Source organism: Cibotium barometz, chromosome 42 (assembly GCF_041138505.1).
Source record: "Cibotium barometz isolate CiBa-2024 chromosome 42, ASM4113850v1, whole genome shotgun sequence".
NCBI classification, from domain to species: domain Eukaryota; kingdom Viridiplantae; phylum Streptophyta; class Polypodiopsida; order Cyatheales; family Cibotiaceae; genus Cibotium; species Cibotium barometz.
The window spans coordinates 48,432,412-48,504,500 of record NC_141087.1 but is presented as its reverse complement, the minus strand read 5'-3'; the positions used below and the strand labels follow the sequence as shown (position 1 = coordinate 48,504,500).

The following is a 72,089-nucleotide window of genomic DNA, read 5'->3' as shown; positions in this document are numbered from 1 at the left end:
GACTAATTGTTGGTAGAAACAATAACACGGTCAATTGCAATGCATCAAACTAGACCTCCTCAAACCCACCGAGCCTTCGATCCCAGCAAAATGACTAGTGCTCAACAAAGTGTCCCACTTGTTAATAAGAAGGCTAGATTACTTTGAATCCACCTCAGGCGTGAGGATGAGCTAGTGAAACACAGACGATGTTAGTGGAAGAACAATGGAACAATAGGAGCTCCTTACAATCCTCTGAGCTCCAGATTCACCAACTAGCTCTCTGTAAACAATTCCTTAACTTTTATGAGGAAATCATCCTATTTTTGGGCACAGCTCCAGTGAAGGAGCAAGAATAGGAGAAGGAACCTCAAGGTTCCCTCCCATGAGAAGCAATCAAATCATGTCAGATGCCACAATGTTTCAAACATTTGGTATCAGCCCACAAATAGGTTTATCCCAAGACGACTATGTCAGATGCCATAATGTTTCAAACATTTGGTGTCGATCCTCAATTGGGTTTATCCCAATCCAACCATGATCAACAGATAGCCCATAATATTGGGACGTGTCTCTTTTGTTGTACCACTAGTAGGGATACATGTTCCACAGTACATACATCAACCACACATGAGCCTATTTTATAGAAGTGCCTTTACCCCAGAACCAAGTTCCCAAGTTCTTATTCTTCTCCATTTAGACGACGAGCAATAGGGAACCCAGGGAAGAGTAAGGAGCTAATGTTAAGGACTATATCACAAAGGGATCCATACGGGCATTCGTGGAAATGTGTTCTCAGTGTGACAATAAAGCCTACAGACTCAAGGCTAGGCTAGTAGAGGATAAGTGCCATTGGAAAGTGTGTAGCCCAACCCCATAGGGTAAGAGATATTGTACCCTGAAATAGAGGGTCTTATGCAACTACCTCCTTACATTCCTTTTCCATGTTAATACATAGAAGCCATGTTGAGGATGGCATTAAAAATGGTAAGGGGGTTACAACCAACATAACAAAGATGCTGACCAAATTTGATGGAACTAGAGATCACATTCAATACCTAGAGAAGTTCGATCAAATTTACAAAACCATGGAAATAATTAATGATCCCACCAAGATCTGCTAATTCTAACTTTACCTTGAAGACAAAGCAAGGTACTGGTTTAGGTCTCTAAACCTGCTTGAAAAGACTAGGTATGAGGTCGTGAGACACACTTTCATACTGGGTTTCTCACCCAGTGTGGAGGCAGATGGAGCCCCATTACACAGATACATAACCTTAAATAGGAAGAGGAAGAAACCATACATGACTACATTGCTCAAACCAAGTATCTCCACATGAGATGCAACACTTGTTGTTGTGAAAGACTAGATGACTTATCACTCATCAATTGATTTATGATCGGTCTTAAGAGAAAGTGGCTATACAACCATCTCTATAGGTCCAGGCACAACATCTTTAAAACGAGTGCTCCCGGCAGTGAGGTAATAGACCTTGTAGGCAATATCTAAGGCAAGGAGGATGTAGAAATCATCCACCTAAACCAAGAGATAGGGGACACATCATCCAAAGCCTCATCATCGGCCAAGGGTGCCCAAGTAGCCCAAGTAGCACTAACTAGAGTCCTAGTCAAGATATGAGCACGGACGAGCTGGTAGAAAATCTTCTCCTTAAGTGCTTGCACTTAACAATTCACTTCCTGTAATTGTCTTAAGAGGGTGGCATTCCTGTTAATAGTGTGGGGGAGGATTTCTGCCATTCCACCAAGGCCCACCTTTTCCAGCTTGTCTTTGACTTCTGTATCCTCCAATATCTATAAGCACTCTGAGCTGTGGTAGTGGAGAAAAATCTTTCTGTGAGCTCTTTATATATATGTACTGATTACAGAGCCCTAAAACTTCTACACATATGGCCCAAGATAGCTGAGTTTAGTGCCTCGAGATGCTCTCTTCCTTCTGTCCACTAGCGAACCCATTGTATTGGCCTGAGTGACAGCCGGATTCCCTTCTACTTCACGGTCTGATGTAGCAGAGAAAGCCATTTGGAACATTGAAAAGAGCATCAATGTTGTAATGATTGGTAGGAGCTCGTGGTCCTTCTCTTCTTCTTCTTCTTCTTTTTTGGTGCGTGTGTGGGTGTTTGTGTATTGATGTAAAGAATGTTAGTGGGGTGAGCAATAATGGGTGTGTGTGGAAATGAGCTTTAATTCATGAAGGTGAAGGAAAGGCTTAGCATGTGAGATGGTAAAGTCGTGAAGGGCTTAACACGTGAGATGGTTAAGATGTAAAGTGCTTAGCACATGAGATGCTAAAGTCGTGAAGGGCTTAGAATGTGAGATGGTTAAGACGTGAGATGCTAAAGCTATGAAGGGCTTAGCACGTGAGATAGTTAAGATGTGAGATGCTAAAGCCGTGAAGGGCTTAGCATATAAGATGGTTAAGATGTGAGATGCTAAAGCCGTGAAGGGCTTAACACGTGAGATAGTTAAGACGTGAGATGCTAAAGCCGTGAAGGGATTAGCACATGAGATAGAAGATTATAACTTCGTGAAATAGCAGATTATTACTTTGCGAGATAGCATGGTATTGCTTCGTGAGATAGCAGGGTATTACTTCATGAGATAGCAAGGTTGAGGGGTCATGATTGTTAGTGGAGAAGCGGGGTTAGTGATGTAGGTGTGGTAGTAGGAACAACTAATTTCAAGGGTTTGTTGGAGTGTTATTTCATCTGAGGGGTTAGTGTGAACCTCGTGATATAGCAGACTGCTTTTTCACAGGTTTAAAATCTCATGTTCTTGTGAATCGATTTGGGGAGAGATGAACATTTTTACATGCAATGGATTGTGAAAAACAACAATAAAAGAAAGGGGAAGTGACATATGCAATTGATTGATAAGATCTTAATTGATTTAATCTCTACCCACAATGATTTTATTCATTAACGAATGAAACAAATGAAGGTGGATAACGTGCTCCTACTTGAGAGTGACGGGCACAAACAAGGAGGCAGTAACGCACACTGATGCTGATGCAATTCAGTAGGTGATGAAGAGCGGTGAAGATTGAATGCAACAAGATCACACGGAGTAGGTCGAAAAAGAATGCACAAAAAAGGGAAGAAGCAGTATTTATGATTCATTCGTCGATCTCGCTAGCTTAAATGGGAATGCAACAAGATCACACGGAGTAGGTCGAAAAAGAATGCACAAAAAAGGGAAGAAGCAGTATTTATGATTCATTCGTTGATCCCGATAGCCAGCTTAAATGGGAATGCCATAGTCAGCTTGTGATAGGTGGAGGGCTTGTGACCATTTCATGGCATGAAATGCTAGAGTCGGTTCACATCGTGAACCATTTTGAAGTGTCTCACGTCATGAAACGGTTCTGAGTGTTTCAAGGCGTGAAGTAACCCAGACTCGTTCAAGGTGTGAAACTATCTGATCCCTTATACATATAAGTTTTGATACCCAATGGCTTCCTATATGCTCAACAGTCAAGGCCACATATTATGCATTCAGAGAAGGAGAATAGTGCACATGAAACAGATGAACGTGTCTCATGGCATGAAAGGCATACTCTTTTACCTTGTACCCACTCGCTTGGGGATGGGTACCTTTATGATTCTTCTCCGTTTATGGCCACATAAACTAATGGGGTACTTTGGAGGTTAGCATCATCACAAAACATTGCTAGGAGAACTGGGGAAAACCCGATCTAAAAAGGGTAGATCTAATCGTTAAAATGGCTGACATAACATCTTCAAGACCCACTCTTTACGTTTCGCTACCATCATACATTTGTGGTAATGGACTTCCTGCGGCAACCCGACTCATATGACATAATATTGGGGAGACCCTTCATGAGGGAGTCCAAATTGGTGCATGATTGGGCATTAGATTGCGTGTATGTGCGTAGGAATTTGTAAATTTTAAAGATAGAATTGAGAACATGGAAAGCACACCCCATGGAAGGGAAATTGTTTGGTAATGATTTGCTCACAACAGAGCGAACGACATCTGTACAAATATGCCAACCCATGGTGGAAATTTCTAAGGAAGAAGAGGAAACGAAAATGTATGCATCATTTCGACCTCTGGAGTTTAGTGAAAACTGGATACATGTGTGCTAGCTACCATAGATGTGATCCAACCCAGGGGGACCCAATATGTGGAATCAAAAACTATCCCTACGACCTCTCTCTATATGGTTAATTAGCAAACCATTGATGAAGAATCAGAAGAGGAGGCCTCTAGCATAGAAGGGACCATAACACAAGGTTGCACCAACGCTCAACGCCTCAGAAGATGGCAAAAACAGAAATGGTATATTGCCAACGAAATGCCCTATTACAAAGAAAACCCACGGATGCCTAGTGTGGCTGAGATACGTTGAGGCCACTAAGGTACATAATGAGTTTTCCAAGGATTGGGGTGAGGAATTGAGTAAGATATCACTAGAGGGAAAACACAAGGAGAAAGTCACCCTTCAAGATTCAGAAACACCTAAGCTTACGAAGCTGGGCATCGAAAATGGAATAAAGCTTTGACAGAAGCCGAACGTGAGGCTAAAAAAGTTATGGCTAAAACAAAAAGTGAGAATGAGGATAAACTAGACTTGCTGTCAGTACCATACCACTTCAAAACCTACACTATTGACGAATGGAAAGTGGTCCCGACTGACGGCAACAAGGGTTAAGGAGGATGGGCTATCCACGTCATACGATGGCCCAACGGAAGTCAAGGAAGTTGATATTGCGAGATCAGGGGAGGAAGCCACACCCGTATACATTGCTAAGGACTTGACGTTGACTGAAGAAGATGAGATCATTGCCCTTCTTAAGGAATTTAAGGACTGTTTCGCCTAGAATTACAAGGAGATGAAGGGTGTACCACCTATAAGGTAGTGTAGCATACGATTCCATTCATGGAAGGATCAAGAGACTAACCAGGCAAAACCATACCAAATGAATCCTAAGTATGCAGAAATTGTAAAGGAGGAAATAGACAAGCTCTTGCTGTGGATTTCATCTATGAGATAGAACACACGGATTGGTTGTCACCATCGTAGTAGTACCAAAAAAGAATGGAAAACTTAGGGTATGTGCTGATCTTAAAAAGGTCAATGCAGCTACTAGGAAATACCATTATCCATTACCCTATACAGAACATGTTTTGGAGAGAGTGGCTGGTGAAGAAGCTTACAACTTCTTGGATAGATTTTTTAGGCCACAATCAGGTGTCAATAGCACCAAAAGACTAGCATAAGATAGTTTTCAAAACAATGGGGAGACATTTGCATACAAAGTCATGCCTTTCAGTCTCACCAATGCCCCAGCAACATTCCAATGATTGATGTGCACAGCCTTCAAAGACTACTTGTAGAAGTGGTTGGAGATATTCATTGATGATCTGTGTGCACACTCTCGATGGGCAGACCATTTGGCTTGCGTAAGGAAGGTGTTCGAGTGATATCGATTATATTGTATATCCCTAAACCCTTTAAAGTGCCGATTTTGGGTCAAACATGGTGTGATATTGGGACACATTTGTCTCAAAGAACGGTATATCCATAGATGATAGCAAGGTCAAGTTGATATTGGAGCTACCACCACCCACTAATTACAAAGGTGTGCAAAGATTTATGGGCCACCTTGGGTATTACTGTCGCTTCATAATTTTCTATGCTGAAAATGCCAGGCCACTATACAAGCTACTCATTGTCTTTGAATGGACTAAGGAATGCCAAGAAGCATATGATCGACTGAAGCAAGCATTGGCTAGCGTGCCAATTCTATGACCCCCCAATTGGGACCTCATATTTCATGTGCATATTAATGCATCAAACATTTCTATTGGATGCGTACTAGCCCAGCCCAGTGAGTTCAAATTGGACTATCCAATCTGCTTCGCTAGTTCATCAATTGAATGATGTAGAAGTGAATTATACCACCACAGAGAGAGAAGGATTGGCCATGGTTTACGCTGTTCGAAACTACCTATTGGCCAACAAATTTGTATTCTTTGTGGACCATCAAGCCTTATTATACTTAGTGAGTAATCCTTGCACCACGGGAAGAATCACATGATGGTTGCTATTACTATTGGAATTCAACCTTATAGTTATGGTAAGAAAAGAACACAGCATGTGTTAGCCGATCATATGTTAAGAATCCCGAATGGGGAACCAACAACTTGTGTTGAAGAAGATGATCTCCCTAATGCTTGTTTATTCAAAATAGACATGGTACCCGAATGGAGCGAGGAGATAACTGATTATCTAGCTCATGGTTTTTTGTAGGAAACACCCTTGAACAAAGATAAAATGCAGCAGCTTATCAAGCTTGCTGCACCTTATCAATTAATTGCACGAGAACTATATAAGCTAGGTAAAGATAATGTCCTTATTTTTTACCCTATCTCCCCTAGATTCTCTTTAACCATTAGCGACAGTCACCATTAACACCATGAAGTGAAAAACTCATCTTATTCATATAAAAGGATGGTAGGAAAGCATGTTGTTTATATTGTTAGTGTATTTTGCATCGATTGTAAGTTAAAAAACCATATGTAAGAGAAGATGAGTTTGTCACGATATTAGATGAAGCTAATTCAGGGATAGTCGGAGGGCATTTTGCTAGGGAGATCACAGCTCGCAAGGTACTTCAAGCAAGATTATGGTGGCCTACGTTGTTTGGAGATGCCATAGAATTTGTCAAAAGGTATGAAGAATGTCAGCGATTTGCTATTCCACAACAAAGGGACAAGATGTTGCTCACTCCTATTATTGTAAGATGATCCTTTAAAAAATGGGGAGTATTTTGTTGGACCTATTAGTCCAGTGGCACATCCATTACAAGCCCGATATGTGATTGTGGCCACAGACTATTTCACCAAATAGGCAAAAGCTAGAGTCTCGAAACGAGCTGATGCACGAACAACAGCAAAATTCTTATAAGAGCAAATTATCTCGAGATTCGGCTACCTATTACAACTAGTTAGTGATCACGGCTCACATTTTATTAATGAGGTGATTGATCATTTACTTGCTAGATTCTTAGTAGTCCATCAAAAATCATCACCTTAGTATCCACAGTTATGGGCTACCACACCTCCAAGAGGAAACTCAACACATTCACCTAAAGGATTAGCAATAGATCACAACTGTCATAGGGCACTTACCAATGCTTTGAACTTGAGTCCCTTGAGGCCTCCAAGCTCGCTTGTTAAGCTCCAACCTCCACGCTGTCACCGTAGAGTCACTCGCACCGTCGCATAAGGCAATCACTCTCTCTCTCTCTCTCTCTCACTCTCTCTCACACAAGCATAAAAGAGGAACAATGCTAGAATGCTCTCTCTCTCCTTCAATCTCTCTCAAGACACAAGGGAGAGCTCTCTATAGCACAAAGGGGATTGTGCCTTTTCATTATGAGAAAATGCCTTATATACATTTGGCCCTTATTCATACTTGGGTGCCCAAAACTTACTTACTAGGCCTTGGGTGGCCAATATCTCATAATGTACAACTTTTATAGTGCAGTTTCATGACACTTATTAATGTCCTCAATTGGAGGATCATGTTTGTTAATCCAAAATGGGATTAACATCCTCCCTTTCCTAATGTAGGTTTTGTCCGCCTACAGAACACCTGTTTTTACGGAGGTCTAAAGTCTCGGTCACCGAACTCATGTCAGTAGAAGTTCCTCCTGGATTGGAGCTTTTTGAGTGTTTGTCAGAATGCTGAGTGTGATCTCTAGAGTCCTATATCCACCATGTCTTTGAAAGTGATATGCATGTAGCCGGGAAGACATCACAGTCGGTGGTAGTAGTAAAGCATGATACCCCTGGCGGATGGCCCTTGGTTCATGTCAAACTTCAAGTGTTCTTCTTCATAGCCATAGTAGGGCTCCTTTGGTTGGTCTATCAGTACCACCACCAATTTCAAAAATCTGATGCTAGCCACAATAGCAGGGACTGGAATTCGGTGTGCCATGCCCTTATCCATGTAAGCATCTGTTGTCTTTGCTCCTAAATGTTTGCAAATGTTGCTAGTATGAAAATGGAAAAGTTGTAGCACACATGTGAGTCGCGCCTCTTGGCTTCCTAAAATTCCAGCGGTGTCCATCTTCTTTTAACTGGCATGTATAAAGGATCAACCCACAGTGTTGATGGCACGCCCATATACACTTGGCTGTATTCTAGAATTACCAGGTACTCCTTCCTCTAGTCTGGCTGTATTCCAAAGTCTTCCAGTCGGGGTGCTCTTCATTGGTGATGACAACGGTGGCATAGCCATCTCTAGTGTGCATAGGGTTTGCTTTCCTCCACCTTCGGAAACATGTTGATCATAAATGTAACGATCCGTATCTCCAGTAGATCAGCTAATTGAGGATTTTCCAGCTTTGTGTGCTTTGCCACATTCGCCCATAATGTACCCTCTCCAGCCAATGGAAGTAGTTCTTCTAAGTCAAGGCGTGGAGCACGGAGAGGGTATGGTACATTATGCTGTTTTGTTGGAGTGATTTTTGAATAAGCTTCTGGCATGATTCATCTTATAGGCTCAAATGGAATTATCTGCATGAGGACTTTGAACATTAACTTTGGCTTCAATAGAGGGTTGCCCGCACGAATGACTCCCTTGTACTCTGCAGTTGATAAAGAATCCAAAATGATATCATCAGTAAATGCTTCAAGATTATCTTGCACGATAGGATGTCGTACCTCTTCAGAGATTTGTGGTAGAGATGGGTGAGGTACCATTACCTCCTCGGGGGTGAGAGGGTTAGTGGGAAAATCTATCTCTGGAGGATGGAAAGATGAGAAAATGCAGTCAGCTTGAGAGGTGTTAGTAGGTGGTGTGTTAGGATATGGGTTAAGTAGCTTACTAGTAGCGACATTAGAATAGACAAGGTAAGTTGATTTTGAAAATTAAGAAGATGATTCTTCTTGACCCTGACCTGTGCTAGGGGGTGGGTGGCTAGGCTTATGAGACTTAATAAATTCTTGTAAGTCTAGAATTTCTTCGGCATTGATAGTGGGATATTCTATGTGGGTAGCATCAAAATTGTATTGTACATTTGTTAGCATGGCTTCTAAATGTTTTTAGATATTAGAGTAGAGTTTTAGAATGCCAAAAGGATGATATAGAGTGGACTCACATAAATTTAGATGTTGGTGAGTGTTATATACCTCTAGCCACCCATGACTTATAACCCATTGTTAACTATGTGCTACTACCTCATAGTTGGCGGGCGTCTCTGGAATATCATCTAGGACAAATAGGTTTAATTTTTCGACGCTGTTGTCTAGAATTTCTAAATTTTGGAGAGCGCGACACTAACTACGAAGGTTTAGCACTAAAGAATGTAGAGGGTAGAAAAAGATGTCTTAGTCTCCCCTCAAAATTCCCATTATTATGGTAGGATCAGCATCTCTTTCAATATTTTGTTTGATTAGTGTTAGTTCTCCTAGGCCTATATCTTCAGATAGATTTATGTCATACTGAAGTAGAGAGAGTGTTAGTGTAGACAAAAACAAGGAAAGAGTTTGAGGAGGGGCCCGAGGAGTTACTGGCAGAGCTGACCCAACTCGGAGGTGCACTCAAGGAGGAGACGGAGATCATCACTAGGCTTTGATCATTGACTTCTTTCTTGGACTGCCAGCAACTGACGCTCTAACGCTTGTAGGCACAGGAGTCTGTGTTGCTAAGGAGCTTTGAAATTGACGTTTCTCTCTGACCATCCTTGTAGCATCTAATTCTTCAAATCTTCTTGTTGTGTCTTCTTGGGCCCACCGGGCCGTGCTTCCCTTTCCTGAGCTTGGGTAATCTATTGGAGCCTTTGGGCAGCCAGCCTCTGAGTGTCGTGTGGCTTGCACTTATTATTTCATTAAGTGCTTTGATCTTCTCTACATGGGCCTTGTTTGTTTGTTCCCTTTCATGTTGTAAATGGTTTGCCCTTTCTTCCTCTGCTTTTAGCTATGCTGTTAAGTGCTGGATTTGGCATTGCAATTCTTCTTCTTTGGCTGTGGCATTGGCTTGGAACTTCTGTATTTGTTGTGCATGAAGTGTAGTGATCTCCTTTGTGTGGGTGACTTCTTTCTGCTGGCGCTGGTCCTTTGCTTGTTCCAATTTGGCATTGAGGTCAACATTCGCCTTGATTCTTTGCACTATTGTTTGGCTTAAGACCATGTTATTATTTTCTAGGCATTGTACCTTTTCTCCTGCTCCTCCGTAGCTTTCAAACTCTTCATGATGACATCCTTGTGGTTGGGTAGCCTCAGCTGCTTCCAAGTTGGCTTTTAACCTTTGTACCTGTGTGGATGCATCTATTACCTACTTCCAAAGGGCAGCGTTATGGTCATGGAGCATATGTGTTGTCAAGAGGTGACATCGCCAAACCTTTTGTTCTTGTTTTCCCACATTGCATTTGTGCTTGATTTAGCTTCCAGCCCACTCCGTGGTTGGTTGAGCAGCTCGTCAAGTCCTTCTATGGTCTCCTACAAGAGTTGTTGATAGTCTATGTTTTGCAGGGATGCCAGCTAGGGTAGTCTTTCTTCATCTTCCAATCTTCTTCTCTTGCTTGGACTGGACGGCTCTAGAGTTCTTTGTATTTCTTCATCTTCCAATCTTCTTCTCTTGCTTGGACTGGAAGGCTATGGAGTTCTTTATCTTTTGCCTGTGTCCATTGGCCCTCTAGTTCTTGTACTAGAGCTGTGGCTTGCTACTTAACCTGTATTGGTGTTGCTTGTTCAGGAGCTGTCTCTATTGGCATGTGTGCCAGATTTGATTCTTTGAGAGGAGATAGATCTGTAAATATGAGTTGTGAGGGGCTTGTCGGAGGAGTGGTTTGTTGTAGGGGCTCCTGTGTTGTATGGCTAAGAATGTTCTCTTGAAGTGCCTCTTGGTAAGTGCGGATTTCCTTGGCCACTTTTGCCTCTGATCTCTGTGACTCAGTAGCTACATCTGGAAGCACTCCCCTCATCTTCTTATCTATTTTCTTCTTGTGCTCTTTCATGATCTGCTTTATGATTTCCTTGGTCTCCATCAAGATAGCCTGCCCTTCTTGCACATCTTCAGCCTGTTAACTTGGGCTGGTTTGGTATCAGCGCCAACTACATGTGTTCCTCTGGTTCAAGCTCCTTGAGAGGCCTTTTTGCTATGTGATTGAGAAACTGTGCGAGGAGGTATGGGTTACATATTTTAGATTGGTGGGCTTTCAACAAGTTCTCCATCTCCTTATGTAGATAGTATGCCCAATCATCTTCTTTCTCCTCATGTGCTTTTGCAATCCTGTTGAGACACCGACTCTGTTGTATCTGTCCATTAGCTTTACTTGCATCATCAAGGACATGGCCCTGCAAGCTTTCTCTATAGCCTCATCTTGGATATTTTCATACTTAGCCCCATTCGAGTTGTATGAACTTTTCTTGAGCATGGTATCCAAAGGCATCTTGTTAATGGTGTGTACGTGGACCTTAACTCTAGTTGGAAGTTGCAGTGCCTCCCGAATGAGTTCCTCTGTGATGAGGAGTTGCTCAGTAGTTCCATCTGCTTTGGTGATTGTTCCTCTTTTGGTCCCCTTGTCATAGGTCTTGAGGTATTCTGTGTATAGTTCTATGTCGATACTTCTTAGGAGTATCTGTGCCATCTTACCTAGACCAACTTTGTCCAATTTTGCCTTAACTTTGGCCTCTTCCAGTATTTGTAGGCATTCCGGGCTATAGTACTAGAGGGCTACCTTTCCATGATGGGCCGTGTGAGCTTCCTTGTTGTTGATGATGGTCCCATGGAAGGTTTGGGCATAAGGACCCAAAAATTTCATCTTTGGCCACTGTGTTGTCCTCCTTCTCTGACTTTTTGGGTGGGGATCCAGTAGCGTTGCTGGCTTGAGTTGTAGCTATAGGGTCTCGTGAGCTTTTGACTTTGAGGCTGACATCTATATAGGCACATCAGATCAGTCTAATGAGGGTTGATAACCATCTTTTCCTTTTTCTTTTCTCTTTTTTTTTAAAAATATTTTAATGGGGAATAGGTTAGTTGGATTGATGAGTTTGTTAGTGTAGGAACAATCCGCGGGTGTGTTAATAGTCAGGTTATGGCATGGAGGTGCATGGTTAAAGTTAGTTCGTGATGCCGTGAAAAGGTCAAGTGTGAAAACATAGGCTGTGAAAAAGTTAGTCGTGAAAACGTCCGGCCACGTGAAAAATTTATTCATAAAATCCCTGGCCCCGTGAAAACACAGGTCGTGAAAATGCTGGCCGCCGTGAAAATATTAGTTTCCATGAAAATGTCTGGCCATGAAAACATAGGCCGTGAAAATCCTGGCCGCGCCATAAAAACACAGGCCATGAAAATGTTAGTTTTCGTGAAACTGCAGGTGTCGTGAAATACGAACCTGAGTTTCCGTGAAACTGTAGGATATATTGTTAATCGTTGGTTATGATTTTTTGTGTATGATGATTTTTTCTTTTATTTAATGATGCACATGTGAAGGTGCTAGGAAGTCATTAGTTATACTAATTACAATGTGTATACTCAAGATGTGATGAATCTTTGAAAGAAGACCAAAAATAAAAATAAAAAATAAAAAATAAAACAAAAAGAAGAGGATCAAGCTCCCACCTCGAAGAAGATAGTCGAATAGGTCGAAATGAGATGGCGGGCTCGTGAGCGATTCAATCATACAATGCACACGATGCAAAATGATGAAAATAGGAAAGAAATTTGATTTTATAACGTAACCATCAGATAGGGTGGCTACCTTAATGAAGAATGCCATGTGGCACTATATGATTGGCCCGTGAGAAATTACCGTTTCACGACGTGAATATTTTTGAATTTTTTTCATGGCGTGAACCTTTGTAATTTTGTTCACGGCATGAACGTTTTTGGATTTTGCTCATGGCGTGAACGTTTTTCTATAGTTTCATGTGGAATGCATATGATTGAATACTTCTCATTTTTTCCTTTATACTCAAGCAGTCAAACATGCACATGATGAGTGAATGATCCCTTGCTTACCTCGTACCCATTGTGCAATCATTGGACACCCATTTATTTTACTGTCATGAGAACCAAGGGGTCACCTAGGCACTTTTGGGCCATTGTTGATGCAGTCATTTTAGCTCTATGTGGGAGTTTTTTATTGTTCCTTCCATCCAACTGAACAATGTTGTCACTGTGCCTGGTGGTGGAAGGCTTCTATCTGTGTCTCCTTGCTGAACTTCTTTGTTTCTACCTTTAGGTTCCTTGTTCGGTTTTGTAACCCGAGTGGGTACTTTTGTTGCTTTGGCAATTTTCAACCCATTTGGCTGAGTTTCCTTTTTCCTCCACACAAGGGTTGGCGTGGTTCTTGCTTGAGTTGGGAGTTGATGTTGTATGCTCTTACCATCCTTTTTTTTATGGTTCGAACTGCTTATGGTATTAGGTGCCCATATTGCCGTATTGCCTTGATAGTATCCTTGCGCTCACAGTAAGTCCATGGTTGGATCTATCCTAGGCCTTTAATAAGGAATTTCTCCCCCCCTATTTCTAGTCCATGGGATGGTCCAGCCATTGTACCTTGGAGTCACTCATCATTAGTCGCCTTCGTACATCTTTGCACAATTAGAATTTCCATGTCTTATAGGAACGTAGGGTGATTGATCATCTTCTCAATATCCTTTTTGGTGTACAAACATTCCTCTACTTCACCCACCACTCTTGCTAGGTTACCCTCCTCTTCTATGGTTGTAAACCCTTCCTCCACTGCACTGGATTCCTGTTTATGAATTCCAAGTTTAGAATTTCTCCCTCACTTCTTTCCATAACCAATTTTGATTCCTTCCCTCGTGATTGGAGTGGGTTAAAACTTTCCATTTCCTTTTGCTCAGCTCTCGCCCTCCTTCGAGTATCAAGCTCTTATTTCCTTAAGCTCAATTCTCGCTGACGTTCCACCTCGCTCTGTTTGAGGTCTAACTCTACTTCCTCAGTGGTGGGGAAGAATATTTGACCCATCCTGTCTTCACTTTCCATGTCCTGTCTTATTCAGGGGGTGTCGGTATTCGATCGACAACCTAGAATTCGATGTTTGGATGGGCACTTCTTGTTGTGGACCGAGTCCAACGCTGTTTGATGGACCCATGCCTGCAAATTGCACTTCTTCATCGTTGACTGGTTTAGAGACCAAAAAATCCCTAGGCGATATCAATAATACCACTGGACCTAGTTGGGGATGGTGGTTTCTCCTCTTCCCCAAACCCAGCATATCTTAGCCCTTCTTCCATGGACTCTTCGCTACTAGTTTTAGTGGTGGTCAGGTTTCTTAAAACACTCAAGTGTGTGCTTGCAAAATGTCATGATCCCACACTTCTTTGATAGAAAAATCCTGGGTGATTCGATACACTGTCATCAGGTGTAAGATCGTCTCCGATGAGTTTTCCAGATCTTAAGTGCATGTATGTACAATTTGATAAGCTACTTGTCGATCCAAATTGATTTTGCTTTCGATTCTATCGCTCTGTTTCTGAAGCCGTGAAACTGCACAAAATGGTTCACGGCATGAAAAGTCAGAAAAAGGTTCACGGCGTGAACGTTATTCTATACTTTCACGAGCTCAAAGATTTTTGCCTTTCGGGCCAGATCCCCTCTCTTTGATATAGGTTGCCCTCCCTTACTGACCTTTGTGGCCTTGGTCTAACTATTCGTTGGATTTGGCCAACCCGTGAGTCTACAGAGAAAAAGTTCACACCGTGAACAATTTCACAAAAGGTTTCATGTCGTAAACAAAAAAGGGTTCATGCCATGAAGAATTTTAAAAGGTTTCACGTAGTAAAGATTTTCAGGAAAAGGTTCACGTCATGAACGTTTTGCTGAACTTTCACGTGATCAAAAATTTTGGTAGATTTCGTGGCGTCAGAGGTGTCATGATAAGGTTATCTATTTTTGGCAAGACAATCCCATGATTTTCGGTGTTAATTAAGTCACTGATTTTGCAAGCAATTCGCGACGTGAAGTTGCAGAAAATATTCACGGCGTGAACATTTTTCTACAGTTTCACGTGAAACTTCCCGTGTTGAAAGTTACGATTTTGGGTGCGTAATACTTATCCAATTGATCCCAAATTGATTGTGCCACGCCTAAGGAATGGAATACAAATTCTTGGCACAGTCAATGGTTCCTTATGTTTTTTATTTTGTGAATTTTTTAAAAAGAAGAAAAACAGAACACCAACCTGCTCATTTTCACATGATGCAAATATCAAAATTAAAAAGAAAAAACAATGAAGCTCTATCCTAAGACCACTCCACCACAAACATACACATCACAACCAATTTCTCACGATTTCTTCCTACCACACACATCTTATCCATTCATTTTCCACACAATGCACTACCAAAATGCAAGGGTAATCATCATGAATCTTATGCGATGTGAATTGAAACTCCAAGAGGATGGAAGAAACAATCATGAATCTTATGCGATGGGAATTGAAACTCCAAGAGGTGTTTCCCTAGCAGCGTGGCACCAAAAATGTTATGAGCTACCACACCTCCAAGAGGGAACTCAACACATTCACCTAAAGGATAAGCAATAGATCACAACTGTCATAATAAGGCACTTACTAATGCTTCGAACTTGAAGTTGAAGCCTCCAAGCTCGCTTGTTAAGCTCCAACCTCCAAGCTCCACCTCCATGATGCTGTCACCGTAGAGTCGCCCCGCACCGTCGCATAAGACAATCACTCTCTCTCTCACTCTCTCACACAAGCATAAAAGAGGAACAATGCTAGAATGCTCTCTCTCTCCTTCAATCTCTCTCAAGATATAAGGGAGAGCTCTCTATAGCACAAAGGGGATTGTGTCTTTTCATTATGAGAAAATGCCTTATATACATTTGGCCCTTATTCACACTTGGACGCCCAAACTTGCCACAACATTCCCATGTTCAATTAACACACCTTGTTTATTGCTCCTACACTAACACACTTCTCATTCTCAACTAACCATTTTACCATAATTTTAAAAAATAAGAAGAAGAAGAAGAAAAGAAAAGGAGTGGTACCTACCCCACCAGTCTGGAGACTGGTTTTCTTTTCATGTACAGATGTCGGCCTCAGACACCAAAGCCGTAGAGACCCCTGCATTCACCCAAGCCAACGCTACAGGCTCCCCAGTGAGTCAGAAGAAGAAACTAGTGCGAGGACCAAAGATGAACTGCTTGGGCCCATATGTCCAAGCCTTCCATGGGGCCATCATTGTTGGCAAAAGGAGGTCCGTATAGCCCATGGAAAGGTAGCACTGCAATATCACAGTCCGGAGTGCCTCCAAATCCTAGAAGAGGCAGAGGTAAAAAGAAAAGCTAGAGAAAGTGGGCCTAGGAAGAATGGCGCAGATTCTCCCAAAAGAACATCGACACGAAGCTCTGTGTGGAGTACATAAAGACTTATGACAAAGCCACCAAGTGGGGCATCGTCATGAAGGCCGACGACAGAATAGAGCAGGTCTTAATCACAAAAGAACTCATCCGTGAAGCTCTGCGGCTCCCACTAGCAGTCAAGGTACACGCCCATGCCTTTGACCAAAAGCCTTTGGATGCTATGCTGAAGAAGAGTTCATATAACTCCAATGGGCCAGAGTATGAGAATATCCAGGATGAGGTCACGGAGAAAGCATGCAGAGCTATGTCGTTGATCATGCATGTGAAGCCAATGGACCGCTACAATAGTTGGATGCTGTAAGGATAGCACATGTCTACAAGAGTTGGAATGCCAGTTGGCAATACAGGACCGAAGTCAACGGCAGGAGCCTACGGATAACATGCACCTACTCCTTGGGCAACCCTCGGAGATAGGTCAGTTTGCCAGTAACTCCTCATGCCCCTCCTTAAACTCTTACTCTGTTTTTGTCTACACTAACCCTCTCCTTACTTTAATATGATATATGTCTGAGGACCTAGGCCTAGGTGAACTAACCCTCTCCTTACTTCAATATAAATATGTCTGAGGATCTAGGCCTAGGTGAACTAACCCTCATTAAGCAGAATACTAAACGCGATGCTGACCCCACTATTATAATGGGAATTTTACGGGGAGATATAGTATTAACTAATCCACAGGATATCTACTTTTATCCATTACATCCTATTGTGTTAAACCTTCATAGTTGGTGTCGGGTACTATGAAATTTTGAAATTATGGGACAACAGTGTCGAAAAATTAGACGTGTTTATTTTAGATGACATTCCCGAGACACCGGCCAACTACGAGGTGGTAGCACAAAGCTATCAATGGATTATAAGCCATGGGTGGCTCGAAGTCTACAATACTCACCAACATTTAAACTTATGTGAGTCTACCTTATATCACCCTTTTGGAATTCTAAAACTTATGTGAGTCTACCTTATATCACCCTTTTGGAATTCTAAAACTATACTCTAATATCTACAAACACTTAGAATCCATGTTAACCAATGTAATCTACACTTTTGATGCCACCCATATCGAATATCCTACCATAAATCCTAAGGATATCCTTTAGCTTCAAGAGTTTATGAAATCTCACAAACCTAGCCTCCCACCCCCTAGCACAGGTCATGGTCTTAGGAAGAGGCATCATCTTCATCTTCCATCTCCACTTACCCCATATATTCTAATGTCGCTACTAGTAAGCTACTTAATCCCTATCCTAATTCCCCACCTACTAACAAATCTCAAGCCGGCTGCATATTCTCTACTTTCACTCCTCAGAAGATAGATTTTCACACTAACCCTCTCGCACCCGAGGAGATACTGGCACCTCACTCATCTCCCCAATGGCCACCTCAGGAGGTACGCTATACAGTTCCCCAGGATAATATTGAAGCTTTTACTAATGATACAGTTTTGGAGTCATTGTCTAGTGCAGAATATGAAGGCTTCATTCAAGATGGCAATCCACTTTTAAAGCCTAAGCTGATGTTCAAGGTACTAATGCAAGTAACACCATTTGCGAAGGATTCTACAAGAAGCCTACTCCGAGATCACACCAACAAAACAGCCTTATGTACCATACCCTCTACGAGCGCCTCGCCCAGATTTATAAGAATTGCTCCCTTTGGCTAGAGAGGGTACATTGTGGTCTAATGTGGCGTGGCACACGAAATTAGCCAATCCCCAATCGGTCGACCTGTTGGAGATCAGAATTGTCACCTTCATGATCAGTTATTAATTTCGTAGGTGGAGAAGGGCTCACCTAGTACACACAAGAGGCAGCTATGCCACTATTATCACAGATGATGCACATCCCAAATTAGAAGATTTTGGAATACAGCCAGACTAGAGGAAAGAATACTTAACAATTCCATAATACAGCCAAGTCTATATGTGCGTGCCACTAACTCAGCGAGTTGACCCATTATATATGCCACTAAAGAGAAGATGGACTCCATTGGAGTAAAAGAGGCCAAGTAGCGCGACTCCCATGTCTGTTACAATTCCCAGTCTTCATGCCAGCGACCTTTATAGACATATAGGAGTAAATGAAACATATGCTCACTTGGATATACAAGCATGGCGCCATATCATGAACCCAGCAATCGTGGCTAGTGTTCGATTTTTGAAATTGCTTGTGGTCCTGACTGATCAACCCAAAGGGCCGGATATGAAGCTGAGCAACTATAATTCAAGAGATGCATTTGACCAGGGTATGATGTTGTATTACCATCGTCTACAGTGTCTTCCAGCATACATGCATGTCACGTTCGAAGACATGGTGAACACAGGGTTCTGGCGTTCACACTCAACATTCAGACAAAAAGTTTCAATCACACCCAAACTTCTACCATCATGAGTTCGGCAACCAGGTCTTTAGACCTCGGTAACAGATTCTGAGGGCAGAACCTACATTAGGTAGGGGAGGGATGTTAATCCCATTTTGGATTAACAAGTATGCTCCTCCAATTGAGGACATTAATGAAAAGGCACTATAAAAGTTGTACATTATGAGATATTGGCCACCCAAGGCCTAGTTAAGTGAGTTTTGAGAGTCCGTGTGAATAAGGGCCAAATGTATATAAGACATTTTCTCATGAAAAGACACAATCCCCCTTTGTGCTATTGAGAGCTCTTCTTTGTGTCTTGAGAGAGATTGAGAGAGAGAATTCTAGCATTTGTGCCTCTTCTATGCTTGTGTGATTCATGCTTATGTGGGAGAGTGAGAGAGAGTGATTGCCTTATGTGACGGTGTGAGCAACTCTACAGTGACAGCATGGAGGTGGAGCTTGGAGGTTTGTATCTTAACAAGTGAGCTTGGAGGCCTCAAAGGACTCAAGTTCAGAACATTGGTAAGTGCCCTACAACAGTTGTGTTCTATTGCTCATCCTTTAGGTGAATGCATTGAGTTCTCTCTGGTAAGTGCCCTACAACAGTTGTGTTCTATTGCTCATCCTTTAGGTGAATGCATTGAGTTCTCTCTTGGAGGTGTGTTAGCCCATAACAAAGGCGATGGTCCCACAATAATCTGGTGCAAGTGGAGAGGTGAGGAACCTCTATTTAACAAAGCTAGTCGAGTATCCTCTAGGTTCAAAAGGACATGTATGGTATACATTATCCCGAACCATCAAGCTGAGATGGTAGTAGCTAGTGGATCAAAAGGAAAGGTCGAATCCAAAGAAATAGTAGCTCCAAGGTCGAAAGGAAAACTCATAAGCCCATCCTCACAATAGCAATGTAAATCTGGCAGGTATCCATCGAAAAATATTAAAACTCTTGGCCAGAATGTCAAATGGTCCTGGCATAAAAGAGCCATCATGTTGGCCAAGTCTGAGATATGTCATAGGTGCATCTAAATGTTGAGCCACATATCCAAAAACTATGCTTCTCAAGTGGCAAATAATGCATCCAAAGGAAAATGTCCTAGCTCCAAAGAACATAGGCTCGTGTCGACATCCGTAGGAGCCAAAAGAACATTTCTTAAGGTTGGCATCATGCGAGGTAAGAGTGAACCAATGCTATCATCCCAGGTAGCATCACTCAAAATGCCAAATACATGATCCACTACGTCAATAGGTATATGGGCATGAGCCAAACAATACACTACCTCCTCATGTGCAAAACCCTCTATGTGTGTACGATGATCTAAGATATCAATGTAATCATCAACATCACTCCATCAGTGAAAAATAAAGAGGTATCCTAACATAAAAGATAAATGGTATCATCTCCTAAGTCATCATCTATGACATTCCCAAGGCCTCCAAGGTCATCCTCATAAACATGGTCTATCTCCACCAATGATGCCCCTATGTGACCCAAATCCCATGATAAATCTATCTCCAATAATATAAGATCTAAGGAGACGTCTAGATCAAATGCAAATCTCTCAAGATCTATGCCGCCATATGATCTACTATGAAAATTGTCAATATGTATAATCCTACTATGATGTCTCACATCAATGAAATCATCACTACTCTCATGCACTATCCTTGACTGCTCAAATACATGAACTCTATCCACACGAATAGTGTCAAGAGTGCTGTGAATACTAGGAGTAGTGGTCCTATTAGCGATATCTCCACAAATAGGAATCCTAAAAGAATACCATGATGTATCTAACCCTAGTAACTCATGCCTATGCTCATAGGTGTCTCCGTGACTCGTATGCAAAGTATCACTATCCTCAAATGTGCTAAGGATACACCCATCCCAAATGCGCTAATGGATGCATTGCTAATAAAATGCACACGATCCCCTAAAATGTCACCACCACGATCAACTAGAATATCATCATGATTTGCAGGAAAGATGATAGGCAAAGAAGTGTCGATGCTCTGTATCCTCATTACCATCACTACCCTCGAGATCATGCCCACATGATCTAGCTCACACACATCACCCTCGATATCAAAAAACATACATCATCATCATGTGCATATGTGTCAGTGGCATCATGTGCACATGTATCACTATCATCATGTGTATGTATGTGCGATACTGGGGGCAACCATGGTGGCACAACTCCTTCACCAAGACAAGGGTGCTGAGAGCTCCAGGTTCTCTTCCTCCCAACCACACCCAAAAACTGCAAGACCCTCTATGATTGAACTCCACTCTCTTATTAGTAGCTAGTAAGCTCTTCACATGTGCCCGGCCACTCTCACTAGTGTCCGGCCACTCTTGAGTTCGTACCCGATCATTTTGGCTCCCCTAAACCCCACCCGTGCCTTGCCCGAATGGTCAAGCTCTCTAGATTCCCACTAAATTCCATTGTCTCATGACATTATTCCTCCCTCGTTCTCAAAAACAAAATTCGAGAACCTCTTTCTGAGTGTGCTTACCTCCTTCCCAGGTAGACCCTCCTTCCCCTCCTTCTGATCTATCCTTCCACTTGACTAAACACTCCTATCGTACATAATATTGATTTCTTTTCTCTTGGAAATCCAAGACTTTTTTTGGTTCATGTGGTAAGGATGGGAGTTCAATAAGTTCTACTAGGATCTCTTGACTAACGAGATTACCGTCGTCACCCAACTTCTTTTTAGTCTACTTGACATGAAAAAACTGGATGAACGTTAGAGCTTTCTGGTAAAGCTAACTTGTAAGCAACACTACCTAGTTTTTTAAGTATTGTGAATGGACCATAATACCTTGGAGATAACTTCGGACGTTTCTCGTTTTCAAAGATTCGGAATGGTCGGGAACCTTTAAAACACTTTATCACCTTCCTCAAAGATGATTTGTCTATATAATGTTTAGCACGGTCATGTGCTCTCTTAACATTATCTTTCGGGATTTTTGTCATCTCGTGGAGATCTTGAAGAAAATCTTTAACCTTTTGTATCTTTTCTTTCTCGAGTCCAACAGCCATGAGGACTCTACATTGGATCCTCGTACTAAATATCTAGCACAATTGTTAGCAAATCAATATGGGCAAATACGCATCCAATTGGTTTGCTTCTTAATTATGCTCATAGCATATCTTTTTGGATTTGATTAACTCTCTTGGTTAGACCATCACTATGGATGATTAATCGTACTCAAGCTTAGCATAGTATCCAATATTTTGAACACAGTATGCCAAAACAAAAAACAAACATGCTACTTATCTTTATCTTTATCCTTGTCCGTACTACCGACAAGCTTAGAAATACTAAGATCTAACATGAGCCCTTCAAAAACATAAATTTTCTTTACGAGCCTCTTCTGAATTCTCATATGAGAAAAACTGACTCAAAACTGCTTGCTACTTGGGATGGACTTAAACCTTTATGTTTGCCATCACTTCTTTGATCACATAATATGACCAAGACAGTATATAAGAAATAACTTTTACATGCATCACATTGATGAATGTTGCATACATTAAAAATACCTCTTTACGTGCATAAAAACACACCTTACTTGCTTTCTCGTATGTGAACATGCATACAAACTAGTAAAAAACTTTCTAAATAGGCCAAAAACATATGCAAACATGTCCTTAAGCATAACCAAAACTCGTTATGCCTAAATGCACACATTAAAACCTTCACGTGTGCGCAACTCTATTAAGGAAAATCTCACACACAATCATGCTTTTCAAAAACTGCCAATTTACAATCGTTGAAGCATGTGCCCTTCTGCATGTATGCATTTGTTCTCCTCATGACCTCAAGTCCAATCTCTCTCGATCGTCATAAAAAGACTCGGAATTCCAGCGTGGAAATAACCTCTAACCTCCAAAGGTTAAAAACCTTTGAAATTTTCTCTTTTTTTATATAAAATAAACATTCTCTAAAGGTCAAAACAGCACTGACCTGGCTCTTGTGCCTTCATTGGCTACCCCGCCTGTGCCTACCTGTCCACCACAAGGTAGATGTTCCCTCCCTACAGCACAACTCTGACAACAACATGGGCTGAACTAAGCAATAGTTGCACATTCATACACTTGGCAGTTGCGTTGTAGACAATGGCGTAGCACTAACTTTGGTCGGCAAGACAAGTAAAAACATAAGGCATAAGATTAAAAAAGCAGTCGCCTCTCCTTACGCATAAGCTACCACATGCAAGGTGTTCATCTCTGCGACTATTTGATGTTCATCTCCACGGAGATTGTCTACACGTTTATGTGTTGACTTGTCGGCTAGGTTAAATGCAGAAGTGTTGATCGACTTATCCACAACGTGCAATGCTCACAAGAGGAAATCGTTGAGGCGATGCTGACTGTTGTGCTCTGATACCACTGTTGCGGGCAACCATGGCTGCACAACTCCTTCACCAAGACAAGGGTGCAACCATGGCTGCACAACTCCTTCACCAAGACAAGGGTGCTGAGAGCTCTAGGTTCTCCTCCCAAATCACAGCCAAAAACTTCAAGACCCTCTATGACTCCACTCTTTTATTAGCTAGTAAGCTCTTCACATGTGCCCGGCCACTCTTGAGTCCGTACCCGATTATTTTGGCTTCCCTAAACCTCGCCCGTGCTGCCTAGACAGTTGAGCTCTCCAAATTCCCACTAAATCCCATTGTCATGAGAGAGACATCAATATCGTCATGTGTGTATGGACAATACAACATCATCCCCATCATAATACAATGAACGAGTCGGTCTAAGTAAAGGAGAATGAATGAGATGATGGTTAGTCGATGTCATGGGTGACTCATAGAAGCTATCAAGGCCCATGCGAAAACCACTGTGATAGCAACGAAAGTGGAAGCATGCTCGATACACGTCCTCCAAGGATCTAATCATGTCATGCCATAACTCACAAAATGTATCCCATCAATGATCACTACAATCATCATCACCCATATAATCATCTATAGTCGTAGCATGAACATCATCATCATCCTTGGTGAAATGATATGGATCAAACCCATACTTGCACGCATACCACTCCTCTCATAAGTGCTAGTATGTGCAAAGGGTCCCAAATCGATCAATAAAATCTAAGTAGGCCACATAGGTCCTTGTATGATCCCATACAAAGGAATGGAGAAACACACACATGTACGTAGTCGTGTGCTCATTAGAATAACATGATAATGCTACCTGCCCATCGAGCTAAACATATGATAATCACATGATATGCATTTAACTTGCCTGCATGGCATACCTACACAATGTTACACCTCGGTGCCATACAAACATCCAAAATACCCAAAGTATGAGGCATAGTATACTCATTAAAATGTATATGATAAAAAAGGTACAATGTCCATGAGCCCTATACCTAACATAGCCCAAGGCCCCCCAAAAGTACACATGTAAATGTCCCTAAGCCCAAGTGCCTAGGCCCCATTCCCCATGTGCATGTGCAACGAAATCTACCTCATTACACTTATTGGATACCCTTAGTGGATGAGGGCGCTTCGCACCCTTGGAGGATGAGGACACCCTACACCTATCAATATCCTAAGCCTTGTCCTCTCCACTTACAAGCAATCACCTCAAGTAACCCCTAACACTCATCACTTCTCTTGCCTTGCCATGTTGGACCACCTCCTCAAACCACAATGAAGATCCAAAACCTCGGTGGCCTCTTGCCTTGCCGTATCGCCACCCCTCAAACCACTATAGAGATCCAAAACCTCGGTGGCGAAGACCAAAACAACCCCCCAAACCTCTGACTCAACAACCTTGGGTGCCCAAGAGTACCTTGGCCATAGCCAAGGAAATTATAATGCACCCAAAAGCCTACTCATCATGAAGATGCCATGTAGGGACTCAAGAGCATACTAGCATGAGTTTCACCCTCTTAGATCCTAGAGTTGCTCCCACCCAAGACACTGCTAGTACATTGCCTTGTCCAGTGGTGGTAAGAACCACACCACCATCTATGACACCTATGACTAATACATTATTACCTTTCAGCCACATGCCCATGGTTACCCTGTGCATAGCATATCTACTTCACACATGGAACCCTCGTGCCTATCATATCTACTATTGTCATTCCTAGAGGGGTAACATATCATTCTAATGCACCCTTGAAACATTCCTTCCATAGAGTGAAAGTGCTACAAACTCCTGCTGTGAGCGTGGAAGCCACATGCAACAAAGTTTTACCCAAACCCGAAGCCCAATTGGATCCCCGTCAAGATGTTAAAAGCTCAAGGCTTATGTGACAAAAACTGTTCTGTTTGGGCCCCAAAAAGCTCGTGGAGTGATCCCAATATCCAAAGCCAAAGAGAGTCAGGTGGTAGCCTCAAAACGCAAGTTCGAGCCCAACTAAAAACATTCCATTGGGTCCCAAAGAGAGTCAGGTGGTAGCCTCAAAACGCAAGTTCGAGCCCAACTAAAAACATTCCATTGGGTCCCAACAAAGCTGTTAGAAGCATAAGGCTTCTACAAAGGGAACCCCTACATTTGGCTTTCGAAGTCAAAAAAACCCCACCACAAGCCTCTGCAACCATGTCATCAAACGCTAAACCAAAGATGAAGTGGAGACCAAAAGTCATGCCTCTGCCAAAGCTTAAGCAAGAATGGAGAATAGTGGATTCCACCTCGACTTGTGTACCGATACCACCTTCAAAGAAGTTGAAAGGAGTTCAGAGGAGTTCAGAGAAGTTGAAAGGAGTTCAGAGATGCCAAGCATTGAGAGACAATGCCTTGCCCATGTGTAGTAGCCTTAAATATGTCTATTGTTCCCATCAATGAAGAGCCACCCATGGTGCCAAACCCCAAAGCGTGTTGTGCATACACTTTCATGGCACCACCAAGCAACCCCAAGGCTTAAAGGTGCTCAAATCTAGAAAAGATTAGGGGCAACTTATGGGCCATGGTTAATGGTTAATGGTTAATGGTTAATGGTTAATGGTTAATGGAGATGTAATGAAGCCATGGCTAATGGCTAATGGAAATGTACTCAAGCCATGGCTAATGGCTAATGAGATGTACTCAAGCCTATAAAAAGGTCCTCTGTCTAATGGATTACCATATATGAGCTTTTTGCTATACCTCTTGCCTTGTCATTATGCTCTATTTTTGTCATCAGTCTCTTAATCTATTTCTTGCATTTCTACTACGTCAAGATGTCGATTCTAATCCATTTCAACACAACATAATCCTTTCTAGACATGAATCTCAAGTTGATATCAGAGCCACCCATTATCCCTTGATTATCTAAGCATCCTAGGATAGCAAAATCATTAGTTTCACTAATTTGCTACTAAGCTATTTTTTTCCCTCTTGTCCCAACCTTCAAAATCATCAAGAATCAAGAGTTCTTGGCTCATCATCGACTATTGCAAGAAGGCACTACTTGGAGTGTTTACTTCAACTCAAGAAGCTATAATATATCAAAGGGGGATAAGTGTGATCAAATCAAAGCACTACTTGTGTTTACCTCAACTTAAGAAGCTATAATATATCAAAGGGGGATAAGTGTGATCAAATCAAACCATCAAAAAGACTCTAGCAGAAGGTGGCAGCGAATTCTAGTAGGAAGAGGGTAAAAATTTCAAATTTCTCATCATACTTGCTAGAATTTAACTCATGGGTTCATCATATATGGTGTGAAGAATGTGCACATTAGTTTGTTGAGCACACACAACACAAACAATTGAGCTTTAATATTCAAATTATTATTTGCTCAGTTAGCAAAAAATACTCTCCATTGACAAGGTAATTAGCACTAATTAGAGCCATCTTTCTAAGCCATTAAATGTTCTAATTTTCCATTGGGATGTTGCTAAACACTTGTGTATCATTAAAATCACTCTATCCCTTGGTTTTGGTACTCCAATTTACTGACCCAAATACCAATACATCTCTCTACCTTTATTAATCATTTGAAATACAACTCTCTACCTTTGTAAGGGACTAGACACTAACATTGGTCACTCCATTACAAAGACCTTCCCATCCCCATAAGAAAAGCATGAAAACTCCTTTGGTTTTACAATTTGGAAGTATTAATCATATGAAATACATCTCTCACTTTTGTAAGGGACTAGACACTAGCATTAGTCATCCCATTGCAAAGACCTTCCCATCCCTACAAGAAAAGCATGACAACTCCTCTCATTTAATAAATTTAATGGTGATGGTTTCCATACATTAAGTTTATTCTAATGAAAGATGGGCTTTTGGGGGATATTAAGTGGAAGGGAGAAGTGTCCCAAATAAAAGAGGAAGAGAAAAGGTTTTGGCTTGGAAGAGAAGGGGAAGAGAAAAGGTTTGTTCTCATGAAAGATGGGCTTTTGGGGGATAATAAGTGGAAGGGAGAAGTGTCTCGGATAGAAGGGGAAGAGAAAAGGTTTTGGATTGGAAGAGAAGGGGAAGAAAAAAGGTTTGTTCTCATGAAATATGGGGCTTTGGGGGATAGTAAATGGAAGGGAGAAGTGTCCTAGATAAAAGGGAAAGAGAAAAGGTTTTGGCTTGGAAGAGATGAGAGGACCCTAGCCATCATTACATTAGGGCTACGAGATAGTTTCATCCATCATATTACATCAGAAGAAAACTCTAAAGGAGCATGGGATGAACTAGAGAAGCCAAATGGTGCTACCAAACAAAAGAACTAGAGAAGCCATTTAATGTTAAACAAAATAAGATTGGACATCAAAGAGAGTGAGTCACTCCAAGCTCACTTAAATAAAATGAAAAGTGTTATGCAACAACTTGCATGTGTAGGTCTCCAATGGAAGGGGAGGATGCTATAGCAATCCTTATCAAGAGCATGACCTTAGAAGCATTCAGCCCCATTGGTGGCTTCTTGAAGCATCCACCTTGGTGCCATAGCAATTCTTCTCAAGAGAATGACCTTGGAAGCATTCGGAGCCTATTTGGTGGCAACCTTAAAGCATCTACCCAAACCAACTTTACCAGCCCATTGGTGGCTACCTTCAAGCATCTACTTGAACCAACCTTAAAGCATCTACCCAAACAAACTTTACCAGCCCATTGGTGGCTACCGTGAAGCCTCTACTTGAACCAACCTTCACTAGCATTGAAGTAGCCTTGATCGAAGAAGAGAAAAACTTTACCAGCCCATTGGTGGCTACCTTCAAGCATCTACTTGAACCAACCTTAAAGCATCTACCCAAACCAACTTTACCAGCCCATTGGCGGCTATCTTGAAGCATCTACTTGAACCAACCTTCACTAGCATTGAAGTAGCCTTGATCGAAGAAGAGAATAGCGTCATTATTTGTAATCTTTATGTCAAGATGTTGATTCTAGTCCATTTCTACTATGTCAAGATGTTGATTCAAATCCATGTCTACTATGTCAAGATGTTGATTATAATCCATTTCTACACACCCTAATCCTTTCTAGACATGAACCTCAAGTATGAGTATATTGGGTTACATTCTATGCAGTGTATTAAAACACTCATACGTCCAGCCAATTATGCTCCTTTAATGAGTAGATTAATTAAGTTTCTATGCAACATGTAGGAACGTTCACATGTATGTTCCTATGTGTAAACATGTGTATGCCTCAGCTAGGCATGTTTAGGTCAACCAGAGAATAATTTGTAGGTCCTTTACAAAAATCAAGACTTTGCTCTCTAATAGTGTATGTTTTTTATATATTTTGAATGATGATTATTATACTCCTAAGTTTCCTAATGGTATGTATAATGCAAGCTAATGGTGGGATTGAGTCCATAATGCTTTAAAAAAAAACATGAAAATTTAAGAAATGGAAGAAACAGAACTTAAATCAATGGAAAAGAGTTGAGGCACCTACTTAAACCACCTACTTGAACACTTGAATCTTGATCTTGAAGGAATGCTCCAAGGCCCTCGTGCTCCATAGCTCTAAAGAAAAACAAACAATAATAACAACAAAAAACACATAAGTTAGATTAAACCAATTAGTGGGATTTGCAAGGAACGGGAGAGAGATGTAGATGGAGAAGGAGAAGGAGAGAGATGTAGATGGAGGAGGAGAAGGAGAAGAACAGTGAAAAGAGAAGAAGCAAGCAATTTTCACTACAAATGCACACACAAATCCACAATTGGAGCGATATTTAAATTAACTTGTAATGCATCAGGTAAGGCAGTGCATCTTGTATGTGTATGATTCCAATGGTGTGCATATAGCTGTAGGTGGCTATAAAAAACAAGGACCTTGTCTATTTTCGATGTGTTTGTTTTTTAACATTAAAAAAATCCCTAATTGCATGCTAATCAAGATTAAGTACTCATTTATTAGATTAGTCCCTGAATTAGCAAAACCAACACTCTATTTAATCACACCTTTATCTTAGCTTTGGTCTTTTAATTGCTTTTATCATCATCATTAAATATCCAAATCACTAGGTGTTTACCTCGAATATCATAGACAAACCTAAATATTTCCTAACTCAGGCCTCTACTACATGTAGTTGCACAACAATATTCTACCATGTTAAAGTATTCAGATTGAGATCCAAAAAGGGAGTATAACAATGAAGAGGAGTCATAGCTATTTTGACAAATGTGAAGGTGCATGATTCACATACATACTCTCACATGAGATTTATGATATATATATATATATATGCATTTTTCTTGAATTCTCAATCCCTTTAGAAAAGGTTATCACATTAACATAGTTTGTAAGTTTAATTTACAATGAAAATGGGCATTTCTACCATGTTTATGTAGTGAAATTAAAGACAACTTCTTATTTGCGTAGTTATTTTATACTTGATTTAAAAATCATTATTTAAATTATATATCAACATAAAAAAATATTTGTTGAGATGTGGAATATTTTGCTCATCAATATAGTGAAGGAGCCATTTATATACATAGTGACTGAGAAAATTTTACAAAAATAAAAAACAAAAAACTTATACGATTATGGAAAGTTTGACATCTCTAACAATGCTTGTAGCTAATACCCTTCATAGCCTAGAGATAGTAATCATTGACTTTTGAAGTTAAGCTTGAGTTCAATAAGGGATAAGTTTTTTTTAATAGTGGAATTTGGGCAAGGGTGTGTTTTGTTTTATAATTTGCAAGTCTATTGCTACTATAGCTAGCATGAATTGAACCCATGATGATGCGCTTGGGACTTCAACCCTTTAACTAATTGGGCTATAAGCTTTTATGTAAGTGTTAATTTGTTTTTCTTAAGATGCATTTCCACAAACACATATGATTCCATTGCATGCTCTATAATAAAAGCAAAAGGGCTCACTACATTATGTAAAGTTTGATAATTTGATTCATCCCTATTTTTTTCATAAGCTTGCAATCACATCACTCCAAGATGCCTTATGAAATTATGCTCATAAGAAGAGACAAAGATAACATTAAAAGTTAATGCGAGGTCCGTTAAGACTATGCACACTGTTGAGGATTGAACATATGAAAATCTACAGCACGACCCTTGTGACATGTACATTTAGATAAGCAATTAAAATATTTCCATCTTGTTGTGATACAATGTACACAAGTCTATAATGCTTGGTGTCTTGGAAACGTATTTTGACATAATGAAAGAGAATTTGCCTTGCTCTTAAAACATAACTTATACATAGGTAGCAACCACAAATGATTAGAAGGAGAATCTTTATGAAAACAAATACAAGTAACTTTTCACTCTTTCTATACACACAACTAAGTGTAAACATACTCATGTGTAGTGTATACATACATACATACCTACATACACATAATTATAAATATAAAGATATTTATATATATAAGTAAATATACCTACATACACATAATTATAAATATAAAGATATTTATATATATAAGTAAATATAAATATAAATAAGAGAGAGAGAGAGAGAGAGAGAGAGAGAGAGAGAGAGAGAGTGAGTCATCAATCCTCAATTTAAAATTGAGGAGACTCTCTCTCTCTCTCTCTCTCTCATTTCAAAGAGAGGAGAGAGATCTCTCTCTCCTCTCTCTCTCTCTCTCTCTCTAATTTCAAAGAGAGGAGAGAGAGAGTCCTCAATTTTAAATAGGAGAAAGAGAGACAGAGAATCAGAGGAAGGAATGTCATTTTCAACGGACACTTCAAGTTTAGACCACCATGTGCTCCCATGTGTACATGGTCTACTACTATAAGACTCATGACCATGATTTTTTTTTGCATACGACAATAAAACAGTCATTTCAAGTTCTCAATTTAAAACAAGAGAGAGAGTCCTCAATTTAACATTGAGGACTCTCTCTCTCTCTCTCTCTCTCTCGTTGAAATGAGAGAGAGAGAGAGAGAGAGAGAGAGAGAGAGAGAGAGTCCTCAATTTAAAATTGAGGACTCTCTCTCTTGTTTTAAATTGAGAACTTGAAATGATTGCTTTATTGTCGTATGCATAAAAAAATCATGGTCATGAGTCTTATAGTAGTAGACCATGTACACATGGGAGCACATGGTGGTCTAAACTTGAAGTGTCCGTTGAAAATGACATTCCTTCCTTTGAGGACTTGCTCTTGAGGACTTGCTCAAAATACTATAAATAACATGCTTTTAATTATTGCTTTGAAAGACTATCATGTAAAACCTTTATAAAATGCATTCAAGATTTGCTATGCCATCATGTTACATATTCAGTGTCCTTGGGACTTGGACCCTTTCCTATGGTCTTGTGCTTACAATAGTATAAGTGGGACATCCCTTGTAGTGGAAAGTGCCATTCCAAGGTAAAGGGTGAATCTTGAGGTATTTAGGTTTTAGTACTCTTGTGTGGTTTCATGTTTGACCAACTACTTCAAGGTATTACTCAATGGGCATGCCTTTTTTATGAATTAAAATGAAAGTGACTAGTGTTGAAGTTGTTGCATAGGTTTTTTTTTGTAATTGCATGTTGAAAGATTCAAAACAATTTGGTTTGGAAGTAGAGTGATAGTAGGTGGGGTCGCTAGAACAAGAGCTCTCTTTATGACCTTGTTGCATTAGCTTTGTTCATATAAGAAAAGGTGCAATCTAGCTTTAAGATGGGGTAGAAGTTGGGTATTGGTATCATGGTGGGTAAGGTAGTTGGAATGTGGGGAAGTGAGGAGAGGGGTCAACTACCAATGGTAGTTGATTGGAGTAGTGAGAGAGAGGCAAAATATGGTGGCGTGAACATTGTGGAGTGTGGGGGTAGAGTATGTCTTTTCATGGTTGATATTTGTGGCTCGACTAAGAGTCCAGTCCCATCAAACAACATTATGGAAAAACAGAGCTGCTAGGGTTTCCAAATGAATACAGGACATATGAAGTTTCACATCAGGAGGAAAAAATAAATTAACCTTTCCATGAGGTTGATGGAAGTTTTACATGAAGAAAAAACATAGAGTAGGCATACACCTTAGTTTGTTGGCCAAACCTCAATGAATTTCCTCTTTAGTGATGGAAATTTCAAGGTTGGTGAGAATGCAGGTAGGCTACAAAACTCTGAATCTTCAAGAGGGTGATGCCTCAATTCCATGATTTTAGGATTTCATTTCATGTAAGCCGATGGGAGAAACATATTCTTCAATGTCCATTAACATTACTAGTGGGATGACCCATGCTTCACACTTTTTTTTAAACCTCCAAATTCAAATTCTACCCTAACCTCCTCCTCTCTTCCCGAACCTTGAAATTGTTGCCATGTGGCAGCTTTGTGAAACTCTTCCTTTATACAATATATATAGAGATGCTGCTAGTATTTTTATATTGAAAGTTTTTTTTGTTTGTTTGGTGGGAATGGATTCTTAAAACTTAAAATGGGATACTAAGCGATCACTACTATTCACATTCGCAGAGAGGGTTATTTACATTGAAATGACATAGTGGGACAAGTTGTACAAAGGAAATGTAGCCACAGAGTGGCCAAGTAACTCCCATACATTTCGAATGGCGAAGCTGCATTTAAAGCTCCCGTGGCCCTAGGAAAAGGCCTTAACGTATATCACGGATCAATATGCTATACTAAGTAGTAGTTTGTCCACGTCTTCTTATCTTAGTTGTTTGATACGAAAACGCCCGGTCTACCATCTAGAGCCTGGTTTATTTATCGTACAGGTGGCGAAAAGAGTTACGAAACGGTTGCGTTATGTATGTTGTAAAACGCGTCGTTTCATCTCATGGGGGCCGTGTATTGGCGTGCCAGGTGGCAAAAGCAGAAGAGCATACTTGTCCGGGCCCGGTTGACTGATTAGGTCAATGGGCGGAGATGGGTCATGGCCCATGGGTGGGAGGTGAAAGCATGACATGATGCCATCATGGCATTGGAGATGATCTATTTCATGGTTTGATTAGCGCCGTGGATTGGGCGGATAGTTTACGGCAGAGAATCTGGCAGCTGGACTGGCCAGATTACGGCCCGTAATCTGACTAGCAGACCACACGGCCGCGGCGCCATGACGCTTTTGGGGATATTTGGCACAAACACCGCTGTTTTGGCTTTCCTCTCCCGCTCTTGCTTTCGTCTCTTGTGCTTCTCCCCCTGCGTGCCCTGCTAAGAGGGGAACGACGACCGAACGAACGTATTTCTGTTCGTTCTACGCACTAGACGTGTGCAGGTAGGCCACATTCTCCCGTTTGTTTCTCCCTGCCCCCGCCGTCCCTCCTCGCCCTCGCCATCGCCCCCTGGCCCCAGTAGCTCTGCGCAAGGCGACTGTAGCCTGTAGTATTTGTGGCCCCTTTTCCTTCTCCGTGCCGCTCTGTCCCTTTTGGTCTCCATTGCCGGTTTCTTCACAATGCTGCCTCGCTGATTCCAGCACTGGCGGAATGGCAGATCTGGCTTCAAGAATAGCAGGGCTTTTGGGAAATAGACACGGAGATTTGGGCAAGAGCAAGTTTTTCTGTCTGGAGAAAAAAGCAGGCGTGGAAAGGAGCGTAACCAGATGAAACCAGGGTGAAATCTTTAGGATGTGGGAAGGTTCTTGGTCCTTTTTCCAAGGCGCCCGTCTTCCGGAGGCCGTTAGGACGGTTATTTTGGTCGTCAACACATAAACTGTTGTGCACTTCCGTCAAAACTATCCTCATCAACCGTTGGACCTTGGTTTAGGCATACACAGGCGTTACATGCCAAGCCTGGACCATTCATGCGCCCTGTTACAGCATCTGGACTTACAATGGCCTTTCTAGAATGGTAAGCCTTTACATCTTGTTGTGTTCTGCGTTGCCTCTTTTATGTCTAAGATATATATACAAAAGTTTTGCTCTAAAAATCAGGTGAATCCGGTGGGACAGGAAGTACACCCCTCTGCCTTTTTGGGGACGACCTTTTTGACTTTTCAGTGTTTTCATAGTGTATGGACATACCACCTTCATGTACTTTGAGACGCCCTTCACATCTGTAGAATGTAAACAAATTTTGCTTTGAAAAATCGATTCAAGTTTACAGAATGTGGAAGGTGATATACCTCTTTTCTTATTTTAAGAAAAACCTTTTTTGACTGATAGATCAAACTTTATAGCGTATATATGTATGTACATACACACACATACATATATGTGTGCGCTTTTTTTTTGGGGTGGGGGGCACTATGAAGTAGCCATAACAAATTATCAATTGAGAGTGGCATTGTGCTTGATATTCTTTGCTTGTACCATTTTGAGAGTGGCATTGTGCTCGACCTTCTTCGCTACTACCTTACATGTCAGGTGACAGGAAGGCCCTGGTTGAGAGGAGAAGATAGAAACGGGCTTGAAGCTTTCAACAAGAAAAACTTTGTCATGAAGTTTGAAATGACTGTAGATAAGGGGAGCTGTTCTGTCTCTTCGGCACGAAGTGGTGGTGATGCCTTGAAGCCACGGGACTGTCGCAGGCCACTTTTACAGGCTAGAGATGAGAAATCTAGCAAGCTGAAAGATTATTGGAATGCAAAGAATGAGGCAGTTAAGATCAAGATCGACAGGCATGGAGCTGGACAAACAGATTGGATTGATAACATTGCATCATGCCCGGTATATTATCCAACCAAGGAGGAATTCACAGATCCTCTGCAATACATTCAGAAGATAGCTGCTGATGCCTCCAAATATGGTCAGTCTTTCGCCATCTCCTTACCAGCATGGCTTATTTTTTGGGATGTACACCTCTACATGGCAGCATGCTCTGTCTCATGGTGTCTGGGATATTTCTGCAGGCATGTGCAAGATTGTCTCTCCTGTGGTTGCATCTGTACCAGCAGGAATGGTTTTGACCAAGGAGCAATCTGGCTTTAAGTTCACCACTAGGATACAACCAATGAGGCTTTCAAACTGGGACAAGGATGACAAAACTACTTTTCCTATGAGTGGACGGTGAGAAGAACTTTGATCTTGTGACAGGCTACTACTTTTATGAGGTTGTGATTCAACTGACTGTTTGTCTTATGACTGCAGTTATTACTCCCTGACTGAGTATGAGAAAGTGGCCAACAAAGTTTTCACTCGCAAATTCACGACTGCTGCAAGTCTCCCTACTAGATTCGTTGAAGCAGAGTTCTGGAAAGAACTCGTTTCTGGAAAGATACGCGCTGTAGAATATGCTTGTGATGTTGAAGGCAGTGCCTTTTCAGGATCTAGCATGGACCCCCTGGGACAAAGCAAGTGGAATTTGAAGGTTTGCTTTTGTTTCGCTTATCTCTACAAATTTGAGTACTATCTTACTATAGATTGTCATGTCTGCAAAATAAAGCATGTTTTTATCTGCAGCTCATTTTTCTTGTTGAATGGTCTGAAGGTTATGTGTGCTGTTAAGCATGGGAATGACCTTTCATGTCTAACTGCTTAATACAGGGGATCTCTCGACTGTCAAATTCCACTCTCCGTCTTCTGGAAATTGCTATACCAGTATGGCTTCACTATTTTTTCAAGGGTCCTTTTCCAGTGGTTTCTTTCACATATGTCGGTCGAACAGCTCAAATATACTGGTTGAAACTTTTTGTAGGGTGTTACAGAACCTATGCTATACATTGGAATGCTTTTCAGTATGTTCGCATGGCACATTGAAGATCATTATTTGTACAGGTATGGAACTTGTGTCTTGAGGAATGCATCAGCGACTTTTAAGTTGTACGTTTTTAGCGTCAACTTTGAGATCCATTATTAGGCTAGTTGTACTCTTGGTTTGAGTGAGGGCGCGTAAGACTCGTACTAAGGTTGGGTTTAGAAAGGGGTGGCGACATGTGCGATGTTTGTTGTGGCAAAAAAGAAAGATACACGCCACAATTGTCTTGAGAGGAAATGCTCTTCCGGTCAAAGGGAGGTTGACCAAGTGAGACATCTCACAAATCTCACAAAAAGAACAAAGAATGTGCAATTTGAGAGACTTGAACCTTGGACCCACGGCACAGAGACATTGGCCTATGCACATTTGTTGAAAGGAAAAGGTGTTAGTTAACTTTAACATGTCTGCTGCCCCATTTGTGAACCCAAGTGTCACCATTTGGCCACCCAATTGGTTCACCCGTACTTTCTCATTATGTATATACATTGACTAGCGCCCATGGCAGTTGCATATGTAGGGGATTGATGCCAGTCATGTGATAGTGTGGATTTGGCTTCCGTTGGGACTTGTGCTTGTGTGTACATGCCTCGGAAATGCCTGCAGGATTGGTGTTCTATCGGGTCTGGTACCTCGTATACTTACTTGGAACACATCTATTTTGGTAGGGATTGTCTATACCAATGTTGCATTGCATAGCATCTTTATGTGCTTGCGTGCAAATTGAATTTGCATGCTATTTTCATGCTTGCTTGACCAATGTGTAGTTCCGGGTAAGGGGACGTCTGTTCGTGAAGTTTGAACCATGTGTGTGAAACTACCTTTATGAGTGAGTGTGTACACACTTTATTACATTTTGGGCAACCAAAATTCACTGATAGATAATGACTAGCTCTATGTTCGCACAAAGTGATGTCCCGAGGTGGACAAAGCTCAATGCCTTCCGCCTAGACCTTATCCCCCTTTGCTCAAAGAGAGCGGGTTAGTCCTAGCTTGGACCCCAACTAGCTTTTTCTCTCCGCCTAACAGCAAGGGTGTACATCTCATCATCTCTCACTTCTGCCTCTCTCTAAATCCTAATTTCAGTCTTCCTTTCTGTAACTCACAGTGCCCGGGGGACTAGGGCCTTTGACACACTTGTTGATACCATCATTGCATATTAAAAAATTTAAACATGGCCACAACCTTAATACATATCCATCATCACTTTGGATAAGACATAAAAGGTGGACAAAACATTCACAAATGCTGAAAATGGAGCTTGCACATGTGACACCGCATAGAGGTCGGAATGGGCCGACCCTCCCTTGGAGTATTTTATTATCCAAGGAGAATAATATCATGTACAAGCTTTGAGGGCCTTACTCTCCCCACAGGAGATGTGAGATTATCCATGTACAAATGCCATAACATAGCCCAACACGACGCAACCAAGCTGGAACATAGGCTGTAGAAATGTTGAGCCAACAATATAATCCATATACCTCCGTGTGGGTACTGATTCTTTCCCAAAAACCACGGGTCTTTATGCAATAGAGCTGGCACAACAGGTGCAGCTCTCCATTCAGCCGGTACAACAAGTACAGTGGTTGGTACAGCAGGTAGAGTGGCTGGTACAGTCGGTAGTAGAGTGGTTGGTACAGTAGGTACAACAAGTACAAAGGTTGGTACAACAAGTACAATGGCTAGAAATCATAATAAAACGATTAAATACCCTTGCATTCAGTATTTCTTCGCGATGGAAGTCTCCAAAATAGTCCCCAACAGCCAGTATTCTTCCATGGACAGCCTTCAAGAGAGAGAGAAAGAGAGTAGCCATCATTAGGGCAGCTTGTAACGGTGGTAGAGGCTAGTGTGCAGCAAGAGATCCTCCTTTAACGAAGAGAGAGGGCTCCAATTTATAGATTTGGGGCTCCCATGAATGAAAAAGGAAAGAGAGGGCTATGATGACAAATGGAGAGCCACACAAAAGCTGAGGTGACAAGTGTTGTCTCACTTTGTGACATGCAGCGGAAGTGTTGGTAATTGAGGATCTTGTCACACAAATTCTCACACCGTCTTTTGTATCTTGAGTTTCGCGAGTTTAGCAATCCACTTTAAGACTTCCAACTTTAAGAGAGTTGAGAGATAGAGAAATGGAAACCATACACCTGTTGGGGTCCCGAATTACCCACTGAAGGGCCCCTTATCTCGTTATCGGAATAGTATTTGCTTTATTACTTTGAAGAGACTAACGGTGGACTGATGATAAGCCAAACGCAAGATCTCGGAAGACCAAGTGCCGGGCTGAACTCTACATAGCTGTAGAAGCACCAATGATGTCCAATCTCGAGCCTATGCACTCTTCCCAATGGAATGAGGAAAGGTTGCAAATTTGAGGCTGAGATAGGGGCTGTTTGGAACTGTTCTAGGCTATGTATGAATGTTGAAAATGAATATGAATGCTGAGTTTTACCTTCACCAATTGGCTGTAGCAAAATGATGAAGAGATGAATGTTGAGAACTGGTTGTATGCAGAAAACGCAAGGTTTACTGAGGGCTGAATGCTGTAGATTGTTGCGTTTTCTTGATGGAGGACTGGATGCTGATGCGTTGATGCTCCTATGGCTGTAGGATGAAACGCTTCTCCAAGACGCTGGATGCTGAGGTGAACTAGGGGCTGAATACTGAAACGCTGAAGCGCTTGAGGCTGATTGCTGAGATGATATGATATGAATGAACAAAGCAAGCCTATTTATACTATAGTGAGGGCTGGTCGGTTGGCACTAAATGTTGGCCGACTAGATATTAAATGCTACACGATTGCATATGATGGCTAAATGGTGTTAAATGCTGGAAATTGTGGAAAAAATGCCAGATAAATACTAAAAAATATTCTAAGACTACCAGATGGTATTTCAAGGCTTCTACAATGATCTATATGCAATGGATGAATGATACGCAATATGCAGAGTGCTTTCTAATGCAAACCCTAAGGCTTCTAGTGACTCTACATGCATGAATGCATCTCTTCAAGTGGGTTAAGGGACTTGGACTGACTGACTGACTATTTAAGGTTGAGAATGATCTACGTAGCTCATGCTTGACTTATCCTGGATTGAGGAGTACAATGGGGTCACGACGTACAACAATTATCATCCTAAAAAGATACTAATAATGCACAATGTTGCACTGATGATGATGAGCCAGCTTGTCACCATGCACTATAGTACAGAGTGCATGTGACATTCCCTCCTGTTTAGCTTGGCGGCAAGTTCATGGCTTCCAAGTAGTCCGCCAACAATTGGGGGTACTCTTGAAAGAACTCCTCGTCTAGCCAAATGGCTTCGTGGGTACCTCGATCTCGGAACTTCGTATAGAACTGACGTATCCGTCGATCGGAACCATGCTTCCAACGATGAAGAAGAATCTGCACAGGCTCGATGACTACGGCTTCGTCTACAACGTCTGGTTACTGTTCATCTAAAACATCAAAAACTTCTGGTCCAACATATTGTTTTAGCCAAGAAACATGGAAAACATCATGCATCGTCCAATTGTTAGGCAACTTCAACTTCATGGAGACATCACTTAACTTTTTAACTATTGGGAATGATCCAAAACTACGGAATGAAAGCTTGGGACAACGTTTGTCCACTTGTTTCAATCTCTGCTTCATGATGTGCAGATAGACCCTATCCCCTTTCTTGAAGTGGATATCTCGTCTAAACTTACTTGCCTGTTGCGAACTGAATAATGCCCAGGCTCAAAATTGAGGGCGAAACTAGGTTGAGTACCAAACTCAGCGGAATCGACATACTGATCTTCTATGCTATTTAAGTCTTTTTCAAAGATGTTGAGAATGGTAGACTCTTGAATGGTCTGGATACTGGTCTTTCTACTAAGAACATCTGATAATATAGAAGTACAAAATATTATATGTTAAGAGTGTCCTTTCACACTTGATGTCCAAGGGAAAAAACCATATGGGAAAAAGTGCCCTTGGTTAAGCCCTGTTCACACATAGCACTACCATAAGTGAGCATATGCCTACAATCCTTAGTCTCATCCTCACTGGCATGCTCCTCTTGCACCTCATTCTCTTGTTGCTCTTCTTGTTGACTCATCTCCCACTCGGTGAAGGAATTTGCCTTCTTGGTCACGCTCTTGCAAAGCATTCGCAAGTTCGCGCTGACGAAGACAAGGTCATTGGCACGCTCTACCCCGAGTTGGTTCCTCTTCCTAGAGGCAATGTGGCTGTAGGTACTCCAAAGTTGCTCCAAGCAAGAGGAGCTCCAATGTTGCTCCAAGCAAGAGGAGCTGACGGCTTGGCTAAGTATGCCGATGGCAAGCTGCTGTAGCTCCGGTCCATCCGAACCAAAGTCCTCCCACCATAGAGCAGCACCAACTTTGGAGCGGTCAACCTGTGCATCATGACAGCCATAGGAGCCATGAAATGACCTGTACATCGAAAGCTGGTCCCTGATCTTGCACCTAACCGATGCATCAGGCACAAGACAATCCATGATCATCCTCCATCCAGCGCTCACCTCCCAGTCGCTCTCCTGCTTGTTGCCTTGGAATTCTGGGTCCACCACATAAGCTGCTGCATGCAATGGAGAGTAGTAGGAATTCCACCTTCTTAGACACAAGGCATGGATCTCCTCGTATCTGTCTTCGTCAGGCACGAAGTCTTTCAACTTCTCTATCATGCGATCCATGGCCTTGTAGACCTTGCCTATGCATGGTTGCATAGCGTCTACAATCCTCAATAGGTGGACTATGGGCCTCACCATAGCATCTGTGGTCTTCACACGCTTCCACCAAGAGGCGTCATCTGCGCGTAGCCTACACTCTTGGCCAGTGTTTGTACGGGACTCTTGCATGGCGACAAACTCGTCGCTAAGGAAAAGCCCCCTCAAAGCACCGCTACAATCCTTCAACCGGCCCAACATGAGAAAGTTGTAGGCAAACCGGGTGTCGGAATATTTGAGGAGAGAGAGACAGGACCTCTTGTTGAACTCATGCCAAAGTCTTTGGTGGTTGAGGACAAAGGAGACCATGGTGTTGGCCTCCTCCATGAGCGGGCTGATCCATGGTAATGCCCCGATGTCCTTGAGGAGGTTGTTTAGGCAATGAGCCATACAAAAGGACACCGTGACATGTCCATACATACCTTGGAGAATAGCTCCCGCCGTCCTATTGTAAGGCTCCCCATCCGCAACAAAGCCCACTACATGCTCGGGGCCAACGATCTCCATGGTGGTAGCCCACTCTGCCGCAAGCACATCCGCGCTCTTCCCAGTGCCGGATGCATCATGAGATGAGATGAAGTACATCTCTCCGCGGGAATATGCAACCACGCCGTGAATACTCCTCTTGCGGGTGTCACTCCATCCATCCACAATGAGGGAGACTCCGTTCCTCTCCCATTGCCGCTTTGTGTTGTCAGCCTCTTGCTCTACAATGCACTTCTCCTTCTCGAGCAATGTAGTGCGCAAGCTCTCGGATAAGGGGAGCGTATAGGTCGAGCCATACTCCCCAATCTTCTTAACCATGACCTTGAAGTATTCCGACCTATTCAAGAAAGTAATTTACTAATGAGAAGAGGACTAGGATGATGAAAACATGAATGATGAATTGGCAATGATCGATTGCACTTACCTAGCCGCTTGAAAGGCAATGTGGTCGTGGAAGAAGAAGCGGGCCACCGCCATATCCACCTCCTCCTTCAACTTGGGGTTCCAATTCTCCCCAAGTGTAGATTGTCGTCGTGGGCAACGTAATGGTTGAGAGGCCATGGAGATGGAGGGTGTCGGCGTCGTGGATGGAGTAACATTCTGACTTGATGGTGAAGGTGATGGTGTGCATGATTTCGATCCACCATATGACTCTATGGTAGAGACTTGAGTTCCTCTCCCCATCGTCGCGGGATCCACGGCCACTCGTGGTGTCCTTCTCGTCGCTTTGACCGCCTCGTAGACGCTAAGCTTGTCAAGAAGTTCCCGTCTCTTCTCGGGCGTGACATTCGTGCAAAACCTCACCTCATGCCCACTCTCATGCAAGAGGTGGGCTCGCACTTTGTCGGCGCCACCCGTTCGCCGGTACGGGCAAAGCTTGCATACCCATGGCCGAGAACCGCCTCCATGAGCGGATAGGGTGTAGTTAACCTCCTCCCACCATGTCCATCCTGTTGTCCTTCTACGGGAAGCCCCGGCACGTGAGGAGGATGCCATGGTTGAAGATGGCTTGACTCTTGAGCCTTGAGGAATGAGAGAGAGAATTTATTAACGTCTTCCAAAAGACCGAACTCGGCCTATGAGACAAATCAATGTACCTGTGTGGGGTATCCTCTGTCATCCCAACAAAATGAAAAAGTATTGAACTTAAAAAGCTGAATCTGGGTGTGCAATAAGTACAATGAGTGGGGGAGGTGATGGAGCTCTACTACTAGGAGAATGCAAAGCTATATGCATGGAGTATACAATCATGATATGCAACCTAGCTAGCTCCATCCTGTACCATACTGGGGGTATAGAATGGTATACATCAATGAAGGGGGTGTCCACAGCTCCCTGAAGAACATGCCTGGGTCTGCTCTGAAGCGAGCCAGTCACTCCGCACTCTCTCAATGAAACTGAGCTCTGATCTCTGTCATCTCTCTCTGGTATAGGCGTGGTGTCCGAAAGCTAGGTGTCCTCTGTCTCCTGCGGGCTCTGAGTGTCTCTACTCTCCGGAGAGTAATTCCCTGTTGTGTAGGGGGTGGGAGTGGGGTGGATCTCTGAAAAAATGTAGTAATCTGTGTCTGTCGTCCCTTCTCTAGAGCTGTCTGAGCTTGTAATGATGTCTCTCTATGATGCTGTATGTCTAGAATGAATCTCCCCAGTATGCGCTGGTCTGCTGCCTCAAAAGATCTGGCGTAGGGAATGTGGCTCTCTGAATAAAATGGGATATCTCTCTCTGATGGCTGTATATGCTCTGCATCCGCATAATGCTCCTTACTCTCCACCTCCTCTCTGCACAATCTGCATACCCTCTCCTCTCGGGGGATCCGTGCTGCTCTGCCAGTCTTGATCTCCAATCGATGTGATGAGACTCTAAGCTGAGAGAGAGGCCTAGAGCCTAGAGGCTTGGAAGTTGGAAGACTCAAAAGGCTTGAGGGAGAGAGAAAGGAAGAAAGAAAGAAAGATTTTATTAACGTCTTCCAAAAGACCGAACTCGGCCTATGAGACAAATCAGTGTACCTGTGTGGGGTATCCTCTGTCATCCCAACAAAATGAAGAAGTACTGAACTAAAAAGCTGAATCTGGGTGTGCAATAAGTACAATGAGTGGGGGAGGGGATGGAGCTCTACTACTAGAAGAATGCAAAGCTATATGCATGGAGTATGCTGATGACACGGGATTGTTTTTGTATGGCCAGGAGGCCAATCTACAGAGGGCAGAGCAATCTCTACAGGTTTTTGGTGTGGCTTCGAGAGCATTGATCAATTGGCGCAAGACAATGGCTTTTTGGATCAGTAGCGCCCCCGCTCCGGCATGGAGCCCAGACCCGGGTTTTAGATGGATTCCTCCTGGCACAGCAGTTGGTATCTGGGATGCCAGATTGGACTTGATTTGTCACCTGAGCAGCAGATTGCCCCACTTCTTCTGAGCATTCGAAAGAAGCTTTTATATTGGAGTACAGCCCGGCTTTCCTTGGCTGGGAGGGTGGTGGTGACAAATCAGGTGCTTTTAGCGACTATGTGGTATTCACGTCTTGTTGACCAATTGTTGGTGTTGGACTCACACACTCACACACTCAAACCTGCACATTAGGGTTAGGTGCAGGATAGAAGCTCACACACATATATGTAGAGTGTCCTTTCACACTTGATATCCAAGGGGAAAAACCACATGGGAAAAAGTGCCCTTGGTCAAGCCCTGTTCACACATAGCACTACCATAAGTGAGCATATGCCTACATTTCCCAATAGTCAAAAGGTTAAGTGATGTCTCCATGAAGTTGAAATTGCCTAACAGTTGGACGATGCATGATGTTTTCCATGTTTCTTGGCTAAAACCATATGTTGGACCAGAAGTGTTTGATGTTTCGAATGAACAATAGCCAGACGTGGTAGACGAAGCAAAAGTCATCGAGCTCGAGTAGATCCTTCTTCATCGTTGGAGGCATGGTTCCAGTCGACGGATACATCAGTTCTCTACGAAATTCCAAGATCGAGGCACCCACGAAGCCGTATGGCTAGACGAGGAGTTCTTTCAAGAGTACCCCCAGTTGTTGACGGACTACTTAGAAGCCATGAACCTGTCGCCAAGCTAAGCAGGAGGGAATGTCACATGCACTCTGCACTATAGTGCATGGTGACAAACTGGCTCATCATCATCAGTGCAACATTGTAAGAGTATTAGTACCACTCAGGATGATATTTGTCATGCGTCGTGACCCCATTGTAATCCTTAGTCCAAGATAAGTTAGGCACGAGCTACATAGGTCATTCTTAGCCATAGCAAGTCAGTCAGTCAGTCAATCTAAGTCCTTTAACCCACTTGAAGATACACATTCATGCATGTACAGTCAGTAGAAACCTTAGGGTTTGCATTAGAAAGCATTATGCATATTGCACAGCATTTATTCATTGCATCTAGACCATTGCAAAAACCCCAGATATCATCTAGTATTTATCAAGATATTTACTAGGAATTTTTGGATATTTTTTCCATCATTTTTAGCATTTTATACATTATTTATGCATTTATTGTGGGCATGAGCAGTCGGCCAGCTCTATAGCCAGCTGAGTGGCTCATTGGGTCCATATAAATAGATCAATATCATATTCAGCATAAGAGCATTCAAGCGCTTGGCATCTTCAGCACAAGGAGCATAAGCGATTGCAGTTTCAACCATCATCCCTCAGCGTTTTCCTCCTATAGCACTAGGCGCCTCAATGCATGAGCATTCAGCCATCCTGCATCAGTTAAACGCATCAGTTCAGCATTCAGCCAACCGTTCACCTTGCGCTTTCTGCATCCCTACAGTTTTCAGCATTCATCATCTCATCGTTTTGCTCCAGTCTCTTGGTGAAGGTAAAATGCAGCATTCATAATCATTTACAACATTCATACTCAGTCTAGAACAATCCCAAACAGCCCCTCTCTCAGCCTCAGCTTTGCATCCCTCCCTCATTCCATTGGGAAGAGTGCATAGGCTCAAGATTGGACATCATTGGTGCTTCTACAGCAGTGTACGGTTCAGCCCAGCTCTTGGTCTTCAAAGGTCTTGCGCGTTTGGCTTATTGTTAGTCACACCGTCAGTCTCTTCAAAGATAATAAAGCAAATACTATCTCGGTAACGGGATAGGGGGGCCTTCAGTGGGTAATTTGGGACCCCATACGGTGTACAGTTCTCATCTCTCTTAAAAGTTTGAAGTCTTAAAGTGGATTGCTAAACTCGCGAAACTCGGGATACAGAAGACGGTGTGAGCATTTGTGTGACAGGATCCTCCAATACGAATACTTCTGCTGCATGTTACAACAGACACCATAGGCTCTACTTAGAGCTCAGAACCAGCTTCTCAAGGAGAGTCTCCAACTCTTGGAGGCAACAACAGCATGTCCTCCTCCGCCTCCAGCAACCTCCGACTACATCTCCCTCTTCTTTCAGATGGAACAACAAAGAAGAGAAGACGAGGCTAGACGGAGAGAAGAAAAAGTTGAAGCTGAAGCAAGAAAAAGCAAATAGACGGGACTATGAGGAAGCCCAATGCAGGATCGAAGAAGACTGGCGTCAGGCTGAACTCGCCACTTGAGAGCACCAACGAGAGCTCGATCGAGAACGTATGTTACTCGAGCACCAAAGGGAAAAGGAGGCCATGCATCTTAGATACCAGCACCTCTCTTCAGCTTCCCTAGCCTCAGGTGCCACCAGCCAACAGTCCACAGCATCGACTACCGTCGTTCGAAGTCACCCAAATGTTAGTAAGTATGATGGTAAGTGTAATCATTTAGCAGTTAATCAGTTCATTCATCAATTTACTGCTCATTTTCCATTAGCTAGGATCACAGATCCTCAGGATAGAGTCCACGTAGCAACTCCCCACCTAACAGGTGAGGTAGTCACCTGCTGGCAGCATTGGTCTAGTCTTTATACAAACCAGACCACAGGTGTCACAGCTTTTAGCTAGGATATATTTATTCATGACCTAAAGACCAGATTTCTCTCGCCCCACTATATGACCGGTCTGACAAATGAGTTGTATGGACTCAAACAGAACGAATCTCTAGTGCTTCAGTTTTTGGCAAGGTTATCACTTTAGCACAACAGTTAGGGCTATTTGCGCAGGCCAAGATGGATCAATTCATTCGTGGATTAGATCCCAACATCCGGTTCACAATTCGCAACTTTGAACCCAGTACATATGGCCGGGCTTTGACTCTTGCTCAAAATGAAGAAATGAAGATGAGCGGAGGCAAGCCCAAGCAGTCATCACAGTGCAGTACCAAACCCCAACCGAGGAAGGGTAATTTGTCTTCTAAAGACACTAAGACAGATAACAGTCCTAGCTCTAGTTCAAGGGGTAAGGAACCCAAGCCTAAGAAGATCCCTAGGAAAAGGCTAAAGCAGGCATCATTGGAGACTATCTTCCTCCCAAGGAGCAAAAACAGTATCAGTCGGAAAACCGATGTTTTTTTTGTCATACCATTGGGCATGGTAAGAAGGATTGTCCAAAAAGGCAAGCGGAGCAAGCCTCCAAAGAACCTTCTGCCACAGTTGCCGCAGTATCCCTCGCTCCTCCAGACCCACCTGCTACCACCAATGCGGTTCAGATCTTACCTTCTATGCATCCCATGCCATCCGTTGTACTTGATGCTAAGCAGGAGGGTGGGGCTACAACTGTGATATGCAGCGGAAGTCTTTGTATTGGGAGATCCTGTCACACAAATGCTCACACCGTCTTCTGTATCCTGAGTTTCATGAGTTTAGCAATCCATTTCAATACTTCAAACTTTAAAGAGATGAGAGAGAGATATATGAGAACTGTACACCAGATTGGGTCCCGAATTACCCGCTGAAGGGCCCCCTATCCCGATAACGAGATAGTATTTGCTTTATTTCTTTAGAGAGAATGACAGTGGACTGTAGATAAGCCAAACGCAAGATCTCGGAGGATCGGAGATTGGCTGATCTGTACACGACTGTAGAAACACCTCGATGACCTGATCTCGAGCCTATGCACTCTTCCCAAGGGCATGAGGAAGGGCTGCACACCTGAGGCTGAGAAAAGAAGATGGTGGACTGTTCTACGCTATGTTAGAATGCTGTAAATGCTTATAAATGCTATGTTACCTTCACCAGATGACTGCTGCATGTATGGATGATGCACAAAAGGCTGGATACTGATGCAAACTGTTGATTCAGGGCTGGAAACTGCTGTGGACAGAAACACAGACCTGTAGGAAAGCTGCTGAACTGAAACGCAGGTGTACTGATGCTGCTGGACAGAAACGCAGGGGCACTGATACAATGGGGTCACGGCGTACGACAATTATCATCCTATTGGGTTCTAAAACTGTACAACTGTTGCACTTCTGATGATGAGCCATCTTGTCACCATGCAGTGAGTGCAGAGTGCATGTGACATTTCCTCCTGATTAGCTTGGCGGCAGGTTCATGGCTTCCAAGTAGTCCGCCAATAACTGGGGGTACTCCTGGAAGAACTCCTCGTCGAGTCATACGGCTTCGTGAGTGCCTCGATCTCGGAATTTCGTATGGAACTGAGGAATCCGTCGACCGGAACCATGCCTCCATCGATGAAGAAGGATCTGCTCAGGCTCAATCAGTTCTGCCTCATCTACCACGTCTGGCTGCTGTTCATCTGAAACATCAAACACTTCTGGACCAACATATGGTTTTAGCCAAGAAACATGGAAAACATCATGCATTGTCCAACTGGCAGGCAACTTTAATTTCATGGAGACATCACTTAACTTCTTAACTATTGTAAAAGGGCCAAAACTACGGAATGAAAGCTTGGGACAACGTTTGCCCACTTGTTTCAATCTCTGCTTCATGATACGCAAATAGACCCAATCCCCTTCCTTGAAGTGGACATCTCGTCTAGACTTATTTGCCTGTCTGCTATATGCTTCCTGAGCTTTGGTCAAGCGGTCCTTAACTGACTCAATGATCTCGGAAAATGCTTCCGTGGTTTTATTAGCCTCTAAAGATGGAGACACCATTCTCGTCAAAAGAGAAGAAAAACGGCGACCAAAGGCTGCTTCATATGGAGTCCGTCCGACACTGGATGAATGAGTGTCGTTCAAGATAGCTTGGACCAATGGAAGATACTGTTCCCATTTGGACTGCTGGTCATGACAATATGACTTGAGGACATCAAAGGCCAAGTGGTTATAAATTTCTGTCTGGCCATCTGTCTGGGGATGGAATGCACTAGACAACTGCAACCTAGTTCCAAAGTTTTCAAATAGTGCCCTCCAAAAATGCGAGGTAAACTTGGAATCTCTATCTGATGTTATGGTGCTAGGCAAACCACAAATTGGATACCAATGCTTGAGAAACAGACGGGCGACGTCCTCGGTTGTGGCCGTATGCTTGCATGGGATGAGCATGCAGAATTTACTAAAGCGATCCACAATGGTAAAACACTGAGTGTTACGGGATCTAGTGGATGCTGGTAGAGACCCTACAAAGTCCTATATATGTCGATGAAAGGTCCGTCGGGGATAGGCAAAGATAGAAGTAAACCTGCCTTCTTTGTATGGGGAACCTTGACTTTTTGACAAATCTTACAGGCTTGTACATGTGCATAGACATCACGCCTCATCTTTGGCTAATAAAAGGACCGTTCTAATTTCTCGAGGGTACTATTGATACCTCTATGTCCTCCAACTAAGGAGTCATGGGTATCGTGGAGAAGAGCGGAACGCTTTTCCCGAGTAACACAAAGACGATTCTTGTAGAACAACCAACCGTTCTGTACTGAATAGTGGCCAGGCTGAGAAGTGAGGGCCAAACTATACTGAGTACCAAACTCAGGGGAGTCGACATATTGGTCTTTCATACTATCCAAGTCCTTCCCCGTGATTTCGAGAATGGTAGCTTCTTGGACTGCCTGGATGCTGGACTTTCGACTGAGAGCATCTGCTACTGGGTTGTGCTTACCAGGGATGTATTCAATCATACCTCCAAATTGTTGGAAGATTTGACTCCACCTGGCCTGTCGATCACTCCACTGGGCACTTGGCATAGTCTGAAGCTACTTAAGTGCTTGGTGGTCTGTTTTCACTGTGAAAGCCTGTCCATAAAGAAAAGGCTTTCAATGTTTGAGCGTTGTGATCACACCCAGAAGCTCTTTGTCATATACCGAATAATTCTTTTCGGCGACATCCAACTTTCTGCTATAATATGCCAAAGGTCTATTGTCCTGCTGGAGGACTGCACCTATGGCTACATTGCTGGCATCGGTGATGACCTCGAAAGGTTCGTCCCATGATGCTAACTTTAATACAGGTGCTTCTGAGGCAGCTTTATGGAGTGCACGGAATGCATCAAGTGCCTTACCTGTAACTGAGACTTTCTGCTTGCGAGTCTTCACCCCCTTGAGCAAGTCGGTAAGAGGTGCTGCAAGGTTGGAAAACTGATGGACATGTGTGCTATAGGCCTGACAAAGACCTACGAATGAACGGATTTCTTGGGCGGTCTTAGGAATGTCCCAATCTAAGATCTCCTGAACCTTTGATGGGTCCAGTCGAATCCCATCGGAACCGATGATGTAGCCCAAATACTGAACTTCCTTAACACCAAAGATAGACTTTTTTGGAAGACTTTCTCCACATCTTTCTCATGCTGCTCCGCAGTGGCTGAGAAGACTAGTATGTCATCAAGGAATATGAAAACACACTTCCCAATGTGGACTGCGAAAATCCTAGACATCATCTTATTGAACGTTGCGGGTGCATTTGTAAGCCCAAAAGGCATGACTACGAACTCGTAGTTGAAGGCCTATGGAGTGTTAGGGTTAGGGTTTAGAGATGCTGCAAACAGGCGTAGAGAGCAACAGAGAGAGAACACGACTTCTTTGTATTCAGATGATTAAAATGTGAAGTACAATAGCCACATAATAAGTGACCTAAAGAGATGTGTTCACATGTCCGGCCATAAAATATGCCGAGTGGACCAAAACACCTATAAACTGCTTATAAGTGAAACTAAGCTAAAATGGGGAAAAAACCTCCACTAACTGAAGTAAAAAGTGCCCCAGTAATCTATTGATGATCACTAGCACTCCTCTGGGTGCATACACAGCATAAAACCCAACAAACCCCCCTGGAGTGATATGTGATCACTGTACATCATCCACCAAAAGGAAACAAATTCAAAGCAGTGCGGAATGCTTCGAATTTCGGACGTGGTAATGCCTTGGTGAAGATGTCTGCCACATTCTGATCTGTAGGACAGTAGATCAGACTGATATCTCCTGCTTGGAGTCTCTCCCGAACAAAATGATAGTGAATCTCAATGTGTTTCGTGCGAGCATGAAACACAGGATTCTTAGCCACAGCAATGGCACTCTGACTATCAGTATAGATAGGTGTAGGCTCCTCCACTGAAATATCCATATCAGTCATGAGACGACGCAGCCAAACACACTCAACAGTAGTAGTGTAGGCTGCTCTGTACTCTGCCTCACAAGACGAAGTGGCCACTGTGGTCTGTTTCTTGCTTAGCCAAGAAATGCATGAAGAGCCAAGAAAGAAACAATTTCCACTAGTGGAATGTCTGGTATCAAAATCACCAACCCAATCTGAATCACTGTGTAAGCGTATAACTGCATGTCACCCCCCTCAGGAGCAATCCAAGAGACAAGGTACCCTGCAAATAACGGAATACACGCTTCACAGCTTGCCAATGTGACAACCGCGGGCTGTGCATGAATCTGCTCAACTGAGAGACTGCATACTGAATATCTGGCCTTGTATTACACAAGTAAATAAGGCACCGGCACCCAACAGCTTGAGCATATGTAGTGGCATCAAAGGAAATACTGTCATCTTGTAGTGACAGTTTCATCCCAGGCTCCATAGGAGTACTAATAGGCTTGCAATCCTGAAATTTAAACTTCTCCAGAAGTTTAGCAACATACCGAGATTGCAACAACCCAATGCCTCTGTTATCCTGCACAAACTGTATGCCCAAATAGTAGTGTACAAGCCCCAAGTCAGACATGTCAAATGTCTGCTGCAGTATCTCTTTAAAAGCTGCAATTTTGCCATCATTTGATCCCATGAGCAAGAGATCATCCACATAAAGACTGATGACCAGCAGATCTGTCTCTTCTTTCTTTACATACAGAGTGGCTTCTGATGGACTGTTCACAAATCCCTGAGTGAGTAGGAAAGCATCTATTTTTGCATACCAAGCTCGTGGAGCTTGTTTCAAACCATACAAAGCCTTTTTCAGCCGCATACTTTCCCCTCATGACCATGTTCTGCAAAACCCATGGGCTGATATACATAAACTTCCTCCTCGAGGTCCCCATGTAGGAATGCAGTCTTTATGTCTAACTGGTGAACAACCCAACCACGATGTGCAGCCAATGCAATGACACACCTAAGTGTCGACATACGAGATGTAGGAGCAAATGTCTCCTCATAATCAATGCCCTTTTTCTGTGCATAGCCCTTTGCAACTAGACGGGCTTTGTACCTGTCAATGGATCCATCTGCATGTCTTTTCAACTTATAGACCCATTTAGTACCAATTGCTTTCTTGCCTTTGGGCAGATCAACCAAATCCCATGTTTGATTCCTTTTAATAGAATCAAGCTCATCTTGCATGGCTTTGTTCCAATGCACATTATCTCGTGCATCCACAAATGAATCAGGCTTATCATCATCCTGTAAACTGGCTGCCATAACCAGATTCAAATCCATGATGTGTGCATGCTCATTGGTCCGTGTCTCCTTACGAGTACGACCAGCAAGAGGACCCTCTAAATGGCTGTCCTGTAATGTCCTCAAATACCATCTAGGTATGTGTCTAACCTGTGGTGCCTGTTGCCCCATATTTGGTTCAGCTTCTGGCTCAATTTGCTGCTGAATTTCTGCACCACCTTCATCATTTGCTGGCTGTCCTGTACCCTCATGAGTTGGATCACCAACTGTGGAATGAAACTCCATAGGTAGTAGACCTTCAAACACATCATTTTCAGCCTGATTTGCATCATAACCAGCCATGGATATTTCTAATTTTTCATCAAAAATCACATCCCGACTAGTGAATATCTTCGTGGATAGTGGGTCATATAACCGGTAGCCCTTGCTCTCATGGCTATACCCAACAAAAATGCATTTTGTGGCTTTATCATCCAACTTCCTCCTCAACTCTTTGGATATGTGTGCATATGCAAGACACCCAAAGATACGAAAATGTGATACAGAAGGCTTACGGCCATGCCAAGCCTCAAAAGGAGTAATGGAAACCAGTGTCTTTGTGGGACATCGATTCAAAATATGACAAGCACACATGACAGCTTCCACCCAAAAGATATGTGGTAGCCTTTTTGCCTTTAGCATACATCTGGCCATCTCCATGAGTGACCGATTCTTCCTTTCTGCAACCCCATTCTGTTGTGGAGTATAAGGAGTAGTATACTAATGTTTTATACCTCTACTCCCAAGAAAGGAATTCAGCATGTGTGACATATATTCCCCCCCTCGGTCAGAACGGAGAGTCTTGACCTTGCATCTTGACTCTGTCTCAGCAAGTGCTACAAAGACCAAAAATGCATCATATACCTGTGATTTCTGTGTCAAAGGATAGACCCAGCATATACGAGAGAAGTCATCAATAAATGTTGCAAAATAGAAGCAACCACCTAATGACTTCGTCTGCATGGGACCACAAAGATCACTGTGTATAAGCTGCAACTTTGCAGTTGCTCGTAGAGCCTGATCACGTGGGAAAGAAAACCTATGCATTTTTCCCAAAATACATCCTTCACAAATGTGATCTGGAGGCTTCTCCACGAGAGGTAGATCTGTAAATATGTTATGTCGCTGCATAAGCATAAGACTACCAAAATTTACATGCCCCATACGAGCATGCCATAACTCCGCATCAACCATAGCTGGAGTAAGAGTGAATGCATTATAAGCAGACTGATCCACTGGCTGAAATGCATCCAACTGATAAAGTCCATGACATAATGTACCAGTAAGCATCAAGGTCAAAGCATTAGCTTTGTCTCTGACCATGCATTTATCATCATCAAAGTGGACTTGCATACCACAATGTGCTAAAGAAGAAATGGACAACAAATTCTTCTTTATCCTTGGTACATATAAGGCATCTGTAAGGCGGAGAATGGAGCCATCAATGGCCGTGAGCTGAATCTCCCCAATGCTACGAACTAGATATGAACCATTGTTGGCACACTGAACAGTTTTGCCAACAGGGGCAGGGCCAACATGACAAAACAAATCCCTGCGAGATGTGATATGCTTTGAGGCACCACTATCAAAATACCAAGTACATGCATGCTCTGTCATACTGAGTGCCTGTGAAGACCAAGAGGCATCATAGCTGCATGTATAAAACAGTAATCCCTGTCCTCAACAAAAGAAGCAGTCTGCGGAGGAGCTTTAGAAGCATCATTAACAAACATCCCAGCTTCCTTTGCCTTCTCTTTGGTAATCCTCTTCCTACATTCAGTGATGTAGTGACCTGGCTTTTTACAGTAATGACATTTGCCCTTCTTCTTGGGTTGTCCATCACCTTTCTTGGTATCCTGAGATGAACCACCATTACCTGAATTTTGATTTGAACTCTTTGGCTGAGTTTTTCCTTTCCCCTTTTGACATGTAGTAAATGCTTGTTCAGCACTTGTGTTCATATTCATATTCTTCCTCATTTGCTCTTCTTGTAGCAAGAGAGCAACAAGTTCATGATACTTAAGGGGTTCAACAGCATTCCTCGTGCTGAGGTTCAAAGAGGTATGAAAAGCCAAGTAAGATCTTGGCAAAGAGTGCAAGATGGTGGACACAAGCTGTGTCTCAGGAATGATCTCATCCACATTGATGAGTTGCTCTCTCAAATCCTGCAGCTTGTTTAAGTGGTTAGACATATCATCTCCTTCATTCATTTTCTGATTTTCCAGCTCTCTTTTCAAAAATGAGATCTGAGCCTCATTACGAGCAGCATACATCTGCTCCAAAGTCACCCATGCATTCTGTGAAGAGCCAGCTGAATGAATATGAGGTATAATAGACCTCTGTACTGACAATGCAATGAGTGACAAAGCTTGTGCATCCCTGGCATCCCATGTCTTCTGAGCATTTGTTCTTTGAACAAGCAATGGCTGCCCTGGAGCCTGTACCTGTTGTCCTCGTCCACGAGCACCCCCTTGGGGAGGAGTCTCTGGAGCCAATGGACCTGGACGTGGTTCATCACCACTAACAAAATCCCAAAGACCTTTTGCCACAAGCACATTTTTCAGCATAAAACTCCACAAGGAGTAGTTCGTGCCGTCCAATTTGTCTTCCTTAGACAAATATGTGAATACATCACTCTGCTGTTGATTTGCCATTATGCCTATGCACAATGTTGTACCTGTGTATCAAAAAACCCAATAGCAAGAACCCTGAAAACAACTGTACTCCACTGAATACAGTTCACCCAAATATGCCTGCACTCTCAATCCTTTGAATGTGCAGCTCAATGCACCAATGACTGAGTAGAGCAGCAAAAATGGCGTACACAATGCCAAAATGTCCCAAAAATGCCCAAATTTACTGCACCCAAAACTGTGCAAAAAGCTTGTAGACTTCTTTGCAAGAAAGTCTGCCTGTAGTGCGGCGTGCCTGTAGATTTTCACAAAGAAAATAGAATTGCCCAAAAAATAAAATTTGTATTGCTTACCATTTACTGAGTAGGTTGTGGTACCAAATGAACATATGCAGGTACAGTCCACCAAATGAATAAGTACAGTTGACTGTACTGTGCAGGTACAGTCGACTTGTACTGTATGGAACAGAAGGCGATTGCAGACGTTTACTGTGTGCAGGTACGTTTACTGTACTGAGCACAGTACGGGGCAGGGCAACCAGGTACAGCTGGTGCAGTTGACTGTATGCAGGAAGGCAGGTACAGTACGAGGCCAGATGACGTGCGCTGACAGGTGCAGTCGGCGCTGATAGATACGGAGCAGGTACAGATGTACGGAGCAGCAACGGGCGCTGACAGGTGCAGTCGGCACTGACAGGTACGGAGCAGCAGGTACTGACAGCGAACAGGTACCTGGTACGGAAAGCTGCAGTACACCTGCTGACGGCTGCGAACTGGTACGGAAGCTGCAGGCGAAGCTGTTGCTGGCGAGGCTGTACGGGTAGTGCAGTACGGACAGATACAGAAGGCGGTTGTGTACAAGCTGGGCAATGGCAGGCCTACTTGGCTCTGATACCAAATGAAGGCCTATGGAGTGTTAGGGTTAGGGTTTAGAGATGCTGCAAACAGGCGTAGAGAGCAACAGAGAGAGAACACGAAGAGATGTGTTCACATGTTCGGCCATAAAATGTGTCGGGTAGACCAAAACACTTATAAATTGCTTATAAGTGAAACTAAGCTAAACTGGGGGAAAAAACCTCCACTAACTGAAGTAAAAAGTGTCCCAGTAATCTACTGATGATCACTAGCACTCCTCTGGGTGCATACACAGCATAAAACCCAACAGTAGTGACCACGCTCTGTTCGAAAAGCTGTTTTTGGAATGTCAGCTTCAAAAATGCAGACCTGATGGTAACCACTCTTGAGGTCGATCTTAGTGAAAAACTTAGCACCGTCTAAACGCTCCAAAATGCACTCTATCCTGGGCATAGGAAACTTATTCTTGATAGTGAGTTTGTTTAATGCCCTGTAGTCTACACAAAGGCGTGCAGACTTGTCCTTCTTTTGGACAAATAGGATAGGTGCAGCAAGTGGGGAGGAAGAAGGCCGAACGAATCCGGCTCGGAGAAGCTCAGGTAACTGCTTTTCTAACTCGCCCTCTAAAGTCTTGGAAAGACGATAGGGAAACCTGCTAGGAGGATCTGATCCAGGGACCAAATCAATGTGATGGTCCTCAAGGCGAGAGGGTGGGAGACTGGGCGGGAGATCGTCCCTAAGCATAATGTCCTGGTGTCTGGATAGGAGGTCTGTTAACTGAGGGACTGAAGATGTAAGGGATGCTACTAATGAGGGAGGGGCTGTTTGAGCACGAACATAAAGGAGTGCTCCTTCTGCTCCCTTACGGATAGCTCGTCTGGCCTGGAGATGTGAAATCAATGGGATGCCAAGAATGCTTCTATCCCCCCGAATCATGACAGGCTTAGGAAAACCTTTACAAATAGTAAAAGTGTCCTGTCCCCAATTGAGAATAGGCTCATACTGACGGAACCACTGAATTCCTAAGATCATGTCACACCCCAACAAAGGTGAGACGATGAAATCTCGTTGAAATGAGGCCTTCTGAACTTCAAAGGCAAATTGCTGTGCCTTCTGGAAAATGTGGGTGCGAAGACCAGGTGTAAACCAGTCTACATCCAGATGATATGGAACTAATGTGCAGTTCAATTTATTAGCCAACTGGGGAGAGATGGCATCTTCAGAACTACCCATATCGAAAAGGACTACAAACTGTCGGCCCTGGGCAAAGCCATAAGCTCGGATGAGGCTCTTCTGAGGAGCATCGCTCTCACCCTCCTGCTTAGCATCAAATACCACGGATGGCATAGGACGCATGGAAGGTAAAAGTTGAACTGCATTTGAGGTAGTAGGCGGGGCTGGAGGAGCTGGGGAGGCTGTGGCAACTGTGGCAGAAGGAGCTTTGGCGGCTTGTGCCGCTTGCCATTTGTGGCAATCCTTCTTACCATGCCCTATAATATGACAGAAAAAACATCTATTTTTTGACTGGTACTTTCTTTGCTCCTCTGGAGGAAGATAACCTCCAGTATTGCCTGCTTTAGCCTTTTCATCAAGGGTTTTCTTAGATTCTTTATCCTTCTTACCCCCCTGAACTCGAGCTATTACTGCTGTCCTTCTTAGCATCTTTAGAAGATGCGTTACCTTTCCCTGTCTGTGCAGCTGATTGCTGCTGGTGGGGTTTGGTATTGGACTGAGATGCCTGCTTGGGCTCGCTCCCGTTAAGCTTCATTTCTTCATTCTGAGCGAGAGTCAGAGCCCAGTCATATGTACTTGGTTCAAAGTTACGAACTGTGAACTGAATGTTAGTCCAATCCACGAATGAATTGCTCCATCTTAGCCTGCTCAGATAACCCTAACTGTTGTGCTAAAGTAATAACCTTACCGGAAAACTGAAGCACTGGGGATCCGTTCTATCTGAGTCCATAGAACTCGTCTTTCAGACCAGTCATGTACTGGGGCGGGAGAAATTTGGTCTTTAGGTCATGGACAAAGATGTCCCAGTCAAAGGCTATGACACCTGTGGCCTGGTCTGTATGAATGCTAGACCAATGCTGCCACCAAGTGACTGCCTCACCAGTGAGATGGGGAGCCGCTAAGTGGACTTTGTCTTGTGGGTCTATGATCCTAGCTAATGGAAAATGAGCATTAAACTGATGAACAAATTGATTAACTGATGAATGATCACACTTACCATCATACTTACTGAAGTTTGGTTGACTGCGAATGATGGTGGTTGATACTGCTGCGGGCTGCTGGGCTGGTGACACCTATGACTGGGGAGACTGAGGAGAGCTGCTGATACCTCAAGTGTATGGCCTTCTTTTCCCGTTGGTGTTCGAGTAACATACGTTCTCGATCAAGCTCACGTTGGTGTTCCCGAGCGGCGAGTTCAGCCTGACACCGGTCTTCGTCGATCTTGCGTTGGGCTTCCTCATAGTCCCATCTTTCTTCTTTTTCTCTTTTCCTTCGGGCCTCGTCCTCTCTACTTTGTTGTTCCATCCGAAAGAAGAGGGAGATGTAGTCGAGTGCTGTTGGAGGTGTAGAAAGACGTGCTGCTGTTGCCTCCAAGAGTTGGAGATGCTCCATGAGCAGCTAGTTTGAGCTCTAAGAAGAGCTATGGTGTCTGTTGTAGGCGGAAGAACGAGGTCTCCTTTGGGGAAGACGTCTTCCGGCTGATGAGTACTCTCTCCTGCAGACATGATGCTGAAGTCGGTGGTCGTGCCGAAACACAATCTAACCATCCAAGGATGCCCCCACGCTAGGATACGGTGTGTGTGGACAATCTGAATCTGATACCAATGTGATATGCAGCGGAAGTCTTTGTATTTGGAGATCCTGTCACACAAATGCTCACACCGTCTTCTGTATCCTGAGTTCCGTGAGTTTAGCAATCCATTTCAATACTTCAAACTTTAAAGAGATGAGAGAGAGATATATGAGAACTGTACACCAGATTGGGTCCCGAATTACCCACTGAAGGGCCCCCTATCCCGATAACGAGATAGTATTTGCTTTATTTCTTTAGAGAGAATGACTGTGGACTGTAGATAAGCCAAACGCAAGATCTCGGAGGATCGGAGATTGGCTGATCTGTACACGGCTGTAGAAACACCTCGACGACCTGATCTCGAGCCTATGCACTCTTCTCAAGGGCATGAGGAAGGGCTGCACACCTGAGGCTGAGAAAAGAAGATGGTGGACTGTTCTACGCTATGTTAGAATGCTGTAAATGCTTATAAATGCTATGTTACCTTCACCAGATGACTGCTGCATGTATGGATGATGCACAGAAGGCTGGAAACTGATGCAAACTGTTGATTCAGGGCTGGAAACTGCTGTGGACAGAAACGCAGACCTGTAGGGAAGCTGCTGGACAGAAACGCAGGGGTACTGATGCTGCTGGACAGAAGCGCAGGTATGCTGCTGTACGGCTGGACAGAAAACACAGATCTGCTGGCTGAAACCTGGCGTTGAACTGGGGCTGGTCTGTATGCTGAATCAAGGCCTGAAGTGATGCTGAATGCAGGCTGATTTGATGCTGATGGCAGGCGCCTAGGGCTGACTGAAGCAAGGGTCAAGGGGCTGGAGAAGCAAGCTCATAAGCTCCAAGGGCTGGATTAGTCTAGAGCTGAAGGCAAGGATACTCCTAGGGCTGAGGAGGAGAGCTCTTAACACAATGAAGACTAAATGAGAAACTAAGCCCTATGCAAGCCTATTTATACTAACTGGAGGTTGGTCAAGTTGGCTGGTCATTTAATAAAGTTTATATTTATAAATGACAAATAATGCAAATAATGCTAAATAAATACTATAAAATATGGAAAAAATACTAGATAAATCCTAGTAAATTCCCTAAGGCTTCTGGGATGTTCTAAATGATGCACAGGCATATGAATGCATATTATGCAGGATGCAAAGTGCTTTCTGATGCAAACCCTAAGGCTTCTACATGCATGAATGATTCTCTCCAAGTGGGTTAAGGGACTTGACTGACTGACTGACCCGCTAAGGCTGAGGAATGACCTACGTAGCTCGTGCCTGACTTATCCTGGACTGAGGATGTACAATGGGGTCACGACGTACGACAATTATCATCCTATTGGGTTCTAAAACTGTACAATTGTTGCACTTCTGATGATGAGCCATCTTGTCACCATGCACTGAAGGCAGAGTGCATGTCACAACAACCACACAGAAAAACTTGATCCGAGCTTATGGCTTTGCCTAGGGCCGCCAGTTCATAATCCTTTTTGACATGGGCAGTTCTGAGGACGCCATCTCTCCCCAGTTGGCTACCAACATGAGTTGTACCTTAGTGCCCTATCATTTGAAGGTAGATGGGTTACACCTGGTCTCCGCACCCACATAACTCAACGAGCACAGCAGTTTTCTTTTCAGGTTCAAAAGACCTCATTCCAGCGAGATTTCATTGTCTCTCCTCTTTGGGATGTGACATGATCTTAGGAATCCAATGGTTTCGTCAGTATGAACCTATTCCCAATTGGAGGCAAGACACCTTTATTATCTTTAAAGGTTTGCTTGAGCCTGTCATGATTCGGGGGGATAGGAGCATTCTTGGCACTCCTATGATTTCTCATCTCCAAGCCCGACAAGCTATCCGCAAGGGAGCAGAAGGGAGCATTGATTTATGCTCAGACAGCTTCTGTCTCATCGATAACCGCTGTCTCCTCTTCTTCAGTCCCTCAGTTTGCAGATCTCCTTTCTCATTCAGACATTTTTAAGGATGATCTCCCATCTAGTATCCCACCCTCTCGTCCTAAGGATCATCATATCGATTTGGTTCCTATGACAGAACCTCCTAGCAAGTTTCCCTCGTGTCTTTCCAAGACTTTCAAAGGTTAAGCTAGAACGGCATTCAGTACTCAAGCATTTGAAACCTATTCCTTATGGACGCATTTTCATAGTCACCACACACCACCAAGCACTTAAGTGGCTCCCGACGATGCCAAGTGCCCAATGGAGTGATCAACACACTAGATAGGTCAGCTCTTCCACCAGTTTGGAAGAATGATCAGGTACATCCCTGGTCAGCATAACGCACACATGCAAGGGTTGACTTGCACTTTGTGGATACCACACTTTTGGCTCTCCCTCTCCCTCCCTCCCTCTCTCTCTCTCTCTCTCTCTCTCTCATTTCTGTGTGTGAGCTTCTCAACCCTGCACCTAACCCTAATGTGCAGGTTTGTGTGTGTGAGTGTGTGAGTCCAACACCCAACATTTGGTTTCAGAGCTGGGAGCTGCCTGTGGATTTTTGCCCTGGGAAAAACTGCTGCTAGCTGTGGGATTCCGTCGTCGAAATTCTGTCGAAAATTGCCGTTCCATCCGTCGCTGGACTATCTACTTCCGTCGGCGCTCCTCCGTCCGGCCACCAGAAACGGGCGACACTAGTGGGGAGCCCACCGCCGCCGCCTAGCTCGCGGGTGGCACTGCCCTCTACAGCTGGCGTTTTTCCGTTAGCGCTCCCATCCTGCTGCCCAGAGCCGTCGACGATCAGCATCGTTCCGTTCCGGCCTTGGTCGCCGTCGCCCAGCTTCGACCACGTCCTTCCCGTGTCGCCTGACGTCGGTTGTTGTTCCCACGACGTGCGTTCTGTTCGGATCGTTGTCGACACCCGGCCGTCGTCCGTTCGGGTAGCCGTCGACGTTGCTGCCCGTCGTCCGTCTTGCACCGACGGTTCCAGGCCTCCCTGCGCCTCCGTCTGCTGTTCACATCACTACTCCGTCCCGGCGGGTCCTGCCCGACTCCTACGCCTCCGTCTGCTGTTCGCGTCACTGCTCCGTCCCAGCGGGTCCTGCCCGGCACCAGCGCCTAGCGCCTGCATCTGAATGGTCCGTCACCTGTGTTCGCCGCCAGCACTTCGTCACCTGTGTTCGCCGCCAGCGACTCCAGCGACTAGCTCGACAACTGCCCATCTGCAACGAATATTCAACGGCTGCCCATCTGCAATGCCTCCTCCTCCTCGTCGGCTGCCCACAGCCGCCCTGCTGGCTCCCTCCAACGCTCGGTAGCTCTATTCGACTGTCTGCTCCAAGCCTGCTGCCCTTGCATGAAGGTATTTCTCTGTACACATTTTGGGTCAAATACAAATACAGATTTTGCAGCCATTCCAGTGCAGGTCATATACAGATTTTGTAGACACTTCTGTGCAAGTCAGATTGAAAGGATGAGCTTGATGCTTCATTGGCACAAGCTACCCATGACCATGAGGCAAGCACTTCACGTGGATGATCATTCATGGATCATGATTCATGGGCCTTACTACTTAGCTCTAGCCTCTAGCCTCTAGTCTTTAGCACTTTTTTGTCATTGACTCATTTGAGTCCGTCCATGTATTAAGGCTTAGTCCTGACTCTTGAGTCATGACTCATTTTGTATCACTTAATTATTAATATGACTCAAAAGCTTACCATTTTAGTGTAAATTTGTGCTCATTTTGATGTACTTCCAAAGTAGAATAAGTGTAGAGTAGAAATTTAAAAAAAAAAGTATTTTTTGAGTGCCGTTCCCTCCCCCATCCCCGTTCCCTACTTATGGCCGTCCCCCGTCCCCCGTCCCTTGTGACTGTGACTTTTTCATTTTGTTGGGATGACAGAGGATACCCCACACAAGTACACTGATTTGTCTCATAGGCCGAGTTCGGTCTTTTGGAAGACGTTAATAAAATCTTACTTTCTTTCTCTCTCTCTCTCTCTCTCTCTCTCTCATCAACTCTAGATCTAGGACATGCTCCACTGCCATTGAGCTCCCTTTCCACGTGACGTGGCTGAGGGAGAACTCTCGGCCATACTCATTAGCCCCATGCTTGATATTTTGGAGAGTGTTATACCATCTATTGGGGGCTGATGCTCTCATGTTCCATGTACCTGGTATTCCACGTTGAGATTCCATTGACATTTTTGTATCACCCCACAAGATAGCTATGACATTGACGGGTTTATTGTTGCTTTGTTGATGTCTGCAAAGCATTTGATAATGTGCCTAGAGCCAGACTACTGCAGAGACTCTAGGATTTGGGGGTACCATCAGACATGATTTGGGGGATCATGGCATTATATGAGCCGGTCATAGGGCATGTGAGATGCCCAATAGGATTATCAAAGGAGATCTCCAATACCACTGGAGTGAAGCAAGGATGCCCATTGTCTCCCACTCTCTTTGGCCTCTACATTGACGAGATTTGAGCCTTCATTGATAGAGGAGGGGGAGGAGGTGTATCACTAGAAGGCATCCTTGTTTCCATACTACTTTATGCCGATGACATTGTACTTATTGTAGTGTCTCCAGAGGCTCTCTAGAGTCATCTTGACACATTACAAGACTTTTATGCACAGCGGGATCTCACAATAAACCTTGGCAAAACCAAGGTTATGGTCTTCAACACATCCCCTCTTTTCACATCTCGATTGGGTTTCACCTACATGGGCAGCCGAGTGGAGATTGCACACTCATGTGTGCACTTGGGAGTCACTTTAACAGGACCATTCTTCTCGATGAGCTGTGCTACAGAGGCTAGATTGATGTGAGGGTACACTTCTCTTGCTCTCATGGAGAGACCATGCTTCCAAGCTCCATTTCCAGGAGCCGAGGACCAAGATGTGGCTATTTGACACCTTGGTCACTCCGACATTGATGTATGGAGCACCCTTTTGGGCCGCTGATATATCGGCCAAATGGCAGAAGATAGAGAGGCCTCAGGTCATAATGCTCTCCTGTATGATACGCAGCAAACCATTTGTCCCACATGATATTATCTTGTGAGAGTTTGCTGCAGCACCCATGGTAATAAAGGCACTCTTCCAGACAGTCACATACATTCATAGGATCAGTGCCATGGCCCCCTGGGGGCTCCCAAGGCTCGCCCTATAGTCCACCCAACAGCTAGCAGCAGTAGGTGGGCATGAGTCATGGTATAGCCGAGTATGCACCTGGTTCACGAGGCAGCGACTTTTAGTCCACCCAACAGCAGCAAGTGGGCATGAGTCATGGTATAGTCGAGTATGCACCTGGTTCACGAGGCAGCGACTTAGGATGGATCGCCCCCCCTCCCCCCAACTCTAGGATGACCCGGACTCCCCATTCATTAGGCTTTCTCAGGGTGACAGGAACTGGGTGATCAAATATGATTTATTGGGACTATACTTAGAGGATACCTAGATCACAACACATGAGCCACTCTTACACAAACAGTAGTACTACATGGATACTTTCATGAGGCTTACAGAGGATGGTTTCATACCGAGGACCAGATATCTTGACATATACATGTAACATGTCGTGCGGATTGCTGTGGGCCAGTTGCGGGTGTCATTGCACCTCTTGAGGATAGAGATAGGGAGAGCCATGCAGATACCTCGTGAGGAGAGGATATGCACTATGTGCTAGCACGAGGTCGAGTCAGAGGAGCACTCTCTCTTATGAGATCGAGGGAGGTTTCACTCTCTCTCTCTCTCTCTCCCCTACCCTCCTCGCCCTTGCCTCTCGCCTTTGCTCATTCACGCCAGGCCTGGTGCAAGGCACCGCCAGGCCATGGCGGTTACGTGAGATAGGGGGGCCACCTTGTCATTGCTGATGATACAGATGCAGGTGGTACAGACGACCTAGCCCTACCAGCAATCCACGATGCCAAAGAAGTCGTACGCTCGTGCCCTGGTAACACCGACCAAAACCCTAACCAGTCAAAGTTCGAGCTCATGGGAGGTGTTCCTCCTAACAGAAATCGATAAGCTGTGAGAGGAGAATGGCAAGCTGAAGGATCAGCTCACCAAAATTGAAACCCGACTGGCCTCCCTTGAGGGCAAGCCCGATTGACTAGCACTCTAATGTGCCATCGGCATTTTTTGTATCACAGATAGTTGTTTATCATCCTAGGGTTTTCCATTAATCTTTTGCTTGTGCCTAAGTGCACCCCGAAATGCATTGTAATGATTGTGAGGTACTGGTTTTTGGTCCCATATACCTCCAAGGCATTCTGTGGACATTAATATGACTTTCTTTCTTTCTGTGGGCGAGCCCGCTCACCCCCCCCCCCCCACGCGCACACACACACACATGGATCTCTTTGATCCCCCATAGCTTAGGCTTGTATCTGCGTAAACCCTCGACCTACAAATTATAGACATTTAATAAAAGTAAGTTGCTTTCTTGGTTTTTGCCTTGCATGCTATTATAAAACAAAGGGCATCTTTAGTATTTGACCGAACACACCTGTCATGCAAGCTCCCTCTGTTGAGTATGCTCATAGAAATTCTAAACTCAAGGGGCTGTAAGCATTATTTATTTGAAGACCTACTCAGTCATGGTGGCCAGCCAGATCATGCTTTTTTCTTCTTTGATGTTCTAACTATATTCTGAATGGTCTCTGCAGCATCAATTATCATCATTGTGGTGCACCGAAGACTTGGTATGGGGTTCCTGGAAATGATGCTCCCGATTTTGAAAAGGTTGTGCAAGAGCACGTGTATGATTTAGAAATGCTGAAGGATGCTAGAAAAGGTGCAGAATTTGATTTTCTTTTAGGAAAAACGACAATGTTTCCTCCAAAGCTTCTTTCAGAGCATGGTGTGCCTGTTTTTAGAGCTGTGCAAAATCCAGGGGAATTTGTCATCACTTTCCCTCGGGCCTATCATGCAGGATTCAGTCATGGTATGAAAGCACCTTGATTTTTCTTGAATTAATGATTATTATTCAAATGCCCAGCTGCTCCCCCTACCTGATTCAGCAGGTCTTGAAACTTTTGACACCAGCTTCTTTGCGCTTTAAAAGAATTTTGTCCTTAGTGTAATGATAATTGAGAAATGAGTGGGTTGCATTTCAGGCTTCAATTGTGGAGAGGCTGTCAATTTTGCAATGGCAGACTGGTTTCCATTTGGAGCAGCAGCATGCCTGCGGTATGAGTTTCTTAATCGTGTCCCTCTGCTGCCCCATGAAGAGCTTCTTTGTAAAGAAGCTATGATCATATCCCAGACAGGCAGATGTTCTCATGAAGGTCCGAATTGTGAACAGCAGAGTTGTGTGAAAGTAGCTTTTGTGGCTTTGATGCGGTCCCAGCTTCAAGTTCTTTCGTTTCTTAAGCAACGAGGAGCTAAGATAACTACTGCAAATCTTACCAATGTGCTTTGTGGCCTTTGCAAACATACTTGCTATGTTACTTATACCACTTGCAACTGTTATCCTGAACCAACATGTTTCAATCATGGTATTATTTCTGAGACACGGCATCAGTCAATGGTCTATTTGGTTATGTGCTAAAAAAATTACAACTGTAATATTTTTGCAGGCGGAGTGTTTGGTAGTTGTGCTTGCGGGAACGACCGTTTTATTTTCATAAGAGATGACTTGGCAGACCTTGAAGCAGCAGCACAGAAGTATGAGTGCGAGGATGGACTAATTAGTGAAGTGCTCAAGGGACCTTTTATCAGTGATTCTTTTGCGGAGGATGATGGCAGCCCTGTGTTCAATGGGGGTGGTGAAGGAATGCAGTCGGAAAAATCCCCATCAACACAAGCAAAAGCCTCTAATGGTCTGTGTAAGACCCCATTGCCAGGAGAAAAAAGGCAGAACACATGCAATGGAAGTAGTGTTGTCCCGTCAGAATCTTGTGGTGGAGCGGCATCCTTGGATTGCAAACAAGGCCAAGGAGAAGAGGAGTCTGACACAGAGGCTTTCAGAGTGAAGCGAAGGAGGGTGTTGCCTCTTCGCAGCAAACGGTTCCAAGTTGATGAACAAGGAATTACACCGAAGAAATCTTTGGTATGGCCAGCATTTTTTAAACCGTATTTTAGAGAAAGACCTTGGATGGGCTTTGAGCTAATCAAGTGTTCAACCAACAGGTGGTGGACCCAGACAGTGAGAAGAAACTCCCTCTTGATGATGGAAGCGTACAAACAGATGGACATGAAAAAACACATGCTTCTATGCTCAAAGGATATCGAGTTCCAGTTTGCGATGTGATTAATGAACTTGATATTGAGGGTGCTACTGCAGAAGTAAGCCAACGTTCCTTCTTTCTGCATGTTCCTTGCACTTCAGTCTATTCGTGGATGCCTGTGGTGTTCTCATGCATTTTCCTGTAATTTCAGAGTCTGCAATTTTGATGTCTCTTTTCTCTTCTGGGTTTGTTTTGTATGTATTGCAGGTAATTGGGCGATGGCAGCATGATGCTAGCAGCCAAGGCATGACCTTGGAGACGAAAAAGGTCATTGTAGCAGGGAAAAATGTGGAGGCCTTATCATTGAAGGTAAGGTTTTGTTGTAGATAGCTTGCAGGACAGATTTGTCTCTTGGCAGATTTTGAGTGTTTTCGACTCTTTTTTGTTTGGGGTAGCAGGGCTGTGAGTGTTTGAAACAACTCTTGTCAGAGGAAGAAGCTGGGAAACTTGAGAGACTGGTGCAGCGAAACAGTGGATTTTCCAAGGTACTAGTGGTAATGGATTAAGGTGAAAATGTAGTGGGGAACATGTTTTGGAGTTTTGAATCAGTTTGTATTTTCTCAGGTGGATCCTAGCTGTAGTACCCAGGAAAACTTTGTCCTTAAGCCAACTTGTTCCAAGCCTAGACAACCCACCTTAACTGGTGCTGAGGATCAAGCATCAGGCGCAGCTGCAGACAAAGAGAAGTTAGTTCTGGTGAGCAAAAATGGTGCCAGTGAAAGTATTGACATAGGCAAGGAAAGAGAATCGCCCAAGAAAAGACAAAAATTGCAGGGTGCCTTTTCAGAAACTAATGTTTTGGACTCCTGTGATGGACTAAAAATAGAGATGGCCAAAATAGAGAAGGCCACCTCGAACGAGGAACAATGTTCCCCACCTCAAGAGTTGGAGATCAATAAGGAAAGGAAGCTGGTCATTAAAAGCAAGGACTCGGAATCTGGGACTTCATCCAAGTCAACGTTGGGCTCAACACGGTCCTGTGTAGAAGCTATGAAAGTTACTGAATGCCAAGACAGGAAGCAAGATCAGAAAGTCAGTCGCTTGAAAGTGAAAGGTCCTTCACCACCTTTCCCGACTGATGGAATTGTACCTATGGTGAAGGAGGCAAGGCAAACTGCAGATCATCGAAGTAAAAATAAGGATGATCTGTCTAAGATTGGAGGTAATGCAGAGCTGACTACACCTACAACAAATTGTGCTGACAATGGGATAGTTCGGTCTGTTAAAGGTGATTGCTTTAAACAACTTTGTGGTGAAACCGTAAATAACGAAACAAACATTGCAGTTCAGAATACAAGGAACTTTCTATTGGGCCCAACAGCTGAGACAAAGCCATTGGAAGACACTGGTAAACCAAGGACAGACAGTACCTGGGAATCAGAGCCAAAGAAAGGACTTGTCATTCATCTCAACAGAAAGGTTGAGCAATCCAAGAGAAAGATGGTTGCATGCAATGTAGACATTATACATGACAAAGAGGAGGAGAAAAGCATTTCAGGGAATATATTGGATCAGGCAGAGATATTTGAAAGAAAACCAGTGACTGCTTGGTGTTTGAATCAGGAAGCAGTAAGTTCTTATGCTGGTCAGGGTGGAGATGATTACTGTTCTTCTGTGGAGCACTATACAGTTGATGGACCTTGCTTTCATGGTGACTTGGTGCAAGATGGTTTAAAGCATACTGCTGTGGCAGAACACTATTGGGAAGCTTCTGATCTACCAGCTGACAGCCTGTTAGAAGAGGGAGAGCTGAGAGAAGAGCATAGAGAAACTGGAAATTCTTTGGGTTCACAGCACGGTGATGGTTTTCTGTTAAATGAGGTTGGTCATGAAGTTGGCAAGTTTTCTTCAAATCTTGAATTGGAAAGTTATGTGAAGAAGAGTCAAAAATTTGTGGAAAGGAGCTTACATGCAGATTCTGTCCTCGCAGCCCCCAGAAAATGTTCAGGTTTGAATAACCGTTTTCCTTTTTCCAGCAAGGACGGGCATGAATTGTGGCCTTGTGAAAACTTGGAAGCTATGTCGCGTCAGTTTGATGCTGCCAAAATGCGCTCTCCTTGTGCGGAAATGGAAAATTACCATGCAGGATGGTGCCAGCGGAAAAAAAGTGAGAATTCTCGGCAGGTAAGGGATGTGTTTTTCAGAGGACTGCCTCCTGCAGATGCACGTCTGTCTAGAGATGACTATTGTCCCAAGTATGTAGATCCTGGATCTGGGAAAGATTTTGATGACCCTGGATTAGGTGGCAGTCTAAGTGAGAGCCGCAAATATTTAGATGAATTGCTTTACAAGGCAGAAGATCAAAGAGGTGTTAAGGCTGAACTGCGTTTAGGCCAGAATATCAAGTGGAGTGGTTCTGGTCAGGGGCGAACTAACTTTCCTTCACCACGTCCTATTAATGTTAGTGACAAGATTGGACCAGCAGCTGCTACTGCGAGCCATAGCCACAGATTTGGGCCCATATCAAGGCTTGCTTCAAGCAGCACACTATTCTTCAAACCCAAGTCTTTCCATCAAAATCATCGTCATCCCAGCATGAATAGTTTCAGGCCTTTCAAATATCCTCGTGTCTCTCAAGGGAAGGAGAAAATGCCATATAGCTACCATGGAAGCAGGCTGCAGAGGTCCCATCCCCATTGTTGGAGGAATGATGACCTTAAAATCGAAGGAAGTTCTCTGGCCGACAATGTTAGAATTAAGGGAGTATTTGACAGATCACTGGTAGGATTTGTAGCAAGTAGCCCAGCAGTATCATGCCATGACGAGGCTTATGATCCAGCGGAGTGGGAAATATCTCCTGTGCCAAACCATCGGCAGCATTCTGCTGCTCGAAATTATGTTCCCTCTGCAAGGTCTGGAAGAAGGCTTTGAGGTCTCTGGTGGCATCCATGTGACTGCAGCTAATTTTTGTGACATCAAAAGGTAGCATGCCTGTACATTTCTTGAATGCAGATACAAACAGAAGTTAGCACTAACCACAATTTTTCAGAGGTCTTTTCATGCAGGATGTGGCAACAGTATCAAGAGTGTCTTTTGTTGGACTAACCTGTCCCATATAGTTAGAAAGCCCCCAGGAAAAATATCCTCATACATTCCGGTGATTCTTGAGAAAAGGAATTCTTTGTTTTTCTGCAGTGCTTAAGCACTTGTATCCGAATAAGCGCATGACAATCATGCACAGTGTCCATGGATTCATTCCATGCCCCAAAGAAAAATGTAGTTCACTAGAAGTTTGTAGATTGCTGTTGATGAACACTTCATTTATGATGATTATGATGGAAGATGATGAGGGCACCATTACCATTTGGCTGTAGTGGAAAAAGACAATTGGTTCTTTCCATTTAGGATGACATCTGGCCTAAGTTGTAATTGTTTCCTCATACACAATCAAATTAACATCTGAGATCCTTCATACACACGCTTGGGTGCTCAAATATTGTTTCTTGACCATTTCTACACCCACTAAATTGCCTATAGATTGTTTCTTGCCCATTGAAGTTCAGTAGCCCTAAATTTGCAGATTCAAGAAGCTGCTTCACAGATTTCAGCTGCATGTCATTAAACTCTTTGTTACCAAGTCTCTTGCAAGGATAGCTAATATTCTGAAAACATTATGCTGAAGGTACGCTCTTAACGTTATCGTGTTGAAGCGGGAGGGGGAAATGTAATGGTCAGGTTAGAGAGCTGTGTTTTGATGGTGGCCCTTGTAAGAGAGACGTTCATGGACTGCCTTAAGATTTTGTCACGGAGAAGGAATCTTGCTGGGTGCCACTCGGTTTTGGTCTGGCAGGCACATTTCGCATGACTGTGCATGCAGTATGCTCTGAATCCCTGTAGCCTTCGATCCTTATGTGTGCATCTGTCGTTGGCAGCTCTGCTGGGGCATCTCGATGTCTACAAAAGAACAAGATTTGCAACACGATTGTCACCAGAGCATAGTCACAAGAAACGTTTCGAGGTTTCGAAGGTTATTTTTTGAAAGCTTGAAAAAAAAAAAACCTCAGGTTTCACGCACACTTTTTAACGACGCTTAAGCTAGCCGATGCTAAAAAAACGCTAGACGATGCCCTTGCTGCTGCTCGTGGTAAAGGGTGCCGTTTGCTTGAGCTCTGCCACCAGGAGCTTCTCCTTGTTAGAGTCGTGGCAAAATCCTAACAGCCTCACAAGGCACGTATTGTAATTGCCGGACGATGGTAAAGCTCCACTAGGAGCTTCATCTTGTTAGAGTGGCGGAAAAATCCCAACAGCCTCACGAGGCGAGCTTGGATAGGATCCGGATCTCATTGTCAAAAGCCGCCACGTCCTCCAACATCTGACGACCATAGGACGGCCTCTTCACAGCCACCTGTGTGTCGTTGCCCAGCACAGCCTTGTACAGGCAGCCATGGCCTCCTTTTCCCAGCACGTGGCAAAGCCCCCGTAGTAGCGTTCTCCCGTAGTAGGGTGTGTAGAGGGGGGCTTCGTCTCCCCCACTACACACCCTATTTTGCACGAAAGGTAGCCCATGCTTACAAGATTCAGATCGGCTCTCGCAGCAGGGGGTCCTCTCAAAGGAGCGTGGAAGCGTGACTCTTGTCCTTGAAGCGAGCAGGTAGCTATGCGGTATAGGGTATCTCGAACACAGCCGGAGCGCGGCTTTGAAACCACCTCCCATCATCATCAAAGATTTAGATCGGCTGTCACAGCAGGGGGAGCGTGGAAGCATCACTCTTGTTCTTGAGACGAGCAGGTAGCTATGCAGGACACAGCCAGAGCACGACTTTGAAACCACCTCCCATCATCATCATCTATGAATAGCCGTAGCGTGCGTTACGTCTAAGCGTATAGTAACAAGCGTGAAGCAGAGATCGAAGAGATCGCCGTAATAGCCGTCGGAGCTCTGAAGCAACTCGAATCTGAATCATTCTTGGCACTCCAATGCATGCGCCAATGCATTACCTCTGCCAAGGCCCTGCGCTTGTCTGCTTGCATCTGTTGCAAAGCAAAGCCAAAGCAAAACAGTTCTTAACACGAAGCGCATGCGATTGTGAGAGTCACAATCCCATGTGCAGCCGCCATATGGTCCCAAAGGACTAGAATCGAGATGCCGCTCAGGGCTACTCTGCCTGAAGCTTTGCGATCGATAGCATTTGCTACGCTTGATGATGGCCACTGGCTTTTGTTGTGATGTTGTGCTGGTCTTTGCTCTCAGCTCTCTGCTACGCATGATGACAGCCGAAACGTATACAAAAAGGAGCAATCATTGTACAAACTGCCAACATGGTGCTAACATTAGCAAGAACATCAATAGAGATGAAGAAAACTCATGCATGCAGGTACAGGAGTCAGCTCAGCTCAGATCAAATCGAGCTGCATAATTAATTAGCGTGTGATTTTGCATAGTGCACTAGTCACTCTAATCCGATCATTGAACTCACTGCAGATTGAAGCAGCTACTTTAAGGAAGTTCAATCGAGGCCGAGTGGCTTTAAAGTCTTGCGATTTCTAGAAAAGCAGCCTGGAGCTGCATGGCGCGTGCCTTGGCAAGCATGGTTGTCCGACAACACAGGGTGCTTAAAGACAACAAAAAGATCAACATAGGGTGTCATGGGAAGAAACATAGGAGCAAAACGTGGAGGCGAGCATGGGCATGCCCCTAGCGGTCATGTTCTCTGCTCTTTTCTCGAGATGATGTCTCTTGAAATGCATTGATCGCACTGATCACTTAGAGCATGTCTCTATTGAGTTTGACGAAGATCCATCCATGGCTATGACACTTATTAAGTTGTGCAGCTGCACAAACTTTGAAAAGCTCTCAAAGGCTGATTTTGTGTTGTGGACCGGATGTATTGCTAGTCATCCAAAAGAAGCTACCTCTTTTACAAGCTTGTACATGTTTGAGAATCCCCAATCATCTCATGCACAAGATGTCTTGGTGCATAA

The 72,089-nt window shown here is 43.6% G+C and overlaps 1 protein-coding gene across 3 annotated transcripts; it reads left to right on the top strand.

The window, feature by feature from the left end:
- Window positions 1–33,784: 33,784 nt before the first annotated feature.
- Window positions 33,785–69,583, top strand: LOC147614566 (uncharacterized). 3 transcript variants are annotated; one of them, XM_086781116.1, is made up of 13 exons: window positions 33,785–33,922; window positions 34,438–34,819; window positions 34,923–35,079; window positions 35,161–35,380; window positions 35,557–35,610; window positions 35,708–35,787; window positions 64,605–64,882; window positions 65,055–65,435; window positions 65,517–65,989; window positions 66,070–66,225; window positions 66,375–66,476; window positions 66,566–66,652; window positions 66,732–69,583. In XM_086781116.1, exons 1-13 carry the CDS (start codon window positions 33,920–33,922, stop codon window positions 69,036–69,038), a joined length of 4,680 nt encoding a protein of 1,559 aa, XP_086637242.1. In that variant the 5' UTR covers window positions 33,785–33,919; the 3' UTR covers window positions 69,039–69,583. The 3 variants fall into 3 exon arrangements, with proteins under 3 accessions (XP_086637242.1, XP_086637243.1, XP_086637241.1); XM_086781117.1 differs by lacking the exon at window positions 33,785–33,922 and adding an exon at window positions 34,087–34,187 and having other exon boundaries at window positions 65,055–65,225; XM_086781115.1 differs by lacking the exon at window positions 33,785–33,922 and adding an exon at window positions 34,088–34,187.
- Window positions 69,584–72,089: the final 2,506 nt, after the last annotated feature.

Excerpts from the sequence above, each read along its gene's own strand:
- LOC147614566 (XM_086781115.1), top strand. Across the intron at positions 35,080-35,160 it reads ACTTTTCCTATGAGTGGACG|TTATTACTCCCTGACTGAGT; the intron begins GTGAGAAGAACT and ends TTATGACTGCAG. Across the intron at positions 35,611-35,707 it reads TTCTGGAAATTGCTATACCA|GGTGTTACAGAACCTATGCT; the intron begins GTATGGCTTCAC and ends AACTTTTTGTAG.